Source organism: Panicum virgatum, chromosome 2K (assembly GCF_016808335.1).
Source record: "Panicum virgatum strain AP13 chromosome 2K, P.virgatum_v5, whole genome shotgun sequence".
Taxonomy (NCBI): domain Eukaryota; kingdom Viridiplantae; phylum Streptophyta; class Magnoliopsida; order Poales; family Poaceae; genus Panicum; species Panicum virgatum.
Window position 1 is genome coordinate 19,824,034 of NC_053137.1, and position 58,838 is coordinate 19,882,871.

The 58,838-nt window shown below is 43.0% G+C and overlaps 3 protein-coding genes and 2 long non-coding RNA genes across 23 annotated transcripts; 2 read left to right on the forward strand and 3 right to left on the reverse strand.

Annotated features, from left to right (window-relative positions):
• The first annotated feature begins 4,461 nt into the window (after positions 1-4,461).
• On the forward strand, positions 4,462-5,938 carry LOC120670463. The gene is made up of 2 exons (XR_005673206.1): positions 4,462-4,897; positions 5,424-5,938. It is a non-coding gene; the product is annotated as an uncharacterized LOC120670463 (long non-coding RNA).
• An 18,984-nt stretch (positions 5,939-24,922) lies between these two features.
• On the reverse strand, positions 24,923-27,082 carry LOC120670466. Its single transcript, XR_005673207.1, has 2 exons — positions 26,728-27,082; positions 24,923-25,201 (listed from the first exon to the last, which is right to left on the reverse strand). It is a non-coding gene; the product is annotated as an uncharacterized LOC120670466 (long non-coding RNA).
• A 1,667-nt stretch (positions 27,083-28,749) lies between these two features.
• LOC120670469 (luc7-like protein 3) lies at positions 28,750-32,621 on the reverse strand. Of its 11 annotated transcripts, XR_005673218.1 has the most exons (10): positions 32,443-32,621; positions 32,223-32,351; positions 32,101-32,140; positions 30,641-30,716; positions 30,376-30,570; positions 30,080-30,283; positions 29,590-30,003; positions 29,450-29,501; positions 29,280-29,362; positions 28,750-28,999 (listed from the first exon to the last, which is right to left on the reverse strand). XR_005673218.1 is itself a non-coding variant. In XM_039950578.1 (8 exons), exons 1-7 carry the CDS (start codon positions 32,483-32,485, stop codon positions 29,632-29,634), a joined length of 1,059 nt encoding a protein of 352 aa, XP_039806512.1. In that variant the 5' UTR covers positions 32,486-32,621; the 3' UTR covers positions 28,750-29,501; positions 29,590-29,631. The 11 variants fall into 11 exon arrangements, 2 of the variants coding, with proteins under 2 accessions (XP_039806512.1, XP_039806500.1); XR_005673211.1 differs by having other exon boundaries at positions 28,750-29,362; XR_005673217.1 differs by having other exon boundaries at positions 29,450-30,003.
• Positions 32,622-39,189: 6,568 nt separating this feature from the next.
• LOC120670501 (phosphatidylinositol/phosphatidylcholine transfer protein SFH11-like) lies at positions 39,190-44,548 on the reverse strand. Of its 6 annotated transcripts, none has more exons than XM_039950650.1 (13): positions 44,073-44,548; positions 42,934-43,161; positions 42,655-42,754; positions 42,341-42,469; positions 41,738-41,815; positions 41,538-41,639; positions 41,412-41,461; positions 41,237-41,345; positions 41,059-41,136; positions 40,085-40,159; positions 39,778-39,879; positions 39,625-39,695; positions 39,190-39,519 (listed from the first exon to the last, which is right to left on the reverse strand). In XM_039950650.1, exons 2-13 carry the CDS (start codon positions 43,110-43,112, stop codon positions 39,471-39,473), a joined length of 1,122 nt encoding a protein of 373 aa, XP_039806584.1. In that variant the 5' UTR covers positions 43,113-43,161; positions 44,073-44,548; the 3' UTR covers positions 39,190-39,470. The 6 variants fall into 6 exon arrangements, with proteins under 6 accessions (XP_039806584.1, XP_039806564.1, XP_039806550.1 ...); XM_039950630.1 differs by having other exon boundaries at positions 39,778-39,840; positions 42,203-42,469; positions 44,073-44,547; XM_039950616.1 differs by having other exon boundaries at positions 42,203-42,469; positions 44,073-44,546.
• A 2,194-nt stretch (positions 44,549-46,742) lies between these two features.
• On the forward strand, positions 46,743-53,626 carry LOC120670535 (endo-1,4-beta-xylanase 1-like). Of its 4 annotated transcripts, none has more exons than XM_039950657.1 (9): positions 46,743-47,114; positions 48,286-48,650; positions 48,733-48,874; positions 49,477-49,841; positions 49,917-50,076; positions 50,458-50,795; positions 50,883-51,060; positions 51,222-51,755; positions 52,209-53,626. In XM_039950657.1, exons 1-9 carry the CDS (start codon positions 46,758-46,760, stop codon positions 53,322-53,324), a joined length of 3,555 nt encoding a protein of 1,184 aa, XP_039806591.1. In that variant the 5' UTR covers positions 46,743-46,757; the 3' UTR covers positions 53,325-53,626. The 4 variants fall into 4 exon arrangements, with proteins under 4 accessions (XP_039806591.1, XP_039806599.1, XP_039806609.1 ...); XM_039950665.1 differs by having other exon boundaries at positions 46,743-47,003; XM_039950675.1 differs by having other exon boundaries at positions 46,743-46,997.
• Positions 53,627-58,838: the final 5,212 nt, after the last annotated feature.

The window sequence follows — 58,838 nt, forward strand, 5'->3', positions numbered from 1 at the left end:
ATGAGCTTCTCCGAATTGAAGTTTTGGCGTTCTTGAGAAAACCCCAATCTTGCTTAGGATTTCGTCGATTTCTCTCAAACCATGGAGTAATTCGTCGATTCCTTCCGTGGATGTGTTCAGAAGTCCCTTGTGATCATGACTACGAAATTTGGTGAGATTTGGACTTGATTTGGTCACTCGATCATCGAATTTTCGAAAGAACGCAGGCTGGAAAGCTTTTCTGGATTCTGTTTCATCTAGCACCGGATGAACCGATGCTTTGAAATTGTATGCGTCAGATCAACCGGTGTATAAGTATTTCCCACGTTAGGGTTTTCAGCATGTCGTCTGGTTGCACTGGTGCATCCACTCCCTAGGGCATCGGTTCAACCGGTGACTGCTTTTCTGCTGCTGCTTTGCCCATTCAACCGACGTATGGAAATTTGTTGACATCGGTTTAACCGGTGCTCTGTTGGATTCGATTTGAAATTTCTCTGGACAACTGCACCGGCGCTTCGGGTTTATGATCGTCGGTTTAACCGGTGCTTAGAAGTCCATTTTGAGATCTCTCTGGACAACTGCACCGGTGTTCGTTTTGGATTTTGTCGGATCATCCGGTGCTCTATCGCCGGTTGAACCGACGCTGTTCAAACCGGGGCATCAGTTTAACCGGCGACTGTTTTTCTTCGCTGCAGGCTCTGTGTCATCGGTTAGACTGACGTACTCATCTATTGTGCGTCGGATCAACCGGTGATATATACTTTGCTGTCTCTTGCACAGTTTCTTCGCTGCTTGCTTCCGCATCAGTTCACCTTTGTTCCTAAGGCTTTTCGTGTTGGTGTAGCTCCTTCATAGCTACTCCACACTGTGCAGAGGATTCTAGGGTTAGGTGTGCACTTTGGGATTAAGTCGGAGCTTGAGTTTGCAAGAATTTTTAATCAGCTCCCATTCACCCCCCTCTGGTCGCCCTTTCGGTCCCTCAATTCAACATTTGCAAGAAAATGTCTTTTGTTTATTCTGACCTTTAAAGTTCCACAAGAGCAATGATGAAAATAGTTATTGATAATTTTAACATTTTCCAAATCACTAGAATAGCAAGCAGAAGTGCTTCTTTGAATCCGCAATTGTGTAGTTTTGCTTGTCTTCTAAAAAATTACCTATTTCTTTTTCAAGCATATCCAGGTGAACCATATCTTTGTATCAAATTAAGATGAATTGTAAAGTTTGTTACAATACAAATAGCCGTAGCGCTTGCTGATGATTATAATATTTCACTCATTCTTATGCTAAGGGACTAAACAACCAGACAGGAACAAAGGAGAGCTAATTAGTTCTAGCTGAACTACGAGCTTGATCCTGAACGGAATAGGCACCGAGGGTGCTGAGGGCTTCGGCACCAGCTTGGCACCAGAGATCTGCCTCATCATTGATTCGATTGAGCAGCTGCGTTGGTATTACTTCTTCTTGTTGAAAAATGCGGCCATTCTTTCCAATTGAGCTAGGTGATCAACACCAAGAGAATCGAGCCCCTGCTTGTGCTCCTTGTCTTCATTGGAGCGAAGATGGTGCCACCGACCAATGGTCTAGGCAGCCGCCAACTGTATCTGCATGTTGGCATGTCCAAGGATTCCAAACCAAACTTGTCTTGTGTAGGAGCAGTTTGAGATTGTCAAGGCACTTCATATTCCTATTCATAGAGCGGGCAATTGATGTGGCTCTGTAATCCTCTGCACGATCAACGATCAGCCATCCAAAGTCGTCGCCGCAAAACCAGCCACATGAAGAGCTTCACTTTGAGCAGTCCCCAGACCTTCCACAGCTACAGATCCATCGAGCAAAATGGAGCCGAAGAAGCACACTCTGCAAACTGAACTTGCAGACTAAATTTGTTGTGTGTTCCTGTGAAGCCATCTAGCGCCAGAGTACCTTGTCCTCCATTCCTGATTGCAGTTGCACATCATGGACACAGTGTCGAAGCATGATATAGGTCACTTTTTTGTAAAATATGTGAGAAGAATCATTATAAGGCAACCTGAGACATCAATTGATTTTACAATTTCACAAAGTCACCATTTTGTAACATCAATTGGTGTCTTAGGTCACCGGTATAAGTGATTTGTTTAATATGCAAGTAGTTTGTTTAACATGGGTTGGGCTTTCTACATCAAGCCTGGAAAAATCAAGTTCCTTGTACAGACAAGAGATATGTGAATACAAAGGTTACAACAAACATTTTCAGTGTAGTCGGTATTCTCTTTGGCTTATTGAATGTGCTATACATTAGTGGTGCATGTACCATGCATGGTCCCACTGTCATCAACTACTATGTCGTATGGCGGATCACAATTCATGCATATGGTGAGTTTAATTGTCACTGGACTAGGTGCAACACTGAAGAGAGTTCTATAACTCTCTCTCTCTCTCTCTCTGAATATTATATATATATAGGAAAATTTCTTTCTACACTCGTTTGTAGCTACTCCCATGTGTGTATCTCACGATACATGACGTATCTAATCCAACAAAGAGTATGTACGTGGAGTATGTGTTCATACTAGAATATCTATGATGATATATATGTTGGGTATGTGATCATACATAGAGTATATGGACATACTTATTTTATATACTAATACTATGGTATAATCACAGTATATTCAAAAAATAGGGCCGCTTATGAAATTTTTCATGTATATACCTTTGAAGTATCTTAGAATAAGTATATGAACATACTTAAAGTGATAAATAAATATGCGGACATACACATAATGGTATACTGATGATGAGAGTAGCTACACGTGAGTGTAGAAAAAACTCGTCATAGACACACACACACACACAGAGAGAGAGAGAGAGAGAGAGTTCTAGAGCTGAGTAATATTGGTCGAAGTTCCAGTGAGTGCCTAGAGGGTGAGCCAAGAAAAGGAATAAAAGTATCTAAGAGCGCTAGGGATAGGAACATGAAGGAAAGCATAATCTCTATTCCGATCCATATCTGACATTGGATATAGAGATTTGGTTCAATGTTTTCTTGATGCCTCCTATTCCTATGGCTCTTAGGTTCTCCTTCCCTTTCCTTAAGGCTTGTGAGATTAACATTAGGTGGATAAACAGAACATACCAAGGCAATATATTTAGAAGGGAAACATTGTGTTGGTTGTAAGCCAGGAAGAGGAAGAATGGGAACATGGAGGAAACCCAAACTTGTCTGTATTCTCCGCCAATAACGGAGGTTGAATTTAGCTTGGGATTTCCCAGTGCCTCCCATTCCTATTACTCTTTGAGCACCCCTTCCTCCCTTTTGCTTACACTGCTGTTTTATCCATAAAAATAAAGGAACACATGCTCATATGGGGATGGTGAGATAATTTTGACAATGAGCCAGGAAAATGAATCATAGGAGAGCTTAAGAGTGATGGGCATGGGAGCATGCAAGAAAGCATAAGCTCTCCAGTTTCATGTTTAGAACTGAGTGTTAAGATATTGTTTTGAGTTTTCCTAATGCCTACCATTCTTTGGTGATCCTTCCTCTTCCTTTTGGTTCGCACAACATTCAAGGGAGGCATTGTGAGTTTGACATGATTGATGGTGTATCTCTTCCTTTGGGATCTATTGGCACATTATAAAACTAATATTACACACACACTCTCTCTCTCTAAACAATTAGCTATTGACTATTTAGTGTTCATCACATGAATCAACAAGATAACAGCTAGATGCATAGTTATGAGACAATTGTATGATGTAAGAAATTAGCACCGCTCCAACCGTACATACTGCAAATGACGCAATCAGCCCTATTGGTATCAAAGTACAAACTATCAGTAACATAAGGAACTTTCTTATACTTTGATGGAGCAGAAGCAAAACTACAATATTGTACTCTTTGAATTAAATCCAGCTTTTACTTGTACCAACATTCATAGTGGGTCCAGAAAATCATGTTGATCTATTCTGATCTCCCAAAGGCTTTTAATTAATAATTTCTACTGATTCAGTCTGTAAAATTAAACTTGTCTCTTGGTTCACTACAAGGAATTTGTACTATTGCTACAAAAATGTTTGGTTGCCTAGTTTTTGTTTTCCACCCTTCCTGTTTATGTGTGCAGGGCTGTAGGCTTAGGTCTTTCAATTCCCTGAAATTACATGTCTGAAGATGCGAACCTACATTTGTTTGCTTGTACGGACTGTAGTTCATTGAGCATATGAAAATTAGGCTACAGAAACAGGGTCCGTCATGTCCATCATCCCTGACAATAATTTGTAGTCTTATCCATGGTCTTAAGGAGAACAAATTAATGCATGGTCTTTATTTTTCTCGGGTGGATATAAATTCAAGGTCCTATCAGGGCTGTTGCCTTTCTAGGTATGCACATAAATGCCATCCTTGCTAATGTTCTACATTGACAATGTAGCATGCATGGTCCCGCTATCTTCCACTGCCATTTTATGGACCTCACAGTGCACATCCAATAGATTCATTTATTGTTTAGTCGCTACTCGCTATCGCAGGAGTCTATACATACTCTCATCTACTGTACAGACATTGTTCAATAGCCCAGGCTTGTCTGAACATTTTGTAGTTGTAGGCACAGAGGTGAGTCAGGAAGAGGAAGAAAGAGAGAGCCTAAGAGCAGTGGGAGTGGGAACATGATGGAAAACCCAACATGTCTATTTCCTCTGACCATGGGGGAGAAAACATTGGTGCTTTCCGATGCCTCCCATTCCTATTGTTCTTAGGAGCTCCTTCCTCTTCCTTTTGGCTCACATAGTTATTTGAGGGAAAGCTAGAGATTTCAATAAACACATTTGGATGATGCGAGCACAAAGGTGAGATAGGAAAAGGAAGAAATGAGGGCCTAAGAACAGTGGGCATGGGAACATGGAGGAAAGCTCAACCAATGGTTATCCCTTGGAGGTGGGATCTGCTTCAAGCTTTCCTGATGCCTCCTATGCCTATTGTTCTTTGGTGCTCCTTCCTTTTCCTTTTGGTTCACATGATACTATATTGAATCGTGTGGCCGCCTCAGTTCCTTATTCGATTACCGTGCTGGAATAATTCTAGTATATTTAGTGTTCATCAATATGAGTTCTTGATTACTTAGTGTGATTATTTCAGCTCATTATTGCCATGATTTAATCTATTCATGAGTAAGATGATGCTTGTCTAACTTGTGTACAAAATAGAAGTTAACTGTTGACTATTAGGCAGACACTGCATATTATGTGAAGATGTACCCTTCACAGGTAGCATATGAAGTAACAAACCAGAACATTGAGGTTTGAAGTGGATAGGTACAAAGTTCTAGTAGCCAACATGGTGCATATTCATAATTCGTTCCTTTGTGTTGAACCACATATATGATAGATTACTCTCTCTATTATTCCTTTGTGTTGAACCATCACTAGTTTCAGTAGTTTACTTTCTACTTTCTGACCTGAAGTCAAAGCAGGGGGAGGTCATGCCCCATCCATGGAGGAATTCTTAGGAATTCAAATCCAAAAGGTGACTCCAATATCGTGCATATATAAACAGTCCTACCTGCAGGGCCCTGGCAACATCTGCAGCTGCACCGCCATCTACTACTCATCCAACAAGGCCAAGCAACTGACTGTTTTGCTGAATCAAGCCAGCTTGTGAGGTTGGTTTCTCTGATGTTATTCCGATGGACACATCCTTGTGGCCAGTGGTTTCTCCGCCCATGTGGTCCACGCTGCTACTGCGATACTTGTTTGGTTCCAACATGATTTTATAGTTGGGCGCCGGCAGCTTCAGTTCTTTCTTTGGGTCATGCTCAGTTCCTTGTTTATTCCATCACGAATCTTGTAGTTCAACAAATTGATATTCCAAAAGTGATGATTTCTCTCCACATATTGCTTGCTACTATTGCACATATTTGTCACTCATCGATTTGTATTTGACCTACTGGATCTTTCTGCTATTACCATGTTGTTGAAATCGTGCTGGGTATGCATGGTTGTGATCTTTCGAAAGAAAAAAAAAGTTTTTTTGTTGGCTGCGGTCTGAAGGTTTCTCTCAGCCAGCTTCAACAATCAACAAGTTTTACTTCCACCTGTTGAAGCAAGGTGACAGATCAGAGATATGGTCATGTCAATTGTTTCTTGTTTGTTTCTCCATTCTTTTTGGTGCAGCTTGTGAGCTTTGATTGGGGATCATTATCATTTTTACTTGCAGCTTGCAATAGCCGGGGGTCGGAGCCTGCCGGAGCTACACCAAATGGACCCTAAATAGCTAAATCTACCCAACTTCTGCAAGTAAAACAAAAGTTTCTATCCTCCTAAAGGAGGAAGAAAAACCAATACCACTTCTGCTAAAAATGAAAAAAATAATCCAAGATTGTAAGCTTCAAGCAAAAAATGAAAATGACGGTATGTGGGAGATGGAGATGGAAAGGTGAGAGGAGAGATGAAGAGAGAGATTCGAGTGAGTCAGAGAGTCATGTGGTAATAAATGGTGGAGAAGACACGTGAAAAGGACAGGGCATCATGTAGCTCCACATGGCTTCCAAATTCAATCGAACAGCTGTCTAACGCTGTTGAGGGTGGGAGCCCCACTCCATCTCCATAACTATCCAACATTAAACATGTGTTAGGCGGCCCCCCGTGGGTTCTGCGCGGTCTAGACAATAGAGCACGACACAGAGATCTCTATATACATGGGAAAAATAGGCATGTTTCTCAACTTTCTTCCGATAGTTAATTTCGTCCCGCATGAGGAATGTTGAGTACTCTATCCTGCCTGTGATGAGTGAATTGTCAACCGTGCGGTATGATTGTGTGCTTGGTCTTTGAATTGCAGGTACATGGGTGTCGAGTGTCGACGGTGAGCTGCCGTGGAGGAGCTCAGGCCGGGCGGCAGCTGTGGCGTCCACTATTGGATCAAGGGTGCGAGCGGCGACGGAAGGCGGGTTTCTAGATTTGCGCCACAAAACCAAGGAGGCCGACGGCGGTTGAAGACGCCAAGTCGTGGAGGCACGGGCGTCGGTCTCGGGACTGGCGGAGGCGACGGGCGTCGATGGCGTCTAGGGCCTCGCTGCGGGCGAGGAGGTGACGGGCGTCGGGCGGCGTCTAGGGCCGTCAGAAGGCCGAGGCGGGAACGGTGTCTTAGCGGGCGAGTTTTGGCAGTTTTCTCAAAACCGGCCACCTACCCGGGTTTCACGGACCTTCCAAAACCGTGGACCAGATCTTCATCAAGATGGCGGCATCGTGGAGAAGACTTCGTTCCGAAGAAAGAACCTCAGCCGTCAGATGGGATCGTGTACAGGGGGATACTGCAGACCAACCGATCTGACCGGTCTCCGCGGATATAAATACCCCTTCACTTGTATTAGGTTGGGGCGGCTTTTGTAACTTGTCCGTGGATTGCTTGTTCCTCTAGGCCGCCTGTAGCAAAAATGGCCTCTCATGCCATATTTCAATATAATATTTTGGTGATTGATATAGACAACACAACACTTGGATTAATATGATTGTTAAGAAAACCATTCTCAGGCTTTTAGGTTCAAGTGATGACAAAGAGAAGATAGGCGTAGCTAGGCCCGAAGGGCCACCCCTACGGGGGTTCCGCGGGTCTCAGGGCAGCGCCCTGAAAGCTCTTTGGTCCAAGGAACAAGGATTGAGGCATTTTGCTATCATCGGTTAAACCGACGTAGGGCAAAATGAACTCACCGGTGCAATCACAGAGAAGGCCTGCGAGCTAGGGTTTGGCATCGGATTAACCGGCGTTGGGTATTTTACACTCGTCGGTGCATTGACTTGGAGCACGTCTGGAAGTTTGGTTTCACCGGTTGAACCGACGTTAGGAAATTTGTATACGTCGGTGCATTGACAGATGAAGACAGAGGAAATTCTATACACCGGATGAACCGACGATTGGGTCTTCGTGAATGTCGGTGCAGTTGTCTAGAGAGTTGGTTTTTAGAGTTCAAATGGCAACTACATTCACCGGTTAAACCGACGTAACATCGGTTGATTGCCTGTACATGTAACGGCTAGTTTTTGAGGCAGGCAGTTTTAGTATCATAGGTTAAACCGACGATGGCTTTGGAGGTACGTCGGATTAACCGGCGTTAAGGGTTTTTCTGGCAGCTTTTCTCCAACGGCAATATTTGCTTGTGCTGCCTATATATACCCCCAAGGCCGGGTCATTTGAGAGTGCTGGAGTTCAAGGAAGTATACAAGAGTTAAAGATCATCTCCAACCACCATAGAGCTTCATTGTACATCATATAGGCTTAAGCACACTTGTGAGAGTGCTTAGTGCTTGTTTAGGCTTAGTTCTTGAGAGAACTAGCTTGAAAGAAAGCCTTGCTGCGGCAAGCACCTTGTGTACTCGTCGTGTGACCCTCCGACTTGGTGTGGAGTGGCAACGACACTTTGTGCGGGGAAGGAGGCCCCTACTTGGTGTTAAAGCTCCAAGATAGTGAAGACGGTGCCGTGGTGATGCTTCGAGATAGACGGTGGCGGTGACCTCGTCTTTGTGACTTGGCGTCACTTAGCCTTTGCTTGTCGGGAGCCTTGGAGGCGTGGCAAGACGGTGATCAAGCGAAGAGACTCGGCATCACACTTGTTCGTGTTGGACAAGTGGTCGTGGACGTAGGGAGGGACTTTGGTGTCCTAACCGAACCACGTTAAATCGTGTGTCTTGGTGTCTTCACGGAAGTTTGCATATCCTCTCCCTTACCGCTTTACTTACCGCATTACGTTTCCGCATTAACTCTTTCTTGCTTACCTTTACTTTTCTAGTTAGTTTGATTAGGATTGGCTATAGGTTGTAAGTCTTTTGGGGTAAGTAGAGGGTACCATAGATAAACCTTAGTCATAACTAGCATGTGTAGGACGTGTTAGGTTTATCTTATGCAATTAGATTGAGCCCTAGGTTAAAAAGCGATTAACGACCCTATTCACCCCCTCCCCCTCTAGGGTCGGACACCCCGGTGATCCTTACACCGCCGCCCCTGTGTCTCTCTCCTCTCATTCTTCTCTTTAGAATAGGATTTGCTTATGGATTTGTGAGACTTTGTATTGGATTTGATTGGGAAAGGAGGCCCCATCCTCCTTGTGCCCTCTGGGCTTTTGAATCAATCCAATCCCGTCCCTCTTGTGCTCTTTTGTGATGGATTTTCGTTTCGTTTTTGGTGCACATGATCGTGACGGTTCGTAGAGCTCTTTGTAGTGATTCCCGTACCCCTAGCCTCGTCCCAAATCCTCTGGAATCATGAGTTCTCACGAATTGAAGTTTTTTGAGTTCTTGAGAAAACCCCAATCCTTCTTGATCTTCCCTTAAATTCTCAAGATTCTTTGATCTTTTGGTAAAGATCTCTTGGGGATATGTTCGCAGGTTAGTTGCGGAGGTATCATCCAAGTTTCACTGGATTTGGACATCGTTTGCTCAAGATTCCTCTTTTGAAGTCTTGTTCACGGGTTTCTCTGAGTGGCACCGGTGAGACCGGACGACAAGACCGGTCAGACCGGTCTAGACCTGTTCAGGCCACGACCGGTCAGACCGGTCCAGGCAGTCGAGTTCTACGATTTGAATCGTATTGACTCTTTTGCTTCCGCGTAGCTTCCTAGGGTTTTTCGCAAGGAGATAGCTGATCCATAGCTACTCTCTCGCTCCAGGTTCGAGGGTTTGTGGTGATTTTCGGGATATAGGCCGACGGATTGATTTCGAGAGAAATTTTGATCGGCTCCCATTCACCCCCCTCTGGTCGCCAGTTTCGTTCCCTCAATTGGTATCAGAGCTTGGTTGAGGTTTTCAGTACCTTAACTGGTTCGAAAACCACTTGGCGACCATGGCAGGTCTTGGTAAGATCCCTGTGTTTGCCGGCGAGGACTATGCTTATTGGAAGGTGCGTATGTGAGCCTTCTTGCAGAGCATGGGAGCCGAGGTTTGGGAGATCACCAAGAACCAGGCTTACGAGGTGCTTGCCGTTCGGACCACACCACTTCAGGTGTCCGAGCACGAGGCCAACGCCAAGGCTGTCAATGCCTTGTTTGCTGGTGTTTCTCGTGCGGAGTTCTCACGCGTCCAGGGTTTTCAGGAAACCCACAAAGTTTGGACGTGCCTTGAGAACTACCACGAGGGCACACCTCAGGTGAAGGCCAGACTGTTCGAGACTCACCAGCGTGAATACGAGAACTTCATACAGGGGCCGGGTGTGAGCATTGACGACATGTTCAGTCGGTTTCAATCGATTGTGAACAAAGTCAATGCGAACAGATCTACTGATGCCCTTGAGTACACAGAGCATGAGAAGGCCCTCAAGCTACTCTACGCACTTGACTGCTTTGTGTGGGATCTCAAGGTGAACACGATCATTGAGTCTACTGGCTATGAGACTCTGACCGTGAACGAGCTTTTCAGCAAGCTCAAGGTCACGGAGGTGGATAACCAGACACGAGCCAAACTCAATGGTGCCCCTCCTTCCAAGAGCATCGCTCTTGTGACTGGCCCAGGTGGATCGAGCTCTAACGCTAACTTTGCTCTTGGCTTTTCTCTTGCCTCTTTGCCTTCTGTCACAGATGAGCAGCTGGAGACGCTGGGCGATGACGACTTGTGCCTCCTCATCAGCAAGTTCCAGCGCGTCTACCACAATAGGCAGAGGAAGAAGAACCCCGGTGCTACAACTGCGGCGATTTGAACCACTTCATCGCCGATTGCCCCAAGAAGTCCGGCGGTGGCCAGAACAACCACTTCGACTACTACCGCCACCGCCACCGCGACGAGGGAGGCTCCAACAAGGAGCGCCGGCGCCACAAGCACCGCAGTCGTGACCGGGGAGGACGCTTCGACGAGGAGTCGCTCAAGAAGCGCTTCCAGTACAAGGCCAAGAAGCTGGAGAAGGCCTTCCTAGCGCAGCTCAACGACCTCGACAAGAGCTCCGACACCGACCGCTCTTCTTCACCGACCTCCGACGACGACGACAAGAAGAAGAAGAAGAAGTGGGACAAGGAAGCCACCGGCTTCATCGGCCTGTGCTTGGCGGCCGGTCGGCGCAAGGGTTTCTGCACCATGGCGGGTGAAGCCGATGGTGCTCGTGCGTCTTCGAGTGGACATGCTACACCGACGCACGCCGACTCTTCTCCTGGATCAGAGAGCGATTCAGAGGTAAACTCCACAATCGACCTGCTTGATACGGAGGTCAGGGAGTTGTACGCCGCTCTCGACAACCAGAAGAGGCTGCTTAAGGAAGCAGCTAGAGAGCGTAGAAAGCTTAGGGCTGAGCTGGCTTGTGCTAGGGAGAAATCTAGTGAGGATGAGTGCGCTGGCTGCATATCTCACATGAACGATCTTGTTGCTCTCCGTGCCAAGCATGATGAGAACGTTGCGAACTTAGATGTTGCTAAGACTTCGCTTGCTGACGTGTCTCATGAGCTCGCTAAGGCCAAGCATGAACTTGAACTGGTTAAGGACGCTCCCATTGTTAGTGATGTGCTTGAATGTGATGAGTGTCCTATCTTTAAGGCTGATCTAGCTTCTTTACAGTCAAAGTTTGCTACTGTTGTGTGTGAACTAGAGGAGCTTAGGTCTAGGCCTATTCTGCTTGGTGCCTGTAAGCTTTGTCCCACGCTTAGGTCGGAGCTAGATGAGAAGAACACATTGGTTAAGTCTTTAGGGAAGACTAAGGTCGTGGAGTCTAGCCCACCTATTGACTGCTCTATTTGCCCTGGTTTGATCTCTGATTTGGATAATCTTGCGGTAGAGAAAGCCAACTTGGAGAATGAGAATACCTATCTTAGGGCAATTCTTAGTTGGGTTGCTGCTAGTGAGCCGCAGTTGGGCATGATGATCAAGCAGTTCAAGCGTGGTGATGGGTTTGGGGTCGGTTACACATACGCGAAGTCAGACTTTGACAAGTTGTATGGTAAGATCAGCAAGGCTGCTGGAAACACTGCTAGTATGAGCACGCAGCCTTCGCTTGTTGATCCCGTGGATGGTGTGCTGAAAGAACCACAAAAAGCACCTCCACAGAAGTAGGTTTGGGTTCCAAAGCCCAATGAGCTGAGGAATCCCCTCGACACACTCCCTGCTGCCGCATCTCAGGTTTCCCAGAAGAAGGGGGCTGCTCCTCCCCGTCCGCAGGCTAGGCCTCCACCTCCCAAACGTGAGGTGAGGTACCACTGCGAGTACTGTGACAGGGAAAGTCACCTGGAGGAGTTTTGCTTCAGAAGGAAGCGGACTGTGAGGCGTGAGCAGGAGAGACGGAATGCGGACATGTACTCTGCTCGGGTGCATGGTCCTCCTCGGCGTGGTGGTAGGCAAGATGCTAGGGCGCGCCGTGTAGGTGGAGGTCAGGGAGACGGTGGTGGTTACCGTGTTCTAGCGGGTGGTCGCTTTGCCGGTCGTGCTCCTGGTCGTTTTCAGTACGGATATGGAACATGGGACCGAGGCTTTGGAGGAGGTTTCGATGCTCCACGCTTTCCTCGCGGTGGTGTTCGTCAGTCATGCGGTAGACGGGACGAGGGATACGCTTTACCTGCTTTTGCTAACCCTTCTGTAGAGCAAATGGCTCGACACTGGTTTGCTTCTCACTTTGCTAACCCCAGTGTTGAGACATTTGCTCACCCTTTGTCTCACTACTGATGTGCAGGTTGGAGGCTTGGAGAACAGGTGAATCATGGACTCCGGTTGTTCGCGCCATATGACCGGGAATGACAAATGGTTCTCCCGCCTCACCCCGATGCTCTCAAAGGAGTACATTGTGTTCGGGGATAATGGAAGAGGAAAGGTACGTGGACTTGGTGCTGTTCGAGTTTCTGATTGCTTTACCCTGAGAGAGGTTGCTTTGGTTTCGAATCTTGGGTTCAATTTGCTCTCTGTTTCGCAACTTCTTGATGAGGGGTTTGAGGTTCGCTTCAAGGAGGGTTGTTCGCGTGTTTTGGATTCCAGAGGAGATTTGGTTTGCCGGATTACACCTCGCGATCGGGTTTTCTTGGTTGACTTCTCTGGAACTCCTCTTGGCCCTTCTCATTGCTTGTTGGCTGGTCCTTCTTCTGATTTGTGGAAGTGGCATAGGAGATTTGGACATTTGAGCTTCGTTTTGTTGTCAAGACTGAGCTCATTTGGCCTGATCCGAGGATTGCCCAAATTGAAGTTTGAAAAGGACCTTGTTTGCCATCCATGTCGCCACGGGAAGATGATTGCTACTTCACACCCGCCTGTTAATCAGGTGATGACTGCTGACCCTGGAGAGTTGCTACACATGGACACAGTTGGTCCTTCTAGGGTGATGTCTGTTGGTGAGAAGTGGTACGCTCTTGTGATCGTGGACGACTTCTCTCGCTATTCTTGGGTCTTTTTCATGAGAATCAAGGATGAGGCTTTCGAATTTGTTCGAGACTTGATCTTGAGGTTGAAAAACAAGCTACCCCAGGCCATGCGAGCGATTCGCAGTGATAATGGCACAGAATTCAAAAACACTCGTTTTGACGTCTTTTGCAGTGATCGAGGGCTTGAACACCAGTATTCTTCTCCTTACACTCCACATCAGAATGGAGTTGTAGAGAGAAAGAATCGGACGCTGGTTGAGATGGCGAGGACGATGCTCGATGAACATAGGACTCCTCGCAAATACTGGGCTGAGGCGGTTAACACCGCTTGTTACGTGCCCAACCGCATTTTCTTGCGTGCTTTCATGCACAGGACTTCTTATGAGTTGTGATTTGGACGCCAGCCCCGTGTTGACCATCTCAGAGTTTTCGGTTGCCGGTGCTTTGTGCTGAAAGATGGAAATCTTGATAAGTTTGAGTCTCGCTCGTCTGACGGCATTTTTCTCGGTTATGCTTCTCACTCTAGAGCGTACCGTGTGCTGATTATTGATACTAACATCATCAGAGAGACTTGTGAAGTCACTTTCGACGAGACTGCACCGTGCAATTCTTCTGTTTTTGAAGTTGTAGGAGATGATGAGCTCGGCACCTCCATCTTTGAAGATGAGGAAGAAGCAGCGGAGGGCGAGGCTGAGGCTACCACGCGTGCTGTGGACCTAGTTGCCTCCGCCACGAGCTCGGACGATGATGATGGCCCCGATCCGACTACGTCTACTTCACGGGGGCCGATCGAGCAGGTGACTCAGGCTTCACCTGCTGCACCTGAGGAGACACCAGACTTGGTTGAGGAGGAGGCGACTTCGACGCGGGAAGCACCTCGACACATTCAGCATCGTCATCCACCTCAACAGATGCTAGGTGATCTCAACGAGCAAGTCACCAAGTCCAAGGTAACAAGTATCGCTGGCTTTGCTCATTCAGCGTTTGTTGCCTCTTTTGAGCCCAAAGATATTGGACACGCTCTTTCTGATTCTAATTGGGTCAATGCCATGCATGAGAAACTTGAAAATTTTGAGAGAAACCAAGTTTGGGTTTTAGTCGAGCCTCCACCTGCTTGTAATCCCATCGGAACGAAGTGGGTTTTAAAAAACAAGCAGGGTGAGGATGGGTTGGTTGTTTGAAACAAGGCTCGTCTTGTCGCCCAGGGGTTTTGCCAGAAAGAGGGTATTGATTTTGAGGAGACTTTTGCCCCTGTTGCTCGTTTGGAAGCTATTCGAATCTTTCTTGCATTTGCTGTTTCCAAGGGTTTTAAAGTTTTCCAAATGGACGTTAAATCTGCCTTCTTGAATGGTTTTATCGAAGAAGAGGTTTATGTGAAACAACCCCCTAGTTTCGAAAATCCCAAGTTTCCAAACCGTGTTTATAAACTTCAGAAAGCTCTTTACGGTTTGAAACTGGCGCATAGAGTTTGGTATGATAGATTGAAAATCTTTTTGTTGGGTCAGGGTTTTGAAATGGGATGTGTGGATAAAACTTCGTTCCTCATGCGATCTGGCACTGATTTTTAATTAGTTCAGATATACGTAGATGATATTATCTTTGGTGGCTCTTCTCACGCTCTTGTCTCCAAGTTTTCTGAGCAGATGTCCAGGGAGTTCGAGATGAGCATGATGGGTGAGCTGCAGTTCTTCAACGGGCTGCAGATCAAGCAAACTTCCCAGGGCACGTTCGTTCATCAAGCCAAGTACACCAGGGACTTGCTGCGGAAGTTCGACATGAGTGACTTGTCACCTCAGCCGACTCCGATAAGCACTTCGATGGCGCTTGATGAGGACTTGGACGGTGAGGCGGTGGACCAGAAGGAGTGCAGGAGCATGATCGGCTCCCTCCCGTACCTGACGGCGACGCGGCCGGACATTCAGTTCGGCGTCGGCCTCTGTGCGCGGTATCAGGCTTCGCCGCGCACCTCCCACAGGCAGGTGGTGAAACGCATCTTCATGTATCTGAAATTCACCCCTAAATTTGGTTTTTGTTACTCTGCGGATTCTTCTCTAGTTTTTGTGGGCTTTTCTGATGCCGATTTCGGTGGGTGTCGGTTGGATCGCAAGTCGACATCCGACACTTGTCAATTTCTCGGTACATCTTTGGTGTCTTGGTCCTCTCGCAAGCAGGCTAGCGTAGCACTTTCTTCTACAAAAGCTGAGTATGTTGCCGCTGCTAGTTGTTGCTCCCAGATCCTTTGGATGAAACAAACCTTGCAGGATTATGGTTTGAGTTTCGGTAGGGTTCCCATTTTCATAGACAACATGTCTGCTATTAGCATTGCAAAGAACCTTGTTCTACACTCCAGAACTAAACACATAGATATTCTAGTTCCATTTCCTGCGAGATAATCATGAGAGAGGACACATAGACCTGATCCATGTACCTTCAGAGAGGCAAACCGCAGATATCCTCACCAAACCGCTAGAGCATGACACCTTTGCTCGCTTGCAAGGGGAGCTTGGGGTTTGTTACCCCTTTTGATCACTGACTTTTCCTTGGTTAGCTTTGTAGGTTTTTATTTGCTTCTCTTTGTTTTCTAGGTTTGGTAGTTGCATTGTACATATGCATTGTACATGTTTGTATTTTGCATTGCCTCACTTGCACTAGCATTCTTGTATACATTGCTATGATCTTCTAGTGCCTGCTAGTGTGAGTTGATAAATTTGATCATGTATAGCTTGCTCCATTGTGTTTATGACATCATCTGAGTTAAGCTATTTTGATTTGAAAATTTGAAAACATGATCACCCTGTCTTGGCTACTAGCATGTTAGGGCGTGTTGATATGCTTTGCTATCTTATTCATGCTAGTGTAGCTTTTCGTTCAGTAATTCATACTTGAAATGATCTAAATTTGATAAAATTGCTTGAATTGTTCTTGAAATGGATTGAAAAGATCCAGGTGGGATTGCTTGTCGCACTGATCGAGCTTTCGGGACGGCTCACTTTGCATTTGTGAGAACCTGGGCAAGGCTGTGCATGACTGAAACGAGTGCCTTAAGCTTCTGATTGTCTTTGGCATAGGCTTGGCATCGTTGCTAAGTAAAGCATGGCAAGCTTTCAACCCCTGGCATTAAGAATTGCTTGATATAAATTTGATCGAAAAATGAATGTTTGCAACATGCTTTTGGCTGGTTTGGCTCACCTATATGAGTATGATTAGCACTGCTTTCCATTCCCTACTAGTTAGTGCTAGATCTTGGGTGATGCTTTTATTTCTCCTAAACTGAACTTGCCTAGCTCTAGACTGATTTGATATACCCTGTTGAACTAGATGCAGGTCTTGTTTATGGATGCACACGTGCTTGTGACTAGATGTTGCTCATATCCTTGTATCCCTGAATGCTTTCACTTACACCTCCTGCATTGCATTCATTGCATAGCATCTGTTCAGGGGGAGTCTCAGCTTCAGGGGGAGTCTCAGCTTCAGGGGGAGCCTTAGGTTTGTTTAGGCTTGATGTGTGCATGTGCCAACAAGGGGGAGAATTTTTGGGAGAAGTGATCGAACAAGGGGAGACTTGTTTGATTTTGGCTTTGAGAGTGTATCATTTTGGGAGAATTGCTCGTGTGAGGGGAAATGCATTTCAGGGGGACTTTCTGCTTTGGTTGTGGCTCTTGGTTTCCTCGTTTTCCCTCTGCTTCTTGCATGACTGCGTCGAGCGTTACCTCTGTCTTTGAGGAGTCATGTTTTGGCTTTTGATCGATTGCGTCGAGCTGTTGCCCTTGTCTTAGGGGATCGATTTGTGCTTGAGTAAGTGACTGTCTTGCCTTTCTGAGCTTTTTGTCACTTGCTTGAGTTCTTCTCTTTCTTGCTTCCATTTTATCACTTCTCTGGTTTCAGGTGGTGTGTTGACAATGCACTCATCAAGGGGGAGATTGAGGAATGTTGAGTACTCTATCCTGCCTGTGATGGGTGAATTGTCAACCGTGCGGTATGATCGTGCGCTTGGTCTTTGGATTGCAGGTACATGGGCGTCGAGTGTCGACGGTGAGCTGCCGTGGAGGAGCTCAGGCCGGGCGGCAGCTGTGGCGTCCACTACTGGATCAAGGGCGCGAGCGGCGACGGAAGGCGGGTTTCTTGGTTTGCGCCACAAAACCAAGGAGGCGGACGGCGTTTGAAGACACCAAGTCGTGGAGGCACGGGCGTCGGTCTCGGGACTGGCGGAGGCGACGGGCGTCGATGGCGTCTAGGGCCTCGCTGCGGGCGAGGAGGTGACGGGCGTCGGGCGGCGTCTAGGGTCGTCAGAAGGTCTAGGTGGGAACGGCATCTAGGGCCACGGCGTGGAGGCGGGAATCTTCCCGCGCGAGGAGTTTTGGCGGTTTTCTCAAAACCGGCCACCTACCCGGGTTTCACGGACCTTCCAAAACCGTGGACCAGATCTTCATCAAGATGGCGGCATCGTGGAGAAGACTTCGTTCCGAAGAAAAAACCTCAGCCGTCAGATGGGATCGTGTACAGGGGGATACTGCAGACCAACCGGTCTGACCGGTCCATGTAACCGGTCTGACCGGTCTCCGCGGGTATAAATACCCCTTCACTTGTATTAGGTTGGGGCGGCTTTTGTAACTTGTCCGTGGATTGCTTGTTCCTCCAGGCCGCCGCCCCTGTGTCTCTCTCCCCCCGTTCTTCTCTTTAGAATAGGATTTGCTTATGGATTTGTGAGACTTTGTATTGGATTTGATTGGGAAAGGAGGCCCATCCTCATTGTGCCCTCTGGGCTTTTGAATCAATCCAATCCCGTCCCTCTTGTGCTCTTTTGTGATGGATTTTTATTTCATTTTTGGTGCACATGATCGTGACGGTTCGTAGAGCTCTTTGTAGTGATTCCCGTACCCCTAGCCTCGTCCCAAATCCTCTGGAATCATGAGTTCTCACAAATTGAAGTTTTTGAGTTTTTGAGAAAACCCCAATCCTTCTTGATCTTCCCTTAAATTCTCAAGATTCTTTGATCTTTTGGGAAAGATCTCTTGGGGATATGTTCGCAGGTTAGTTGCGGAGGTATCCTCTAAGTTTCACTTGATTTGGACTTCGTGTGCTCGAGATTTCTCTTTTGAAGTCTTGTTCACGGGTTTCTCTGGGTGGCACCGGTCAGACCGGACAACAAGACCGGTCAGACCGGTCTAGACCTGTTCAGGCCACGACCGGTCAGACCGGTCCGTTGCACCGGTCAGACCGGTCCAGGCAGTCGAGTTCTGCGATTTGAATCGTATTGACTCTTTTGCTTCCGCGTAGCTTCCTAGGGCTTTTCGCAAGGAGATAGCTGATCCATAGCTACTCTCTCGCTATAGGTTCGAGGGTTTGTGGTGATTTTCGGGATGTAGGCCGACGGATCGATTTCGACTTTTGTTCGCCAGTTTCAAATTGGCCCCCCCTCTGGTCGCCAGTTTTGGTCCCTCACCGCAACTTTCAAATTGGCCAATATAGTCCCTCAACTTTTGTTTTGAGGTTGTAGACGTCGATTCGGAGCCAACACACGAACACACTAGAACGTGCGGCGAGCAGCGGCGCACCTTACAGCGCTGTGGCACCAACCAATTAGACCGGTATGGTGGACCAGTCAGACCGGTCTCGTCGGGGCAGCCTGACGAGGATCCAACGAACACCCGCCCGGGAGGGACCCCATTGGGGCAGCCCGACGAGGCTGCAACGACCGGTCAGACCGCTTGAACACACCTGTCATACCAATCTCTGCCAATTTTAGTCGTCAGCAGAGGTCAAACTTGCCTTTATGCTGATATTATGATCCATAATAACATGAGAAATGCAAAAAAGTCATTTTTATCCTTGGTTTATTTTTTCCCTCCTTAATTTAGTGTCATTGTTAGCTCAACTTTCCGCAACATTTTATATGGTAGTACGTACTTATGCAAAGTAGCATTACTTTTACTCTCCATGAGTCTGCAATATAATATGATGCATGCATAAATAAAATTCTATGTTCAAAATTAAACATTTTGTGATGTTCATCTCCTAAATAAATTTAGAAGGCAAAGGAGCCAAGGGAAAAGAGGTATGGAGTATAATATCAGTATAAGGATGAGTTTGACCAAAAAAATGAAAGTTGTGGGACTATATTGATCTATTTGAAAGTTGAAGGATGAACTTGACCCTCGAATCAAAGTCAAGGGGAAAACGCCTATTTTGCCAATTTACATCGGAACACTACAGACATTGCTAAACAGTTTAAGCTTCTGATTGTGAAAGTGTTCCATTTTAGGAGTTGAGAGGGAAGAGGAAGAAAGAGAGTTGCTAAGAGCAGTGGGAATAGGAACATAGAGGAAAGCCTTTGGCTCATTTTCTCCTCTAGCATCAGAGGTGGAAATTTTCTTTCTGTTTTCCCGATGCCTCTATTCCTATTGATCTTAGGTACCCATTCCTCTTCCTTTCGGCTCACACACACATACAAATAAGTCAATATAGTTAGATGATGAGGAACTAAGAGTGAGTTGGATAGAGGAATACTAGAGTGCCTGAGAGTGATAGGCATGACAATATGAAGGGGAAAAAACTAAACTATTTATGGAGGCTCATAGACTTGAACTTAGTACCCATTTTCCTATTTGAGATTACTCAAATTCATCAAAACCCAACCTAATAAAAATAAGAGAGACAGAGAACACAAAAAAAATGGAGGCTAGAATAAACACGATTGGCGCATCAAACATGTTAAATGAACACTGGAGATGGCCTACAGGAGTACTAAGCATGTAAAATAATTTAGCTCATCAAAGTTGTCCCTATCCTGAATGACTCAAAGAGATGGCACAAGGTTCGTAGCAACAAAATAGGGAAAATGTAGATTATAGCAAGGAAATGCAAACAGGTATAATACAAAGGGCCAAAATCTACCCCAAGATTTCCAACATACATAATGTCCATTGCACCGGTTGCTAATTTCTCCCATTTCTCTATCCTTAAATGCAGAATATATACATAACTTCCAATGTATAGTGGTGCAAAGGCCGAATCCCTGCCCCACCCTTACACATGGGCGCCGTAACCCATACCGTAACCCGTGTGAGAGCGGGCCGGGGTGAGCTAGGACCTATTTCCATGTGCTTTGGCATGTAGTCATGCGAGGAGATTTTTTTAACCTCATCTTGAAATTCGCCTCCACCGGGAGTCGAACCCAGGACCTGAAGAGTGCTACTGAGACCACCTAACCAATCAGGCTAGGCACCCTTTCGCATGTTTCATTAGATAAACATAGCTTAAAGCAATACTTATGTGCTGAAACAGTGTGCCCATTGAGACTTTCACGCTTGATGTGTGACCAGAACCTAGTTGATGTGTTGTGGTCTTTTATAGATTCATGATTAATTAATAGTTGGTGGGAGATCTCCGTTTGTAAAACCAACTAGAAGTACTTTTCTTAGTTTCGTTTCCTCTTATTATTGTGGGCAGACTTCAAATCCATCCTCCCTCAGAGTTAACACTTAGGTAGGAAACGTGTTTTATATGTGGGGCCTATGAGAATATGGTAAGTGTTTTATATGTGCGATCCGTTCTTCCTTTCCCCAAAAGCATGACTTCGAATCAGGGACTAATCTTGCATTGATTAAGTCAAGGATTAATCTGTCAGGCTGTCACCTGATCTCTTTTATTGATAGGCAGAAGATTTCCAGATATCCTCACCACAATTAATCATATTATCAGAAGATGTACATACCCTATTGTCATCAAGTGATTTGTATTATTGTGCACCAGGCAGATGATGCAGTAGGTGAAGGTATTCACCAGATAAAACTAGAAGATACAAACATAGAGGTTTAACAGTTAGTTGCGAAGAGTGGGTTCAGATCATGTGGTCTTCAGGGTGATTTAGGAAGGTGAAGAAAAAGACCATCTAAGAGCATTGGGCATGAGAACATAGAGGACAGGATGAACTATGATTTCCCTCTAGAATAGGGAATAAAATACATTTTTCCCAATGCTTGCAATAAAGGACATAAATGAACAGTTCATGGTTTGGTATATATTACAGGCAGAACAAGGATGTTGCACAAGTTTGGGAACATATATTACAAATAACACCCAATACTAAACTTCACGCACATGCTAAATTGCTAAAAAATTGGATCCTGGGATGGTTTCGTGTTCAATAGCCTAATATAAAACAATTTCAGAGAACTGATACAAGGTTAATCAAGTGATAATAGCACAAAAATTATGTCCCAAATCCAGAAACTACCACACAAATGACTATATCATATTTCACAATTGAAGATGTTCTTTCAAAATTAAAGAAGAGGATGTCCAGATCGAATTGCAAAAAAAGCGAATAGTAAGGGTTAAACAGGTCACTTACAGATGCAGACTGGCACTATATGTGGTTATGAAACTCCTTTTGGAGAATTATTGGGTCAATTCTCTTTTGTATCATCAGGATCACATGATATGGGTCAAGTTGGCAATGGGTACCCACTACCCTTACCCAAATCCATACCCATTGTATTTGGGTAGAGTATGGATTACCCATCTCAATTTGGATATGGATAGGGTATATATGAATAATACCCGTTTTACCCACGTACCCATTAGTTAGTTCTTTTCTATTCTCTTATGTTCCGTAGCTCCACTCTAGACGTGGGGCTCACGTGTAGGTCTAGCCACACTGCTCTGCACAAAGTAGCTGCCGGTCATACTGAGTCATCTCCAATAAATTTCAGTCAATTTCGATAAAATTTTATAGTGTGAATGCGATGTTTTATTTTTAGGGTCCGACTCTTAACGTGGGGCCCACGTGTAGGTCTAGCCACACTGCTTTGCACAGAGTAGCTGCCGGTCATACTGAGTCATCTTCAACAAATTTCAGTCAATTTCGATAAAATTTTATAGTGTGAACGCGAGGTTTTATTTTCAGGGTCCGGCTCTTGACGTGGGGCCCACGTGTAGGTCTAGTCACACTACTTTGCACAGAGTAGCTGCCGGTCATACGGAGTCATCTCCAACAAATTTCAGTCAATTTCGATAAAATTTTATAGTGTGAACGCGAGGTTTTATTTTCAGAGTCCGGCTCTTGTTGTGGGATCCATTTCAACCCACTCCACTTGGAGGCATATTGCCTACCCATTGAATTATCTATAACCGTTGAGCAATTATCCACTCATTTGAGTATGGATTAATTGGGGATGGATAGTTTACGGGTATGGGCGTGGATAACCCATTGCTCCCCCAATGGCAACATGAGCCTGAATGTTACATGTAAATTATTGTAAATTCTAGGAACCATCATGAGCAGATCATCCCAATTTGAAGATTTAAACCCCTATTTTGATATCTTTAAACTTCAACCACTCAATTATTTTAGCTCCGTTTCTATTGCAATAGATTCGTATAGAGAGAGATAGTAGTGATATGTTTTTGGATTTAATTTAAATATTAATCTAATTAATATATAATTTAATACATTTTCGAATAAAAAACTTATAAGGTTTTTAAAATTACGTGCTTGTCGCCCGTGCGTCTATACTAGTAGTGATAAATAATAATTAGCTTTTCTGTTAAGGTACCTACTCTGCTATATGTCAGTTCCCCCATGCTATAGCATGCATTCTTAGGGTCAAGGACTTCTAGATGTGCATAGGAAAAGGTATCATGAAAATCACATCTACAAATGTGCAGCATTATCAACAGATATTTCGTGGCCCACTTTCATTGAATGGGACGCACGACAGTGTACCATGAAGTAGCAGGTAAGTACATACACTGCTTTCCCTTAAAAAGATTTTGCGGGGTCTAAGTACCATGAAGTAGCAGGTAGGTACATACACTGCTTTCCCCCTTAAAAAGATTTTGCGGGGTCTAAAGCACTGCAGTACTGCATTACAACCCTATATATACCAAAGAATACCATAGGCATTGTTGAACAGTTCAAACTTCTTGTTTTTGTTGTTTTAGGCCTGTGTAAGCCAGGAAGAGGAAGAAAGAGAATTTCTAAGGGCAGTGGGAATAGGAACATGGAGGAAAGCATAATAAACTGTCAGTTCTTACCTCTAGAATTGGATACAGACATTTGTCTCAATGTTTTCCTCATGCCTCCCATTCCTACAGTTCTTAGGTGCTCCTTCCTCTTCCTCCGACCAGCGAAATTGGTCTAGTGAACAAAATAAAATGCACTCGTGTAGGCTTAGATGATGAGGTATTGAGCATGTAGGCCAGGAAGAGGAAGAAAGAGAATCTCTAAGAGCAGTTGGAACGGGAACATGGAGGAAAGCATGATAATTGTTTGTTTTTATCTCAATATTTTCCTGATGCCTCCCATTCCTACAGTTCTTAGGTGCTCCTTCCTCGACCTTAGGCCTGCGAAATTCCAGTGAAGAAAACAGTATATACTCATGTGTGGGCTTAGAAATGATGTTGAGAGTGAGTCAGGAAGAGGAAGAAACGAGTATCTAAGAGCAGTGGGCATGGGGACATGGAGAAAAGCTTAAATTTGTCTTCCCCGACTAGGGTGGAGATACTTTAGTGTTTTCCCAATGCCTCTCATGCCTATTGTTCTTGGTTACTCCTTCCCCTTCCTTTTGGCTCACACACCTGTTTTGGAAGATAAAAACAGAAGATATGCACAAATAGCTTTAGAATGGGGTCATGAAGTCAAGAAGAGGAAGAAACAGGGAACATAAGAGCATATTGGTCATAAGAGCATGGACGAACGAGAATGAGAAGTGAGATTATTCCTCTGTAAAATTAAGGGCCAAGATTGTTTTGGTGGTAAACCTCATCTGCAGCTCTGCTCAACCATAGCGGCATAAACAAGCAATTATTACAAAATGGAGCATTAGCCACAAGTCACGGATCAGATGTGCATGCCGTCAAACTTTAAGTGGTGGATTAGACAACTGTAGGTTTTGTCTTCCTGGATAACTACAGACTTTAATGGGCAGAAATTCTAGCAGGAATGGATGAAGTGAAATACCATACTGCTACACTGAACAACCATAACAGGTTCTTTTTCAGCTACAATGTGTCCTAAGCAAGTGACAGTACCATACTAAGCTAAACTATTACAGAGTAGGTTCTTTTACCACCATAAAAGCCATAAGCAGCATCTGAGGAACACCTCGCGTCTCGAGATGACAATAACTAAACAGATAATTGTCGAATTTTCTGTAGCAAACATAGCATCTAATTCTCCCATAGGGCCCTTAATCCAACTTCCTTGGCTGGCTCGATGGCTCTTACATCCACCTGACCTAACCCAAAGCTTCTATTAAGACTGTCATTCCTAGTAGCGACCCAATATTCCACAATTCCATCCATGTACTTGTTCAGCTAATGATCCTCTCCCATATCCAAGTATAATGCATCTGGAACGGCCGAACAGGCAATTTATGAAGGAATAAGTTCAATTTACTCCCCTAAACTTGTCAAGGAGTCTGGAATACACCCTCGAACTACAAAACCAGACATCGGACTCCCCTCAACTCTTAAAACCGGGCAAATTACCCCTTAAAAACAGGCTGTACTGTACCCGGCATGGGCTGACATGCGGGGCCCGCCACAGCCAGATCAGCGAAAACCACCTTAAAAACCAGTCAAGGGGGTAATTTGCCCGGTTTTAAGAGTTGAGGGGGTCCAATGTCTGGTTTTGTAGTTCGAGGGTGTATTCCAGACTCCTTGACAAGTTTAGAGGGGTAAACTGGACTTATTCCATTTATGAAACAGCAAGCAACTGAAAATCACGTGAACAAAATCAATGTAATGTCTAGAGTAAGAGGACAACTCAATATGGAAGACTCATACAGGATGGCAGGCTTTGAATAAGGGACAATCAGGATTACTGTCGACACGAGCAGTTTTCGACTCTGCTGGCCTTCCACAAGCGCATAACAGCTCGGGCTCTTCAATATGAATTGACATCCAAGACTATGCCCGAGATCTCCCTGTAGAAAATGTTGGATAATGTCTCTGATATGCTGGTTTTGATTGTCAATCCTCATAATGCAACTTTGCACAAGAAAATTGTATCAACATTCCAAAACGAACATGGAACCACCAAGCATGGTTCAGTTCATTTTTGCATGTAAAAGATAGCTAAGAAAATGCTAAGATCCTTGTGTTGTGCATGATTCTAATGTTTTCTATTGATTTTCATTTTTCCATAACATGCACCGACCTTCTCTTTCATTCAAAATTATAAATGAACGTGTAGCTTCTTTTTTTATTTCCCTTGCTGTAAATGCATTTTGTACAACCCATAACTTCCTAGTCTCCTTTCTGCAAATGGGCCACACTATCAACAGGTGCTTTTCGTCCAGTTTCCATTCAATGCTCTGCATAAGCATAATGTGTGCCATGGAGTAGGTGTATGTGTATCCACTGCTTTCACTCACAAGGATTGCACATTCTAATTTCTAAAGCACTGCATCTACCATATGCTTATATATACCACGCAGAATGTAGTAGGCATTGTTGAGTGGTTCAACTTCTTATCTTATTAGCCAAGTTGTCTTATGCATAAGCAAGCCGGGAAGAGGAAGAAAGAGACTGTCTAAGAGCCGTGAGAATGGGAACATGGAGGAAAGCATGACTGTTTCTATGTTTTCCCGGTGCCTCCCATTCCTATCGTTCTTAGGTGCTCCTTCCTCTTTCTTTGGCTTGTAACATTGTTCCAGTGAAGAAAACAAAGTATACTCATGTGTCGCCTTAGGTGATTGGGTCTTGAGAGTGAGTCAGGAAGAGGAAGAATTGAGTGTCTAAGAGCAGTGGGCATCGGAACATGGAGGAAAGCATTTATTTGGTGTTTTCCTGATGCCTCCCATGCCTATTGTTCTTAGTTGCTCCTTCCCTTTCCTTTTGGCTTACATGACTGTTTCAGTAGGGGGAAAAAACACAAAACATATGCATACATGAGCTCATGTCCAAAAGAAGAAGGATCGGAGAACATAGGAGCATTGGGCACGGGAACGTGGTGGAAAGCCTATGAAAACTATTTTTCTCCATAATTAGCCCCAAACTTCGTTTCAGTATTTCCAATGCTCCTGATGCCTATTGCTCTTAGGTGATCCTACATTTTTCCCTTCGGAACTGCATGATTGTTATTATTGACAAAGAAAACACAAAATACAAGTCCACAGCTCTGTATCAGGTGGCAGATGCATGATTTCATATATTTCACACCAAGTTAAAGACTTTACAGCCACAGTAAAGCCATGGCCGATGCGCAAAAGCTAACTCAATGAAGCACCAAATTTCCAAAAAGAAAAATCGGCTCCTAAAAATTTAGAGTACTTATTAACAGTAGGTGTACAACAACTATTGTTCAAGAATCTAATCAGAAGTACAGGACATCACGAACATGTCCAGTAACTAGCAGTGAAATTGAACCTGAACATCAGACGTACAACAAGCCCCTAAAAAAATCACATCAGTCACTGCATCACGTATTTTTAATTGAAAGGATACTCACGCAGCTAGCACGGCGCCTCCTAGAATCCACCGGACAGCCGAAGACGCGGCAGCGCCGTCCAAGGCCCCGTCCTCCACCTCCACCCGCACGAGCTGGACCGGAGCCAGCCCCCGCCCCGGTCGCGTCCTGCCCCCTCGCGCTCAGAGCGCGCGGATGGAGGAGTCAGAAGAGGCAGAGCTCGAGGTCTCCTGTCGCCGCCTGGTCCTCCGGCTTGACGGCAGGTCCATTTCGAGCTGGAGCTGGCGGTAGGCGGAAGACGGCCGCCGGCAACCGCGCGGATCAGGGAGGAGGAGCAGTAATGTGCGCTGACATGGACAGCCTTTCAACATACATGGGCCTTGCCTTGCTTTCTTTTGTTTCGGATCATTGGGCTTGGTTGGGCTAGCCAACTAGGAATCAAATGGCCCATGTTGAAATTTGCAAGATTGCCGTTGTGCTGTACCTAAACTTTGGAGAAGTAGAAATCAGATGCAATAAAAAAAACATTCTAGTTTAATTAAGAAACTTAATTAAGTTCATATGAACTACTTTGGTTACTACGGTTTGGTGAGATGGGTCCAACTGAAGAGGTGGTAGCTTTTATTTAAAGAAAAAAAATGAAAGGGTGGTCATACAAACGTTATGTTACGAGGAATAGGCACTTTGGTCTGCATTATTCAGATGTTGTATAGCAGAGCGCCTGCCAAAGAATTACTCCCTTTATTTGAAACAGGCATGGAATTGTGAAGGCATGCATCACAAGTCAAGGGCAAACCACATCCAAAACCACAAGTAGTTAAAAAGATGGCATAGCTAGTATATAGTCTTTTTTTTTTTTGAAAGAGAGAAGCTAGTATGCAATGTTGACCACCTCTTGAGTGAGCGCTGTACTAGGACTTTGTACATCTATCTCGCCGATTGCAGAAATGACTACACAATTCTAGCTTCAGATACTCGCCGAGAGCGGCCTACGGAATCCCCCCCCCCCCGGGTTTTTTTTAGAATTTTTTATGATTCTGCTGAGGTCATGCAACATATATGATTCTTACCCCCCCCCCCCCCCCTTTAGATTTTTTTAATTTTTCCCTAGTAAATGATTAGGTTGCAAGGACAACTACTCACAGTTCTCATCAAAAGCTTGCACCTCATGAACATGTCATACCAGGATTGCTAACTGCGGTTCAGCTACCTTTCTTGGATTTGGAGTATATGTGATGGGTTAAAAGAAAAAAGAGAGGGAGGTTTTATATAGGATGGTCCCTAATACTTACTACCTAACTAGGGTCATTTGCTATCCCTAGAAAGGAGATGCAAACAATTCGAGTCGTCACCAGGGTGTGGTACATGGCAGCAATGAAGAGTTTACAATAGCTTTCCATCGTAGGCTGCGTATGGTTTGGACCTTTGGGGATTATCTATATTACATGGATATATAATTAATGTACTTCTAAGGCCAGTCTCAATGCATAGATTCATCACACGATTACTAAGACTGCCACACCAGCTTGACACTAGAATGATCAGGACGCTTCATTTTGATCCTGGATCTGGATGATCGTCGCAGCAGACATCGCAATCATTTAGCATCCGGATGCTTCAGATTGAACCAGGGACTCGTTTGGGGCCGAGACCCCCTAATTCCGGCATCAGTATGTCCCAACACTTGACTTCAAATGAGGTTGTCCACGGCGCCCACGTACCCTGAAAGAAGGCATGAACTGAACTAACATGGCACGAGCAAACTGTCGGCTGCTCAATTCAGTCAGCACCTACCCCTCCTCAATTATTATCAGCATAGTACATGGAAATCACCTGACACCTGGCCACATGTTTGGGAGATCAATCTAATTTTTTGAATAATTAGACACCTTCAGTTCAGATACAATTCATTGTGCCAGAGAACCTGGCCTAGCATTCTCTCTCATTTGCACAGGCCAGCCAACAGGGAAGTCCCCCGCACAACTGAACCATGGCCAAGGATAGTGAACGTGGCCGTTTAGGAATGACTCACGAACATCATGACATCAGTAAGACATTGGTCCAGGAAATCATAACGCCAATTGATCCAAATTATAACTTGTGTGCGACGCCCAAGCAGATGTAGTATTGCATATTGACAATACACTGACTGTACCTCTACAATAATAGCATACCAATTACAGGCCCTTACAACTGTCAGGTATATGTGGAAACAGAACCTTCTTGGAGCCTATAACCAGACAGTCAAGAACCCTCCAATCCTGGTGGTTCTTAGCAGGGGTTATTTACAAGCCAAACCTGATCTCTTGTAGAGCTACTACAAGGTTTGAAAAAGAATGTGTCGGTGATTAGAATTGATCCTTGGTCATTTCGTCGGACTGTTGTTCCTCAAGACAACACTACTTCATAACAATTATAGCTACAAAAATCACAATCACACATAATCTTTGGCAGAAACAGGTACCTGGCCTGAGTGGTGTAAAAAATCTAAGGCAACGAGTGAAATCACAACTGAGCAAAATTAAAAATGTTTCTAGCAAAGTTATGGGGGGAATAAAAAGTTGTAATATGAAAACATTAATGTTCAAGGTTACCTGCCATAGGCTGTAAACATCAGCATCCAAAATGAAGTCCAGTACTTGTCTCATTGCACTAATTTTCAGCTTTTAGACAATAACTTTTGATTCCAAATATCGAAACAAAGCTTCAGCATACATATAGAATATCAGAGACAAAAATTGCGGGAAGGACAATCGATACCTACCTGAGATTTTTTTTTCCCATGTAAAAAGGAAGACTGTAGGGTTCCAACAAAGCTGTTACAGCAGAGCAGAGACTTAAACAAGTGCTACACTTCAATAAAACCCATTGTACAGTAATAAACAGCAAAAAGGAACGGTCTACCTCATGTGTCCCAACTGTGAATAAAACTATCTAAATGTTCAGCTAATGATCTGGACTTCTAGACCTTCCATAGCCATGCCTGCTTGGAGAACGTGACCTGCTCCGCATTCTCCCTCGATCGTTTGTCATATCACCACTCCTGTATCTATGCCCACCTCTTTCAGAATCCCTCTCATTTCTGTAGGAATTGCTTCGGTATTCAGATCCTCTATCTCTGTGATCATAGGGCCTATCTCTTCCACGGATTCGCTCATACTGACGATCACGGTCATAGTCACGATCCCCAGACCTCTCCCTTCGGGTACCACTGTCCCTGCCCCCACTATCATACTCTTTGCTCCTCTGTTTCCAATGTTCCTCTGCTTTCTGCTCCCTTGCAAGCCTTTCTTCCTCTTTTGCCTTCTCTTTTGCAGCCTGGACAGTAAGAGACAACCATAAGTACTTGATAAATTAAATCCGTATTTACACTTCTAATGTAGTGACACTTCACCTTGTATTCTGCCAGGAAATCTCTAACCATGCCATAACCTATGTGCTGTTTCCCAGTCACATGGGACTGCGTCCTCTCAAGAGCATCATCAGCAACTAAGAATGATCCACATGTTTCGCAAAGTTCCATCTTCTTCTCAAGCATGGCCACTTTGTTGTCAGCTTGGTTAGCTAAAGCTGTCTTCTCAGCGTTTAGAATGTCAACCTGCAAACCAGAAATTAAATGACAATTACACAAATTGATGAAGTATTGTTCAAACATAATAAAGAAACGATATGGATCTTGCATGTTAGTACCCTCCTCATGAGTGCCTCTGCTTCATCCACTTTACCAGCCTCACCAAGCTCCTCGATTTGCTCCAGCAGCTTCTTCACCTGTTCTTCTCGCGCTGAGAGTTGCTCAGCTATTTTTCCAGGTATTGGCATTGGCACAGCAGAATCTTGAGCCAACCTTTCTCGACCTCGCCTTATTTTTCTATCCAAATCCATTACCTGCAACAAAATAAACAAAGGTAAATATATTACTGGTCAAAACGTTACGGGAAAGCAAGAGGTAACTCACCAATTTCTCACATTGTTGTGCAAGCTCTGCCTCAAACTTTCGCATATAACTATCATGCCTGGGAGACTTCTCAAAGCTGCACTTACCCAAAAACACATGTGAGATATACATATAATACCCAATATTATATGTTAGTAGCTTGGTTCGCTTGTTTATACAGCATATAATGATACTGTAAAAAGTAAAAACACAAATTTCTTGTCCCAGGATTATTCATGAACCAATAACTATTACATTAATGTCTTTGTTGTGAGCTATCATTGATTCAAATTATTCAATGTCAGTAGCTTGGTTGACTTGTTTTTACAGCAAATTGCTCCATGTTGGTAACTTGGCAACTTGTTTTAGAAGTATTTGCTAGACAGAACTGCTAAAAGCTGTATGAACACATCAATGTCTTTGTTGCGTGAGCTACCGTTGATTCAAAGCATTAAATGTTAGTAACTTGGTTTACTTGTTTTATGGCAGAATTGCTTGATGTTAGTAACTGGTCAACTTGTTTTAGAAATGTTTGCTACATAGAACTGTTAAAAGTTGTATGAGCACATACCCATATAACTTGTAGGAAAATCTACATTCTACAAACTTGTAAGTACTATGAGCATTTAACCATGTAATGTAACCTGCAGATCTCTTATAAGCATCCCAAACTGTCAAACAATAGCATGAAATTCTGAAGGGCATACACCCATTTATATTCATCTGGAATCTGGATGGTAGAGAAAACCTACTCCCTCAAGCCAAAGTTACTAGTGTTTTGCAAGATGGGCTAGGCGTCAACTAGGAATGAGGGTGCCAATGAGATCCTATTTCCCCCTATGAAGGCTAGGCAGCCACTTCTTAAATACTGACCTGATGCAATTCTCACTTATTTCACCCACAATTTTATTTTACATACAATATAAATCTTCAGAATATGCATTCAATCTTGGTTCGTTTTACCAGATATGATCAAATTTCACACATGATTACGGTGAGCAATTTTTCAATGTCGATATAAAAATCTATCATTTAGGGAGAGTTTGTTGCTTTAGCATGTTTAATTCATCCTAAGGCAGCTATTTCTTTATGAGACTGGGTAGAGTGTCATGGCATAATCATTTCATAGGATGGTTCTGATGTGCTGTATAATTTTGTACAAAACATGCACCAATCAAACCGAAATTTGTAACCTGATAGGAATGCAAGACAGCTTAATCCCCACGGCTAAAAACTAGCTCAACTCTACAAATCCAGCGATTCATATGAAACAATCATCTATAACATTTCGGTATCATGTCCTGTGATTCCCAATAACAAATTCTCTATTTTCCCACCTGCAACCAACCCAATTACCCTACTTTGCTCCCTAAACATAACACATTGCTAAGAGATTACCTCACCATAAATCCTTTGATCTTTTCTTACAAGAAGAATTGCTAACTAAATTTCAATAAAATAAGCATCACAATCTTTCTTACCTCTCCTTGAGCTTCGGATCATGGATCCTCAAGCACGGCCCTGCAAAGTGCAAACACACCATCCGCACCTATCATCAGCAAAACTCACCGCAGAACGCAAAAAAAAAAGGGAGCGGCCTTACCGAGGTTGCTCTTGGTGTTGACGAAGAGGTCGTGGGGGCAGAACCGGGCCATGTAGGGGGCGCACACGTCGGGATCGTCCCACTTCAGCTCCTTGTGCCCCTTCTTCTCCTCCTCCGTCAAGTTGCGGGCTGCAAACGATAGCACCCACGGCGAGGTTAGGGGTAGGGTTACGGCCTGGGGCGGCGGCGTTCGGGAGATGGGGAATCTGGCGGTACTCACCTGTGCCCATGAGCTCGTCGAGGAGAGCTCGCTGCGCGTCCATGGCGGAGAGGGCGGTGGAGCCGTCGAGAAACCCTAGCCTCCCGGGTCCAGGCACCTTCCTTCCTTTCCCCTTTCTTCTTGGGTGGGTTTGGGATTTGGGGTTGTCGTCCAAATACAGGGAAACAGGGAGAACCCTAGCGGCTAGCGCTTACTATTTTTCGAATCCGGCAAATACAAATATGAGACTGGAATCTAATTACCGGATGGGGATTTACGAGGTGCTCCCTTTATAAATAAAAAAACTAAATGAATGAGAAAATCGCATTATGTTGCTAGATGTTCAACAGAACACTGCTCCCTCTGTTCCTTCGTCTTATTTAAATTTTTTATAAAATATCACTTTTTTATTGTAGCTTGCTTTATTAATATAAATTTTTTTAAAATAATTTAAGTTTAATTATTATTGCACAAATTTAGAGCTGAGCTAGTAATTTCTAGGCAACCATAAAAATAATATGTTTTTGAGTATCTATCCCTTTTTCATGGTTAACTTTATGGCATCAATAGAGTCTACCACTTAGGATATGTTCTTTCTTCTCCTTGTAATTTCACAGTCTAGTTTCTTATTTTTGCAATGTTGTAGCCTGAATTTCACGATCAAACTCATTACCGTTCGAATATGTTCCTGAATGAAAAGGATTTTTCTTGCAAAAAAAGAATGAAAAGGATTTGTAGCTAGTGAAAAATATAGATGGACATAAGTGATGTCTTTTACGCGAGTTAGACGTCACGATGCGAATAAGGGCTTTTCGATTAATCCTCTCCACAAGGGGATTGTGTGGGATTTTAACTTATTTGAAATTTAATCTCTTCCAACCCCTTCCAATCCTCTTCAATTCCCTCCAAAACGAACAAGCTCTAAAGAATATAGGTTTAGTAATAGATTTGTTTGAACCGTCGTCCGTCGTCCGCTTATCTTTTAATATTAGAAATACGGTCAACTGTGCTATTGACACCTACCAATTTTTCACTAAGCAATAAACAAATTGAAGCTTCTTAGTTAATGATGAGATCAACAGAAGGCGAGACTGACAAGATCGCTTCCAGGCGGCTAGGGAGTAGGGAGGGAGAGGATGGAAAAACGAAAAAGAGACTATTGACATCATCTATGAAGTCACTATACTTGTAATGATATAATTAATAATTATGCATTTTAAATCAATAGAACAGGTCTGTTGTTTTAAAATGTAGATTATGATGGTTTAATTTTGAATCATATAATGTGGTCTGATTGTAGAATTGAACCCTTAGGAGCAAGAATTTAGAAGGGAAATTTTAAAAACAGACAACACGATGGTATATTTTTCAAACATAATGTCGTAGTATATTAATGAAGTGGGTGTATAACTGTCTACAAAAGATGTAAGATTATTGTGCCAATAAATCTATTATTATGCTTTCAAAAGTTTATTTACAATGTGAGTGGAGTTCGGTTGTGGTGTATTTTTAAACATGTCTACCGTCTACGCCATCTTTTCGATATGAAAAATAGTAGTCAATTGTGCGTAGCTCAGCTGGTGTAACACCTAGTGTTTCGAAAAAACATTAGGCGCAAATCATTCGCAAAGCATGTCATTAACATGTTGCATGTGTATTGTTGCATTTAATTATTTACAAAAGGCACAAAAGTAGTAAATATGAATTTTACTCTCAAATAATGTTTACTATACAAATTCATCAAGTGTGATCGGTAAACATGTTTGATTAATGGAACAAATTCAAGTCTTTAGTGTATACATCACTCGCCTGAAAACTAGAAGTGTGGGAATTTCCAAAAGTACCTACTTTGATGAGAAAATTAAATTGTTAGACATTTGAAATTTGGTCAACAGCAAATTGATAGTCCAATGTATATACTTTTCTATGAATATGATCTTGTCATGTGAAAACTTGATTTAATGGTTCAAAATCTTAGTCAAATATTGGTCAGACCTCTATTTTCAGCCAGCACTGAAATTTTTCCAAGTCTTCAGTCTGAACCCTCAACTTGAGGACCTTATTTCTCACAACTTTATATGTAGACTTTTGAAAATATCTTCGAAAACCTGTAGCCCTAGGAGTGCAGTAAACATGCATGGCAGGTTTGAATTTATTTTTTGTATGATTTGGTACTTCAAATCAATTTCAAAGTTCGCTACAATATGTAAACTGCACATTGCTGAAAAATCCAGAGTTGGTTATATTTTTTTCTGAATTCGGGGCTTTATAACTTCTAAACCGTGAACAATCGGAACTTGCTTACTTAATAAAAGTTTTAGAGCTATGTGAGGGCTACAACTTTGGTATCAACCATTTAGACTAGTTATATACAAAAATCTGGAGTTTTTTATGGTAAAACATTGCTGTTTTGATGTTGATAAAACTTGACTGGATCAGCTTCCATGGCTGTTCCCGTGCGGCTCGTCAGGCCGTCGCCGACACGCGGCGATGTGATCCTGCCGCGGCACCAGAGCCTCTCGCCAGGAGTCTCCCCACGTGCCCAAACTCCGCTCGGCTTCTTCCAAGATCTAAGAGTATCTCCACGAATATCTATTTCCTTTTCTCATCTTTATTTTTTTTGGAAAAAAACAAAAAACCACTCTCCAATAATTTTTTATCTTATTTTTTCATCTTCTAACAATTAACAAATTGGATTCTCTTGTGCGTAAAAATACGCACGCCTCCGTCGCTCCCATCGCCCCTCCCCGCGACTTTTTTTCGTCGCGCCATCTTCTTCCCCGCGCCATCCCTCCTTCGCGCCATGAATCCAATTCATTCTTTTAGTTTTTCCCACGTTCTAGAATTTATGGTTTAGTTTCCATGGCTGCCGCCACCATGGCCTATCCGCCACGGACCGCGCCCGCCACACGCACTGATCCAGCCGCCACGGCCGGCGCAAGAGGTAAAACAGAACCCTCTCGTCGTTCTCTTTGTTTTCTCTTAAATTCTAAGCCCTCTCGTGCTCTAAATCACCGGCAATCTGATTTGCAAGAAGCTTCTATCCGCCAGCCATAAAAATTTCTCGTGATATTATCTTCATGGGACCACAACTTCTAATTTTTGAAAGTAAAATGGAAAACTCTTTTTTAGCTTCCCGTACCTATGCTATAAGACGGGGCAGGCGGGGCACACTTTGTGCTGCAATTAAGGATGCAAAACAGAGGGGGCGATGCATGCAATATCATCCGTGCAAATTCCCAAATCTTTCACCCTTTTAATTTCACAGATTCTTCTGTTGCGACCAGATCGAGGTATTATTAGGGTTTTTTTATTCCAATCTGATCCATTTGCAGTCTTGTGCCAGCGCCAGACGTTCATGTAGTGCAAAGGGAAGAGTACTTGCCTCTTCTTCGCTCTGTAATAAGATGGGATGATGATTGAATATGGTTTCTTATCCAATTTCTGTTCCCCTTTGGCAGAGGTACGGTGTATGGGATCTAGAATACTATATATAGACTGAAAGCAAGCCAGTAAGAGCAAAGCTAAATATTTATTATAATAAGCCGAAACGAGCAACAGTGCAACAATGTTTAAGGTCATGTGACCCCCTGCACGGTGGCATTCGTCGGCCGATCTCTGATCTCCAGCCGCGGGCACTTAGGGTTGCACGCAGGGCACATCGCCCTGCAATCATCCCACGTGTTGTAAGCCCGGTTGACTTGTCAGCTGGCAGCAATAGCATGTTTTTACCTTACAAAAATCCTTGGTGCAAAATTTCAGGTAGATCTTACTGTCATCGCCCCTTGATGTGGAGCTTGATGTGTAGTTGACGGCAGAAGCATCTGAAATTGTGTCGTTTGAGTAGTAGCTCCCTTGTATCGCCTCATGTGGAAGAACTAAGAAGACGACCTGATTCAACAGTTTTTGTTTTTTGTTTTTTTTTTTGCATCAGAAGGTATGTAATACGCGCGCGTACATAATGACAAGCAAGGTTATAGGCCGTACACTGCATAGGCATTGCTCCGCACCAAATAAGGACCATGGACAGGATGAGAATAAGGTAAGCCAGGCCCCAACGCCGCCGCCGCTCCTCCTGTTGACTATGGATCGTAGGAGAGAGGAGAGATAGGTTGGTTGGGCGTCAGCAGTTGCTGCTGGGCCTTGATACGGGTAAAAGAAAATATGTTGCCATTGTTTTGAAAATATATTTCCATACTGAACAGAGAGACTATATCGATCAGAGCGATTCGATATGCATGGACAGCAGCACAGCTGCGCGATTCGCCGGATCCTGCGTGATTCGCGGGATCGAGATCGATACGACGCCGTCTGACGAAATCATTAGTATTCAAAATTTGTCTAAAAAACAAGTTACTTTATTCTATTTGAAAAGTGCTTGCGCATGTAAAAATAAATTACTGTCAAATATAGATAATAAATAGGGACAAACATAGTCATTTTACTGACCTCTGTTCCAAGTTATAAATATAGATAATAAATAGGGACAAACATAGTCATTTTACTGACCTCTGTTCCAAGTTATAATTCGTTTGATTTTTTGACTCTAAGTTTGACCACTCGTCTTATTCAAAAAATTTGTGCAAATATTGTGAAATTTAAATCATTCTTAAAGATTTTGTATTAATAAAGCAACCACAATAAAAAATGATATTTTGTACAAATTTTGGAATAAGACGAGTGGTCAAATTTGGAGTAAAAAAAATCAAATAACCTATAATTTGAAACGGATGGGGTACCTTGTGATAAATTCATGAAAGTAAGGATCCACACATTTAGTAGCTTTTTGGCAAAATGAGCCCACCAGCCAAAAGCCTTGCATATTAGGAGTCGGCTCTGTTCGGCTCAGGGGCAGATGCAGGCCCGTGCTGGCCGTGCTGCAGCACTGGTCCAACAAAGTTTACTTTGAGTAATATACATGTTCAAATCATAAACAACTAAGATTATTTACTAGTAACTCAAATTCAGGTAATTCAGCCCATGCTCACATGTGCAGCCCGGGGTGAAAACCATTTCTGGCTCCGCCCCTGGTTCGGCTGGTTGTGGCCGGTGGCTGATGCTGATTTGCTGTGAGATAATGTACTACTGGCTAGCTGGTGGCTAGTGCTGATTTGGTGTGAGAAAAAAACACTATTGATGGTTGCCGGCAGAACAGAGTGCTTCGTTGATAAATTATTTTTAGGTCCAGATGATATAGATTTTTGTCCCTGCTATTCTAAATTTGTTCGTCGTGAGGAGGAAGATTGGGTTGTGGTTGATCACATCTCTCAGTGATACATTGGTCCTTGGTTGTGGATTGCACACTTGTGTGTTCGGTGCGTGATTTCCAGTTTCGTCTGTTAAAAATTTAGGCAATTTCGGGCACAATTTAATTCCAAAATTAAATGTATAAACTAGCAATATTTCTATGACTTTAAGGAGTAAAATAAAACATGTGAACATGTTTATACTTATCACACAGATAAGCATAAACAATATAAATAACCAAAGTTTCAGGGAGTACCCTGAAGCGGGGCCGTTGCCGGAGGCATTGGCTGCGCTGTTACCAACTGGAGTAGACATCTACTCGGTTGGTGTCGACGTAGTCGTTCGGCTCGTCCACCAGGAAGTAGTCGTTCAATCAGGCAAAGCCTTTGTATTTTTGAGCAGTCACGCTTAAAAACCTGATTGCCCGCCTATCCCGTGCAGGATCTCAAGGCGAGCAAGGTTTCGGAGGCCTGCTCACGCTAATTCTGTGCGCGCAGAAATTAGCGTTGGGGAACTCAGTTGTTGCAACTGGAGAGGGAGAAGAGAGGAGCCGAGTTGCCTCAGTGCTCTGGATGAGGGGAATGGCACTTCTTATATAGTGACTCAGGTGCTCAGGATCGTTGAACCTGGACACCATCAGAGTCATTTAGGTGATGCGGTTATGGCCATTAATTACAGATTTAATTGCACGCCATCAGAGTCATTTAGGTGATGCGGTTATGGCCATTAATTACAGATTTAATTGCACGTTTAATCGCATGATTAATTGCTGTCAACGGCAAAATAGCCATCACGGCTATCGCACCGGCACGCGCACCGCACCGCCCGGCTCGGCCGGGCGAGCGAGCGCGCGCGTGTGGTTTACCGTCCTCCTCTTACCGGCTTCACAAGTGGTGTACAAGAAGTCCACCTTTTAAGTCGGTTGAGATCCTCCTTAATTCCCGGTACGGAATTAAGCATTGATTCCCTAGCATTAATAGTGGGCTTTAAATTCTTTTAATGCTTTAGAAGTAATGGGCCCGTAGTGTCGTTCGGCTATGGTTTATATTTGAAAACTCTGCTTCCGCTGTCTTTCACTCACTCTTTATGGATTTATGTATAATTAGTATTTGAACTCTGGTTTGTAATGTGTCTTGCACTCTGAGCTACACCTTTAATTTATGCAGAACGCTATTGTGTTTGTACCACCTGCGTCCATCTTCGTGTGAGATTACTGATGTTGTTTCAATCAGATGTTGGTTCGAAGCGGGCTGTCAAGTTGTGTTCAAATGATGACCAATATACTTAATTTGAGTTTTAATTTGACGGTTCTGCCACAGCTGGTAAGATTTCTTATGGTGAAATATGTCCACCCGGATCTGAGTCCTCAACTCGGCACGGGGTGATCACATTTTTCTGGATTTATTCCTTATTTTTTTAAAAAAAAATCAGAGTCTTCCAGCACAAAGAGCTTTCAGTTCTATATTTACTCACAAAAATCAAGGATAAAACCAGAACCGGTTCGTTAAAAAAGAGAAAGAATTGAGTCTTGGTAGGGAACAGTTTTACTCATCAAATTTGGATCACGGAAGATTACATGGGTACCATTGAACATGGCAGCATTTCTGAGTGGATGATATACCACCTTAGTACATAGCATTGCCAAGATCATCGTGGTGTACTATATGGCATTCGCAATTTAGGGGTTGTAAATCCTCATTGAAAAATATCTAAGGTACCTATTTCTTCTCTATAATGATACAACGATTACTTCTTTTCTTGCCATTCTTCGGTTTTTCCAGCTTTGGAAAACGCAATTAGTTTTACTTTGAGTTTTGTTCATCGGTTTTCTTATCTGCACTTGTGCCATCCCTGTATAGAAAAAAAAATCGAAAAATCAGACATATTATCTTCAGTTTAATCGGATGCAGATTCCAACTAAAGGAACGAAGTAACTAGGTGGGATGCCATTCTCACCGAAGGATTCTCCTCAGCTGTTCGATGTGGCTCGTCAGTTCTTGCTGCTTACATACTAGTGTCTGCAGGGTCTGAACGTACAATGAAATTACCATTAAGTTGCTAGATGCCTTAGGCTGCATTTCTTGAATTGGGGTTGATTCCTTTGCTCACCTCCTTAGTCTGAGCAGCACAGTCTTCAAGTTGTCGGATCTTCTCTGATATCTGTTCATCGACCTGTTTCCGTAGAATATTTCCGCTTGTATCAGTGCCATCCTGTCCCATAGAGAATTTAATATTGATATGATTTTTTGTGCATAGCAGAAATGATCTATCTGGTTGAACCAACATAGACATATTTTTCATGGTGCCTTAAAACTTAAACTTATCTAATGATATATGTTTTTTCTTCTTTTTATGAAGTGAAAGACCATGGGTATAGAAACAAAATTCAGAAAAAAGAATTGACACAAACAAAGACCTGGCCATCCTTTAACAACATGCCAAGAGTTCTTTTCCTACGAGAAGTGGAATCTACTTGTTTCGCAGAAGGCTCCTGCAAATAAAAATACGAAGAATGAAGAGTCCATGATGATTCTTTAGCAAGGGATGAGGGAGAACAAGGTAGAATACAGGAGAACCCATTTCATTTTGGCATGGCACTAAGTAATGGAAAGGAATATCATGGACAAAAGAAGATGCAACATTTATTTTCTCTAAGATTATACTGTTCTGGTGGGGCAAGGCGTGCATGCACATGAGCTGCATGATGATTATCACGCTCCAGAAAAAGAAAAAGAACTGGCGGAGAGGATAAATTGGGGGGGTGGGGGGGGGGGCAGTAGGAAACTGGGATCAATTCTCTCAAACATAGATTGAAGATCTTCAGTTCATCGGTCTGGCAGATGCAGAGCAACCTGCAGGCTGTCCCATACTACTTTTCCTTTCACTGCTCATTCTGGAATTGAATGTCACAAACAAGAGTCATACTTCAGACTTTGTCAGTCACAGCATTGGCAGGAATGAGCAGAGGCCAAGAAGGAGCAGTAAGAGCAGATAGAGAGCAAGCAACAGCTCATCAAATCTTTTTTGTTTCTCTTACAGCTCAAGTGGTTTGTTTCAACTTTCAAGTAAGGTACTCAGGCAAGCATTTTTCTCCAGGTTTTGGGTGAGCTAGCAAAGGTCAGCAGTTAACTGGAAATTAGAGGATATGAAGCTCATAGATCTGACAATGAAGCCTTGAAGGCCCAACTATCTAGGTCAATGGATGCTCAATCGCGATTATATAAACTGAACAATCATGGTTGACAAGGTACTGAGTCTGTAAGACTTCAGAAACCTTAATACTGTCATATCAATGGCTGATGACCAAACAACATTACTACATCCATTCTGCAGGTCGGTGCTGATAAAAAATTAACTGTTGAAGCTAAAGTGCAAGGAAGGTTGTCTTACCTGACAACCTGCGAAGCTTTCACAGGCAATTGTAGCAGTCAGTTCATTGAAAGACTTCTGACCTTTACCAAATGCTGCCTAAAAAACACAAATAGACTCCATCACTCCAACAACTATTATTTTTTTCAGCTTCCCAGCAAATTTCCAAATGAATTCTAAAAGAAACGACATACCTTACCTTAGAAGCACGAACCATTTCTGGGTCGGTCCAGGGTCCTTTATCATGGAGCAAGCATCCCCCTGTTGCAGGACAATTGCATGTTCCGCCTAAAAAGTCTGGTAAATTGCTGCAGAAAGGAATCATTCAAGCCGCTAAAGATGCAAAAGTTGCACATGACTAGTTGTACTTTTACCTTGGGTCAACAGCTTCTAATAATGTGTTGAGGTAATTGGTCCCCAGAACCTTACAAGTACCAAAGACGTAAGAATTCATTCTATTTTGTCAAACAATAATTAGTAGTAAAGAAAAGATGCAGTACCTGAATCTTTGCTAAAGTCCTTGCTTCCATGAATGCTTTCAATACTTTCCACAGTGCTCTAAATCCAGTTCCAGCATTAATTATATAAAGTTGATTTAATGTCTGTAGCAGGAAGCAAGATGTGTATGAGCAGATTGTGGCTAGTATAAGAGCAACATTAGATGTTCAAGGCTTCAGGTATAGACATAACCAAGACAAACCTCTGGATAGTAATTACTATCGATCTTTTGGATCTCTATGAACATCTCTCTTGCAGATTTTGAAAAATTATTCATCCCCTGAACAGCAGCAGCAAGACAAAACGTATGATTGTGTACAGATTGTCAAATAACTTCATTATATGCCAGATAGAGCATTTAAAAACTTGATAGTTCCCTGTAGACATTTTTCTTTTGTCCTCATGTATGTGGAATGTTTGTATAGCCATAAAATGCAATGTAAATACTTCTTAATGTTTTATAGCAAGGCCCTGTCTGACAAACCAAGTTACAAGACAATGATAAGTCAAAGCATCCTAAATACTACATTCTCTTTTTAGCATGAAACTTGGATACAAGTATTAGAGAATGAAGAATGGCTGAACATTAGGTAACTATTTTCTTAGAAACTGGATATGTCAAACATTAAAGGGAAGTACTTCATTAGTTCATTTAGACATCACGCACCAATCCTTTCACATCCAATATGGCTGTTGTAGAGGCTATGTGCTTTTTAGCCGCAATTGAGCAAGCAGGATATCTCAAAGACATAGTTTTCTCTTGTTCTGATATATGATATTTTACATATCGATCAATACTTGTCACCTGCATGAGCTTGCTGAGATCCACCAAGCCAATCCGTTCGATATATAGAGGCCTGCCAAATTTATCAACTCCATGAAATCCATGAGGATAGCATCTTTTCACAGCATCATACTCCTCAAATTTAAATTCCTGTAGCACATAAACAACCATTTAAGCTTATATTTCAATACAACAATTATTTTGACATTCCATGAGGACTTTTCAAGGCTCAATTAAAGGAAGAGTCAGAAAAATTCCAAGAGAACTGTAAGCATAAATTCTTGTAACAAACCGGAGATAAAAGGCATATAACACAGAATAACCACACCACATACATTTGCAATGGCATCAACAGAACAATCTTCACGCCATTTTAACATATTTAAGAACATTTCTTTTGCCTTTAAGATGTTGAAGCCTCTCATTCTCAGAAAGCTGCATGTTGAAAGAAAGTAATGAGGTCAAGAACATCTTCAGTGCAAAATCAGAAGGAAACAGTGATCCTAAAACCATGGAAGACTAAAACACCTCCTATCCATTACTTGGATGGACCATTCCGGTCCAACAACAATACTATAACATAGTTTTCCAGTAAATAAATAAACCGGGAATACCGTAGAAGAAGATAGTAGTCATCAAACTTCTCTGGTAGCTGGTTGCTTGCGAGAAGTAACTCCCGCAAGGATTGCACACACTGCTCTTCCTTCTGGTCATGGACACCATCAACAATATTACGAGAAATTTTGGTCTTGCTGTTCCTCCTAAGTAGCTGTTCGATAGATCTGAAGCTCATCTTTGATATGGAGAGTTTTTGCTCTGTACTTGAAACAGGTGCCGATACGCTTCAAATAGGAACTCGATAAATTAGTTCTGAAGCTATGATATTAGATACCAAAGCCCTCAATAAAGGAACAAACACATTGCTCGTAGTTCTGGAGTTTACTATGGTCTTTTAGCATTCCAGCTTCTATTATTTGGTTTGGTTTAAGCATGTACAAATTGTTAGGATAGAAATCCCATACAGAATACAGAAATAGGAAAGGAGGCATTATGGGCATATAGTACCCAACTTAAAACAGAAACTTTGAAAGTTTTTTTAATGTTTTTTTCCTATTTCACATTATTTATCTATAAAGCCCAACACTGAGTCACAAAATTCTGGCGGCATTGATAAATATATGTACCAACAAAATAAGTTATTAGACCAGCAAAGACATGTACTCTACTGATAAACAGAAAGTTGGTACCACAACAGTTCACGAAAGCAGAAAAAACAATAGACAAGTACAAATATAATTAACATAGTTAAGTAGAAAAAAAAAAGCATCTCGAAACAACAAAGGCAACAAAAGAAGAAAAAAACTAGCAATTGATGCCCTCATTTTTATTTTCTTATGATGACTCTTCCGATTTGTTAAGGTCTTCACTGGGTCATACACAAAACAAGAAGACCTCATGCGACTTAGTGCACAGTTCCACTTCTTCACTTCGTTGCTGCTACAGCTTAAGGCGACACCGTAATAGAACAAAGGAAGAAAAAAAAGGCTGTAAGTAGCCACCAATCCTAATAAGCATGTGCAATTCCCCCAATGTAAAATTGTATATCCTCTCAACCACACGGCTCATTTACATAATGCGATTTCGAGAACCATCAATGGCGCCTGGGACGCAATGTTGTGCTCCCAGGTCATTTCAGCAGGACGAACAAAGCAAGAACAGAACAAAAGAGGGGCTCAGGGGGCAGGACCTCTACCTCGTTATGGAACTCGGCCAGGATTGGAGTACGGTTCTCCTTTACTATAAACTAACCTCCTCCGTCGCTGGTTAGGAGGATATAAAACTGGACGCCGTGGGGGTGGCGCGGCGGCATTACGTCGAGCACCTGGTGGGCGCTCGAGGTGGGGGGAGGTTCCTTGGGCGGGCGGCGATAAGGTGCGCGAATCTGCCGTCTCCCCCACCGGCACGGCGGCATCCGACGTCGCCCCTCCGCCTCCAGAACGACAGATCATCACGTGCGCCCGGCCCGGCCCGGCCGCCAGCCTCTCTGTACAAGTAGGAGATGGAGGATTTCCAGCTGGAGCTAGGGAAGGGCGCGAGGGACGGTGGAGGACGAGGAGGCGGCCGGGATCGATGCGTTCGCGCCGCCGGGAAGCAAAGCGAAGCTAAAGTCGCGGCTGCGTGGTAAACATGCCCGAAAGTCCAGGGTGTGTTTGGTTTGACATTGGAGAGAATTTCAGAAAACTAAATGTGCTCATGCTCAGCCACTGCAATTCGAGAAAAAAAAACCCACAATTTCGAAATTTTCTTTCACAAAATTACATGCGCTTGGGCATGGCCCATGGAACACGATATCACAGCCTTTTATCCTTTTTCTTCATCTGAATTGAATTAAAAACTTGCTTAATTACTTCCCTTTGTAACCATATATAAAGAGATGATTTGGCACTATGTAGGCATGGGAAAATATCAAATGCACAGCTATACTTGATGTGTTTTTAGATGGAAATAATCAGTATGATTGACTAATACTACCCATACAATTCAGCAAAGCGTGCTATATCAAGCGCCTGAATAAAGTCCTGCTCACTACCTATCCAAACTAGTCGTATCAACTTAAAAACTCATATCATATACAATTCAAACCCTAAGGGCTGCCAATCAACTTGTGTTTGCATATTGAAGATGAAAAGATGTGAAACATGCGGCTTTGACGTTATATACTTATATGGACTAAAGAAACTGTGAAGCGACCTGATTTTATGATACACGCCCACAAATACAAAGTGTTGTAGAACTCAGGTAATTTGTTTGTTCATAATAAAATTCATATGAGTGAACTATATTTTAATGATGAGTACAAATGCTTGACACCTTTCAACTTTTCTTTTGCTATTTTTTATTACAATTTATCCAAACTCATTTATGGTGTTTTTTGATTGGCGAGGTTTTTTTTCCTTTCAATTGTTTTTTATTTTACTAGCTGTGCTATGACATGGTCTAGGCATGACTAGCATCCACCTTTAATAGCCTAGTTTGCCCCCAAAAAAAGGCAACAATCACTGCCTGATCACATGAAAATCACTAAAACATGGCTTCCATAGTCAAAACTAAACAGTGTCCCTAGTTGAGGAGCTAAATTTAGATGGTATCGGAGTTAAGGTCAAAACTAAAGAAACTTAAATAAAAGTGCTAAAACTAGATTTATTTTTAATTTTAAAATAATGCAGTACAATTGAAATTTAGAATCTACACGAACAATTGTTATAAGTATCTAAATCCTTTGATTCTGTTTGGTTGTTGATCAAAGATTTAGTGATGGGTGGGTTTTCTTCTTTCTTAATTCAATTAATTCCTTCTCCTTTTTCATCCCAAGCCATCTCCTCGAGCCCTCCTCCAGTACTATCTAGTTAATGAACTTTTCCATTGCACTCGCTTCCATCTCTACTGGGTTTTGAACTAATTAAAGCATATCTTTTGTGGATGATTCCTTTGTCTTCTTAATTGCTGCTCCCTATGTTTTTATTTACATGTCGTATTAGATTTGTTCTAATCAAATTTGATAATTTTTTACCAATAGAAATAAATAATAACATTTGCAGTACCAAATTTGCTTCATTGAATCCACCATGAAGTATATATTGACAGTGCATATGTTGGATAGTATAGCTATATTCTTCTCTAGACTCGGTCAAAGTTAGATAAGTTTGACTTAGAACAAACCTAATACGATATGTAAACTAAAATAGGAGTATTCTCATTCTATATACTCCTAGTACGTGTGGCTCGAACAATATCCTAGGGTGTGTTCAGATCTTTTCAACGCTACAGTACTTGAAATATTTGACCACTAATTAGGAGTATCAAATGTGGATAATTGACAAAAAAAACATTCCATACCCCCCAGTGTGATTGCGAGATGAATCTTCGCGTAATAGGACCATGATTAGACAATGTCGTGCTATAGTAAACAACACCTAATGATAGATTAATTAGGTGTAATAGATTCGTCTCTTGATTTTCCGTCCATCTGAGTAGTTAGTTTATAATTAGATTAATCATTGATTGAAGACTGCTACATAAATTTCGTTCAAATTTTTATAGGATCTAAACACACCCCTAATCAAACTATTACCTGTCACCCATCGTACCTCAATGCTTACCGATACTTGCGGCCCACAATTTTTCTCATAATTCAACTTCAAGTGTTTCATTAAACTCATTCTAGAAGTCCATATTGTTCAAACCATTTTATTTACGCGGAGCCTTTGGCTCAGCTCTCATTGGGCGTGGACAATAACTTTTCCTCAAACTTGCTCAAACGGATAAAATCCCCGTGCACTTCAAAGCTGTAAAAGTGCCATTAAATGCGATCTCAAAAAAAAAAGTGCCATTAAATGAATCGCGCGTGTGCACACTAGGAAATGACACGTCACCACTAATGACGGTGACTTGTTCAACATTTCAGCTGCGCCGACGCAGCTCGCCTAGCAACACCCCCTCCGGCGGTCCGGCCCTCCCTCTCCCCCAGCGGTGCGGACTCTTGCCATTCCCGAATCCCGATCGACGGCGCCTCGACTGGCCCGGCACCCTCCTATTCACCCGCCTTTCTGCACCGACCTCCTCGAACACGGACACGGCCTCCGCCTCCGCCTCCGTGTCCGCCGAACCGTCCAGAGAGGTACAGGTACTGCTCATTTTCTTCGCTGTGCGCATCTTGGCGGTACAGTCTCCGACGACTTCCCGGTGCGTGCCCGGGAGGTGTTCGTCTTTGTGCCTCCAAGACCCAGGAGACGAGGTGGAGTAACCAGAGCCTCGTCCTTGCCTTGGATCGCTTCCTTTGCCCTCCTCGCGCGGCATTCCTTCCTCGCATCCGATTCCATTTCCATCGCCCCCGACACACGCACGCGCGCGCGCGGGCGCGCCGCCGGGCATTCCCCGTGGAAGACGCTTCGGCGTCGCTGCCGCATACGCGGGCGCATCTCTCCGTCTGTGCCGCCCCGAAACATGCTTTACCTGACGGCGGTGCCGCCACCTCGGTAGCTAGTTTGGTTGGTGAGCGGAGGGACGGTAACCACCGCTTCGGTGCTTCGCTTACCAGACACGCCGTTCCTTGCGCCTCCCCTGTTTTGACTTCTTGCCAGCCGCTGGCCAGCCAGCTGCCGCGCGGGAGGAGATTTCCTTGGGTCGGGTGAGATGAGGCGGCGCTGCGGCTGGCTCTCGTCCCTCTTCCGCCCTCGCCGGGGCGGCCGCGCGCTCCCGCAGCCGGATCAACCGCGCCCCGATTCCGAGCCAGAGGTATACTAACGGCCGCTGCATCCCATTTCTTGCTGTGGCTGCTTCAGTAGGTGTTAAACTATCTAGAATGGCTAGTCAATCACCGTTGATTTGATTACCCACTGGGAAAAAAAGATTCAAGGTGCGTGTACGGGGAAGGAAGCTTTGTTTGCTGGTTGATTTTTTTTTTTGGAGTAGATCTTACTCTGGTGATCTTGTTCCATCAATACCAGTGAAATGTCCTATGTTCCACATTCAACCCATGGGATTCGGGGAGATTCTTTGAGACATTTTTTTTGGCGAAGAATTGAGACATATGTTCAACAGTCCAGTAAAGTAGACACAAATGCCATTTGAGAAGATTCAGGAAAGGGAAATGGTTCAGTAATTACTTGGTTGCAAATCTATCCTTGACATATCCACAAATCAGCACCCATGTTCATATGTTTTAACTGAAGCACTTGCTGGCTGCATCAGGCCATCAACTATTGCTTCAAATATCACAAGTGTCCTTCCTGACCAGAAAGGCCTGCTATGAGAAATTGACCCTGTCAAGGGCCTAGACATATCTTCTCATTGAACGATACGAAATTGATTACTTCATTTTGTTGTTCATAAAGTAATCTTTGATCCATGGCTTCCCAGGTTACACCCATTTTCATGACACTAGACGCTGTGCAATGTTGAAACAGGTAGTAGATAAGCGTGGTGCTTCTAACGAAGTTGTCATGGAGAACATTGTGTCAAACAGTGATTTTTCTGAAGGTCTACATCTGTGGCAACCGAATAGTTGCCATGCATTTGTAGCCGTTGAAGGATCAGGTTACCATTATGGTGTAAGGCCGCATTCAGGGTCAAGCTATGCTGTTCTTACTCACCGCACACAGAGTTGGCAGGGGCTTGAGCAGGACATAACGGAAAATGTCACCCTTGGTACTGAGTACTTCATTACTGCATATGTCAGAGTCCATGGGGAAGTTCATGAGCCTGTTGGAGTTAAGGCCACTCTCAAATTTGAGGAAGAGAGCTCTTCTACCAACTATGTTTCTATTGCAAGGTATTTCGACCAGAAGGTACCGCTCATTGTGTTTTATAATATTTATCATCATCATTGTTTTATCATTAAGCCTTTTTACTAGGATTTCGGCCTCACAAGAATGCTGGGAGAAGATGGAAGGTTCATTTAATCTAACAACTATACCAAGACGTTTAGTGTTCTACCTTGAAGGCCCCCCTCCTGGTGTGGACTTGCTCATAGATTCTGTCACCATCTCCTACAAGGTAATGCGGTGGATCTCTTCCTTGCTCACTTATGCTTTGGACTACTAAGAACTCCATTCTCTTTTGATAGTCCTATTTCCAAAATTGAACCATTCTCTTTTGATAGTCTTATTTGAGTTGACATCTTGGAATAGTATGGATGGTCATTCGATTCTCATGCAGAGTAACTTCTCTAGAAAAAAAGGTTGGTGTATGTACAGTATGACATCAAATCCAAGAACTCGTAATTAATGAGATAATAAGCAAGGTTCTTCTTGGTCATTGTACCAAGATGAAATAGGACTATCAAAAGAGAATGGACAGAGTAACTGGACTCATGCTTTGGACTATGATTTGACAACATGCTAGTGTCTATTATTGCTCAATGGCCCTGGGAAAGGAAGAGTCATCCTTATTTTTAAAGCTATACAGCGGGGGAAGAATTCTCCTTTGCTATATCTATTTGCTTGAACTACTGTTAACACTGTTAAGAAGACTGCTTGCATTTCAATTTTTTTGTTAAATGACTTCCTGAACTATTGGCTACTATTTATATGACACCAGTATTTGATCCATTAGGTTCTCTGTCTTTAGTTTTATTAACTACTCTAGATTTTCATCAGAAAACAGAGAGGTCTGTTTCTTCAACGATTGGTGGAACAGAGGGCATCATTTCAAATTATGATTTTTCGAAAGGCCTTCATCCTTGGAATCCCATCTGCTGCCATGCATATGTGGCATCACAATGGTCTGGTTTCCTTGATGGCATTAGAGGGAACTCAGGAGAGAACTATGCTGTTGTTTCGAAGAGAACAGAGCACTGGCAAGGTCTTGAACAAGATATTACAAATAGAGTGTCTACAGGAACTGCTTATGTAGTTTCCGCCTTCGTTAGAGTTGATGGGAATGTCCAAGGCCAAGTTGAAGTCAAAGGAACCCTTCGGTTGCAAAATACAGATGGATCAACACATTATAATCCTGTTGGAAGGTACAGTACTTAATTGTTCAACAGTCATATTCTTTTGACACTACTCTTAATTGATGATAGAACTTGATATAACAGTGTGTTAGCCTCAAAGGAAAAGTGGAACAAATTGGAAGGTTCCTTTTCTTTGACAAACATGCCAAAACATGTCGTATTTTATCTGGAAGGACCTCCTGCTGGTGTGGATCTCATCATTGATTCTGTTAATATTAGTTGCTCTGGACATAAGCAGTCAAAAGTAAGTTTTTATGTGTTTATTGGAACCTCTTCTTGAACAAAATGTTTTACCTTTTGAATTAATGTCTTGTTGTGCACTTGCATATTTCTCAGAAATCTGATAAAAAAATTACAACTTACCACCAACTGTTATGGTTGAGCTATCGTGGAGTAGATTGCAAGCTCTGTTTTCCATTTAGTTCTAATGTAATCGGCAATTAGGAATGTAGTTCCCAAGGCTTTACTGTCAACTTTCCATTCTATTTATCTCTGTATGCATTTATACTTGTGTCTAACATAACCCTTGGTTCTGATGTCTCCATTCATTGTCTTTATGCCATAAAAAATTGTTGCATGAACTGTTGTTTTAGCTTTATTCGCTGATTAATGATTCCTTTTGAAGGAAGTAAAAGTAAAAAGTGGGGTTGAAACTGTCATTAAAAATCCTCACTTCGAAGATGGGTTAAAAAATTGGTCAGGAAGAGGATGCAATATCTGCAGACATGAGTTCACTGCATATGGCAATGTCCGCCCCTTAAATGGCAGTTATTTCACTTCAGCAACTGGACGGGTCCACAATTGGAATGGTATCCAGCAAGAAATCACCGGCAGGGTGCAGCGAAAAGTTCTTTATGAGATTAATTCTTCTGTTCGAATATTTGGGAGTGCCAATGATACTGAAGTCCGTGTCACTTTGTGGGTACAAGAATATGGTCGTGAGCGATATGTAGGCCTTGCCAAGTAAGTTGATTGCATTTCTTGTTCTCTGTTGACAATGTTGTTTTTTAGGAGCCAATGTTACCTTACTTTTTTTTTTGTTAACCAAAGGAACCAGGCTTCTGATAAGCAATGGACACATTTGAAAGGAAGGTTCCTCCTTCATGCTCCCTTTACCAAAGCTGTTATTTTCATAGAAGGGCCTCCTGCAGGAATCGACATTCTTGTAGATGGTCTTGTATTATCACCAGCAAGGAAGCTCCAGGCCACACCATGCCCAAAAATTGAGGTTTGTAGGCTAATTGCTTCTTACAATCCGAGTGCATTTGCTTGTTTGAGTGATCCTGACTTTTGAGATGTGTGAAACCTTTATTTTTCTTGTAACTTTTGTCTATCATGATACTGTTAAAATGTCATATCTAATTCAAGAAGATTTACTTCATATTGCAGAATGTTCTGTATGGAGTTAATCTATTACACAATAGTGCTTTCACTCGCGGGCTTGCTGGCTGGAGTCCCATGGGTTCATGTCGATTGAGTATCCAGACTGAAGCACCCCATATGCTACCTTCTATCTTGAAGGATCGTGCAAGTCAGAAACATATAAGCGGTCGTTATATCCTTGCCACAAACCGTACAGAAGTTTGGATGGGTCCTTCTCAGGTAATAACTGACAAGCTAAGGTTGCATGTCACTTACAGAGTATCTGCTTGGGTACGAGCTGGGTCTGGAGGACATGGACGTCACCATGTAAATGTTTGTCTTGCCGTGGATAACCAATGGGTTAATGGTGGGCAAGTGGAAGCTGATGGGGATCAATGGTATGAAATCAAAGGAGCATTCAAGCTTGAAAAGCAGCCATCAAAGGTTACTGCATATGTTCAGGGCCCTCCTTCAGGTGTTGATCTCAGAGTCATGGACCTTCAAATATATCCGGTTGACAGAAAAGCACGGTTTGAGTATCTGAAGGAGAAAACAGATAGGGTAAGCTTTAATGAATTTCACGTTTTAGATGAGGATTGTGGGAGAAATCAGAATTGAACCTCGACATTCCATCCGCGTTCCACGGTCATGCATGATGATTTTAACAATAATAGTGTAAATTTCACATAGTTGCAGAAAAGGCATTTATTTCTTGGCTAGTTGCAACTAATGACAGTTTCATATTCATAAAGTTTCACAAACCCTATCATAAAAAGATAATCGCTCAGCGGTCCTTAATCTGCTCAAGTTAATCATTGAAGGTGGGGTTTTGTGAGTCCTTTTGAGCATAGGCTAATGTTAATCACCACTAGCTAAGAAAATTGGATTTTTATGAGGGATATATTATGGAACCTAGGATTAAGTACCACTAGCAAACAAACCTGGGGTTTTCTGGAACAGAAACTCCATTTTCGTGAAATTTGCACTAGATGAACTTTCTCCATTTGCTTACAGGTAAGAAAACGCGACGTTGTTCTGAAGTTCCAAGGATCAAATGCCGTGAATCTTTTAGGTTCATCTGTGAGGATACAACAGACCGAGAATAGCTTTCCATTTGGATCATGCATAGCAAGGCACAACATTGAGAACGAGGATTTTGCTGAGTTTTTCGTGAAGAACTTCAATTGGGCTGTATTTGAGAATGAATTGAAATGGTATCATACAGAAGCAGAACAAGGACGGCTTAATTACAAAGATTCTGATGAGTTGCTTGAATTTTGTGAGAAACATAAGATACAGGTTCGTGGTCACTGCTTATTTTGGGAAGTGGAAGACGCTGTCCAACCTTGGGTTCGGTCATTGCAAGGCCACCACTTGATGACTGCTGTCCAAAATCGTTTGCAAAGCCTATTGTCAAGGTACAAAGGTCGCTTTAGACATCATGATGTTAACAATGAGATGCTTCATGGTTCTTTCTATGAAGATAGATTAGGAAGGGACATTAGAGCTTATATGTTCAGAGAAGCACATAAGCTCGATCCTTCTGCTGTCTTGTTTGTCAATGATTATAACGTTGAAGATGGATGTGACACCAAATCTACCCCCGAGAAATTCGTTGAACAAGTCGTTGATCTCCAAGAACGGGGTGCCCCAGTTGGTGGGATCGGCGTGCAAGGCCATATCAGCCATCCAGTGGGAGAGATCATATGTGATTCCCTGGACAAGCTGGCTGTACTGGGTCTCCCTATCTGGATTACTGAGTTGGATGTGACAGCAGAGAACGAACACCTACGAGCTGATGATCTTGAAGTGTTCCTCCGCGAAGCATTTGCGCATCATGCTGTGGGGGGAATCATCCTCTGGGGATTCTGGGAGATGTTTATGTTCCGGGAGCACGCGCACCTGGTCGATGCCGACGGGACAATCAATGAGGCTGGCAGAAGGTACCTTGCCCTGAAACAAGAGTGGCTGACCAGTGTGAACGGCAATGTCAATCACCAGGGAGAGTTTAACTTCAGAGGATACCATGGTTCCTACACAATGGAAGTGGACACGCTTTCAGGAAAGGTAGTTAGATCATTTGTTGTCGACGAGCATAGCCCGATTCAAGTGATCACTCTGAACATTTAGACGTCAGAAGTGAAGTTTGTGCTGTATTTTAGCTAAGGCAGTGAGAAGCACCCTTTGGATAGAGTTTCCTATCTGATGCCACCTTCAGAGTCTATAGAACGTGGTTTAAAATATCTCTACTTTTGTTATATATTTTTGATGTGATTATGTATGGGTTACGAGCACTGTATATTGGACAGGATTTGTACGAAAACCTTGTAACGTACTGTATGACACTGGATATTTGAACATCCGCTCGTCCAGCTTGTTTTAAATGGTTCATGATGCATTGGAAAAAAAGTTCAATGCTGTTTCATGGATAACTGGAAGAGCGCAAATGCAAGAAAAACGCCGCCTCATTTTGATGTCTCGTTTTTATTGTCATTTTCTCTCCCAAACCGCAGGATTTCTTGTTGGGACATGCTTTCTCCATGCCCATACTTTCTTATAGGGGTACTTTCTGTTAGGGGTCGGAAGGTAACAGCTTCACTAGTGAAGCTAAAGACTGGTTTCATCCAGTTTCTAGTTCATTTTAGCCTGGGCTTACATAATGATTTTACGCTATGCCTCGTTTTGTGCAAAAAGTTTTGAAGAGTTTACCGTCAGAAACACAATCGAAAATTGATTTTCATAAGCACTTTATGGATTACGGGATTTTTTTCAATTGCAAATCAACATGCACGAAATTCATACGATGTCACGAGTTCTTTTTTTTTGAGAAAATGTCGTGCATTTTCTACAGGACGATTCGGTCAACGAGAAAGAAGAAAGAAAGAAATGGATCGCGTCTTATATCTGTCGGCCGCCCGCACGCAACGCAAGAGTAGGCCTGCATCTGCTTTTGTGCGACAGCTCGTATTCTGGTAACGTGCGCGACAAATAGAATTAGGTAATGCACCACCCTTATTTCACTCTGTTCTGCTGGCTGCTTCTCCAGCCAATTAACAATATTTTTCTCTCACACCAAATCAGCACCAGTCACTAGCCAGTCAACAGTAATTTTCTCTCACAACAAACCAGTACCAGCCACCAGCCGCAGCCAGCAGAACAGAAAATTAATTTATCGCTCGTTTGCAGCTTTTGCGGTTGTGGAATCTTGCAAGCAGCACACATACATTCACCCAGTATCCCGATCAACTACCAGTCCTAGTTGGCCGTTGCTCAACAGAGGTCAGAATGGTGAGAGCCATCTGCCCGTCCTAGTTCGCCTTGCAGCCGTAGCCGTGAGCATCAACGGCCATTTGGATGGCTGGCTCAAGCGAAGCGAACGCAACTGTGGAGCCTGAATGATATAGGTGTCACGAGCTAACATTTTAAATATGATTAAAACTTAAACAATGTCATCATGATCATTAAAGCATAATGAGCCATCTTTGCATGAATTTGTTTATTTATTTTGCCTTGTGTAAATGAGTGCTTGTGAAGGAAGTTCACATTTTTCTATAGAAATGTGCCCTCAAAATTTTTATTCAGATACTAGACTTCGAATGATGATTTTACAACATTTTCAGTCAATTTTGTGAGTATCAAATCAAAGCCTAAAATTCTTGGAAGTTTTAAAACTGTTGTTTTGTTTGTTTTCTTGGAATCAATCTAGGACAAATTTTTGAGTGTTTGGTGTTGCACTGTGTTCTTGATGAATTTATCTTGCTTCTGTAAAATTATGGTGCTTTTCGGAGTCCAAGAAGACTTACAGTGCGATTTGTAGTAATTGAGTACAGATTGGATATAGTTTTGGGGGTAATTTGAGGAGAATCAGAGGTATAGGTTGGGTAGCAGCAAGAACGGAAACCGGGTTTAGAAAGAAGCTAGAGGAAGAAGGCCAATGTCCTTTCCGGTTTCTTGTTCGATGCCCGTTCCAGCTCTTCGCACCTGCCTTTATCTTCTCTAGTTGTCCCAGCTAAGCCCCCCTGAAGATAGCTCATCTATCCAGATGGGAACGTGGTCCAATCTTCCAATAGGTAGGGGTAAATTCGATTGGTGGAGACTCGACGTTGGCGATACGAGCTTCTAATCAGACACGATTCGAAGTTCTGCAACTGTTATACCGCTGCTCTGTTGGTTATCAACTAAGCACAACTTGATTGACCTCGCCAAGAAGATTTTTCCTGTAAGGTATCATGTTCTCATCATCCTCCCCTTTTTGATGAAAAGCTGTTCTCGGCGTCAATTGTTCTTTAAGCCGATCCTTCACATCATGAAGACAAACAATTTTGCTTAAACAATGGGAATAGACAATGTTGTGAGAAAGAATATGACCACGTGTCCAAATTGGCAGCATGTCTTTGTCTAGAAATATAGAATCTCCTCGATTGAGACACACACGATCATTACCAATACTATCCTATAAAAGATTAGTACTAACAAAACATATATTGTAACACCCATAAACAAGCCTTAACCAGCATGCCACCAAAACAACATATATCAAGCCAAGAAGAATTTTTGGCAGCATCTCCCTTGTTTTGAGTTAAGCGGAAGCAACACCATAACATGATATATGATCAAATAAGCACACTAGCGGGATAAAACATCCTAGAGAGTAGATAACACCACCAGGGTTTAGGAACAACTAACATGATCCACAAGTCTAGAGTTTAGTCTAATCAAATTCTAGCACTTCTTGTATTACAACACAAGTTAAACTCGACAATGGTGTGAAAGAGTGACGTGAGTTGCTATTCTCCACCCCCTTCACGCAAAAGCCACTCGAGTATCTGGAAAGATAAAAGAGGGTGTGAGATGCGAGATCTCAGCAAGTAAACTGCTTTAACAAGCTATTTAATCTACAAGTTCATTATGATTTAAATTTCCAATACAAGTGAACCAAAGAGGAGCAATAAGATATGACGAATCCAATGATACAACCACGTAAAGGATGAGATTAACCGTCACCGATCCTTAGTTAAGGACCACTTCTTACCAATATCTCCCATAGCCATACTCCATGACATACACCTCACATCCCAAATTCACAATGCAAATGCAATGCAATGCAATGCCATGTCTCCTGCCTTCATACCCAACAAGGTATGAAGCTGCATCGTTATGCCCAATAAACGATGTTGTACCGGTACGGTCGGAACCATAAGTTCGTGACATAACTCCATATGCCAATGTAATGAATGAGATGCAATGCAAATGTCATATAAAGAAAAAGGTAAGCCATATATATTTCCTTAAGCAACCCCCTTGGCAAAGAGTAAACATCATTCCATTCCACCACCCAAAGCATCATCAAGCCATAGATAAAGAATCATAGATTTTTCCATCGAATCCATAGAGATGATATAACATACTAATCAAATAAGGTCAAATAGATGGTATTGTATAAATTGTGGTTCTGAATTTTAAATGTGGAGGTAGAATAAATAACAAGTTAAAGCGTGTGGTCACCACCGCAACATTTACTTGCCTCAAATGATCGAAGGGATGACCGCTTTAGGCGCGATCCGAGGCACTACCACCTGTTTTAGACAATTCAAGATTAGATAACAACACATGCCAAAGAGCCTTTCGGTAAGTAAAGAGCTCCTACGCCCCCTCCCAAACCATCATCCAACCCAAACATCAAAAAGTCCACAAGGCAATTGCAGCAGTGCTACTTCATTTTTTTTTATCTTTTAATCTACACATGGTATTACTGAAAACGAGCACACTGTTGGCGCCTACCAACGTCACCAGCGATGACGCCCGTAGATGCCAATTTGGGGTGGCAGTATTTTATGAACCACGAATAAATCCGCAAGCGCACGGAATACCGCTGTAGCATTTTACCCGGGAGTATACCGAGGTGTCATTTATATTTTCGTAGGGAAGGCGGTGAGTGAGAGAATATATAGATTAGTGGGTGAACTCTATCTAGATTGGATATTCTCATGCATAAATAGGGGTAAGATAATAACATGGTAGGAGGTAGTGTGACACACACAAACTACCCTCTCGGATAAATAAATAAATAAAAGAAAGATAAAATAAAGATAAAAGATGCTTTAGGCCGGGAGCAAGGTAAAAGTCAGAGCTCGAGTCAGCTGTGCTAGGCTAGCTATATTTACACTTTCTCATTGGTTAGCTCGTCAGAGATTAAACTACACAACAGGGAGATCGCTATCGAAGCGACGGGAGGAGCCCGTACACCCCGGCGACTTTATGTACCTCCTACCCCCATACCGAACGTGGAGGATTACTAAAAGGCTCGGACATGGCTGTCACCACCTGCCGGCTACCTCTACAAACAATGGGTATAGTTGGCATCCAGCAACACTTAGCTAATCTAGACACCATGTCTACACTAGTAAGGGATATTCTAGTGTCCCGCGCGGAGCCCCCACCCTCCGGATGGACAGACATCACACTAGAGCAATCATATGAATACTGGAGCAGTTGATAGAGTTCTAAGAACAAAATACTAACCATCTCCAGCACAGGGCGATCATACAATGCAAGCATAGAATAATAACGCAACCATGACAAGAAGCATATACTCGATAACTCAGAATATACTCCAAGCAGATATCTGTAACCATAGTCTAATTATATTACAAACAACCGAATATTACAAGAGAGAGCTAGAGATGAACCCATACCAGACTCTCGAGCAACACCGGCGACTCGATGACTCCTAGACTTCTCCCAAACTCCACTAAGCCTAAAGACTATGCAAGGAATGCAAGAAAGGAGAGGTGAGTGGTGTGTGGTGTGTGTCCTATTCTCCACCCCTCTTGTATTTATAGCAGGGAGCCACGGGGTGAAGCCAGCACAACCGACGTAGGGGACCAATGGGGAAGCGTCACGTGCCCTGGTTGAGGCGGTGGGGCCCACGGGCCAGGTCGGTCGACCAGGTAGGTCGGTCGGCCTGCCCGGGCCACCAACCGCCCCCAACTTCTTCTGGTGGGCTGTCTTGGGCCTCTTTGTCTGATCCACACTGGGATTGGCCTGTCTTGACTTATTTGAATTGGGTTCTTGCATCACTTTTAGTCCATCTGAGCCTGAATCGGTGCTCTGATAATTTCTGTGATTTTATGTCGGGTCAAAGTGTGCTTGTAACCTGCATATTAGCTTGAAAACACAACTTACATATTCTAAAAGGTAAAGTGTGGTTTAGGGACTTTATTGGATAATGATGCGTGTAAGAAATGCAAACTCTCATGATTTTCTGATCAAGTTGACGCCTGGAAATGATCGTTAGTGAGCGTCAACACACACTTTAGAAAGCCTAAGGAAAGATATACAATCCTGCAAAGGTCCTTTATTCTTAACATGACACCAAGATGGGTAAAATAGCATTTGAATGTGAAGTAGAGAATCTGTCTGAAATTCTAGGCAGCAGCATACAAAAATCCATATCTCCCAAACCTATTGTCCAAAAATTCTCAAATTTTTACAGCATGTACATCTTTGGAAGTACTACAACTTTGTTATTATTGGTTTCCTCTAATTCCATGGTTAAGGTCGGCTAACACACCTCTGAACATCTACTGTCCATGATACCGCCTCGCCTTGGACGATGGGGAGTGCGAAGGGGAGAAACTAGTA

Excerpts from the sequence above, each read along its gene's own strand:
- LOC120670469 (XM_039950578.1), bottom strand. The coding sequence starts at position 32,485 with ATGGACGCGCAGCGAGCTCTCCTCGACGAGCTCATGGGCACAG. Across the intron at positions 32,352-32,442 it reads CGACGAGCTCATGGGCACAG|CCCGCAACTTGACGGAGGAG; the intron begins GTGAGTACCGCC and ends TATCGTTTGCAG. Across the intron at positions 32,141-32,222 it reads CAACACCAAGAGCAACCTCG|GGCCGTGCTTGAGGATCCAT; the intron begins GTAAGGCCGCTC and ends TGCACTTTGCAG.
- LOC120670501 (XM_039950616.1), bottom strand. The coding sequence starts at position 43,112 with ATGAGCTTCAGATCTATCGAACAGCTACTTAGGAGGAACAGCAAGACC. Across the intron at positions 41,462-41,537 it reads GGACTTTAGCAAAGATTCAG|GTTCTGGGGACCAATTACCT; the intron begins GTACTGCATCTT and ends GGTACTTGTAAG. Across the intron at positions 39,520-39,624 it reads CAGCTGAGGAGAATCCTTCG|GGATGGCACAAGTGCAGATA; the intron begins GTGAGAATGGCA and ends TTTTCTATACAG.
- LOC120670535 (XM_039950657.1), top strand. The coding sequence starts at position 46,758 with ATGACGGTGACTTGTTCAACATTTCAGCTGCGCCGACGCAGCTCGCCT. Across the intron at positions 48,651-48,732 it reads AACTATGTTTCTATTGCAAG|GATTTCGGCCTCACAAGAAT; the intron begins GTATTTCGACCA and ends CCTTTTTACTAG. Across the intron at positions 51,061-51,221 it reads CACCATGCCCAAAAATTGAG|AATGTTCTGTATGGAGTTAA; the intron begins GTTTGTAGGCTA and ends TTCATATTGCAG.